The sequence below is a fragment of the Hyperolius riggenbachi genome, chromosome 10, assembly GCF_040937935.1.
Source record: "Hyperolius riggenbachi isolate aHypRig1 chromosome 10, aHypRig1.pri, whole genome shotgun sequence".
NCBI classification, from domain to species: Eukaryota; Metazoa; Chordata; class Amphibia; order Anura; family Hyperoliidae; genus Hyperolius; species Hyperolius riggenbachi.
The window spans coordinates 116,100,423-116,172,511 of NC_090655.1; the positions used below are offsets into that span (position 1 = coordinate 116,100,423).

At 47.2% G+C, this 72,089-nt stretch overlaps 1 protein-coding gene across 1 annotated transcript; it reads left to right on the forward strand.

Annotated features, from left to right (window-relative positions):
• Window positions 1-29,017: 29,017 nt before the first annotated feature.
• On the forward strand, window positions 29,018-59,722 carry LOC137533968 (beta-microseminoprotein-like). The gene is made up of 4 exons (XM_068255297.1): window positions 29,018-29,117; window positions 48,155-48,254; window positions 56,676-56,778; window positions 59,504-59,722. The coding sequence occupies exons 1-4, from the start codon at window positions 29,115-29,117 to the stop codon at window positions 59,613-59,615; spliced, it is 318 nt and encodes a 105-aa protein (XP_068111398.1). The 5' UTR covers window positions 29,018-29,114; the 3' UTR covers window positions 59,616-59,722.
• The last annotated feature ends 12,367 nt before the right edge of the window (window positions 59,723-72,089 follow it).

Below are 72,089 nucleotides of genomic sequence, written 5' to 3' on the forward strand. Positions count from 1 at the left end.
GTAAATCACCAGGTAAAACAGCAAACTTGAAGGCAAACTGGGGCCCTCCAGAGGAAACAGAAGACTGGACAGTGGACAGGATACCTTCAGGTTGGACAGTAAACTGGGTGTCCTCAAGTAGTCCAGCAGACCAGGCACCACCAGGCAGGGCCGGCCTTAGGTTTCACAGCGCCCTGAGCGAAACCTGATTTTTGTGCCCCCCCTTCATCCTTTTACCACGTGCATATACACGCACGCACGCACGCACATATACACACACACAGGCCCATATGCAATTCCCCTTTTCTCCTGAGATATCTCCTAGAACAGTGGTTCCCAACCTTTGTGATGTCGTGACATCATGCCAAATGCTCAGATCTTCGTAGCACGTCACGTATGTATAATAGAAAAATACTATTAATCACTTGATGACCCACCCTTTACCCCCCCCTTAAGGACCAGCGCTGTTTTGAGTGATCTGTGCTGGGTGGGCTGTGCAGCCCCCAGCACAGATCAGGTTGCAGGCAGAGAGATCAGATTGCCCCCCTTTTTTCCCCCCTATGGGGATGATGTGCAGGGGGGGGGTCTGATCTCTCCTGCCTGCCTGGGTGTTGCGGGGGGGGGGGGGGGGGGGCACCTCAAAGCCCCCCTCCGCGGCGAAATTCACCCCTCCCTCTCCTACCTGCTCCCCCCCCCGGCGATCGAGGCTGCACAGGACGCTATCCGTCCTGTTCAGCCAGTGACAGGACGTCCCCTGTCACATGGCGGCGATCCCCGGCCGCTGATTGGCCGGGGATAGCCGATCTGCCTAACGGCGCTGCTGCGCAGCAGCGCCGTACAATGTAAACAAAGCGGATTATTTCCGCTTGTGTTTACATTTAGCCTGCGAGCCGCCATCGGCGGCCCGCAGGCTATTCACGGAGCCCCCCGCCGTGATTTGACAGGAAGCAGCCGCTCGCGTGAGCGGCTGCTTCCTGATTAATCAGCCTGCAGCTGGCGACGCAATACTGCGTCGCTGGTCCTGCAGCTGCCACTTTGCCGACGCACGTATAAGCGTGCGGTCGGCAAGTGGTTAATAACCACGAATGGATGGAAAGAGTGCATTATCATGAATACACTTAAAAATGAAGGCTAGAACCCTTCAGGAATATTAATAAAAACAATCAGTGGGACAGTTAGCCGCCTCCTCCCCCATTTAGAATGATAGCACAGCACTGACAATTTGCACCACGCATTATAGCTGCGGTGCGCCCCCCCTCCAAAATGCCCTCAGACTGTTACGGCTGCTCTTAGCAGCAGACTTGATAGATCACAATGTGCAGCAGAACTGAGACGGAAACCAATGAATGTGAAATAAACAGTTTTATTGTCAATCAGTGCAATTATATACAAATTAGCAAATGGTAAATCCCACAGTGCAACCCACATAAACACAGCAATCCTAACTAACTAACTATACAACAATATACAGAAATATTTACAGACCAGGCGGAACAGCAGACAAGGGCAAGGCAAATCAGAGTCAGAGTAAGCAAAGAACATAAACCAGGAGATCAGATCAGAGCAGAGCTTCTCAGAGCAGGGAGCACAGAACACAGCGATCAGGACAGCCAAGCTGAACTGAGGTTCTGGCAAGGTTCTGAGGCGGGTGGAGTCCTTAAATGCAAATCCCATCAGATGATGCATAATTGTCCAGGATAGATAGCATGAGGGCCACCTGCTGGTGAATGATAGAATTACTACTGTCCAGATGCAGAGAGCCACCAGCAGGTGAACCAGGAAACTGCAGGCAAAGAAATGTCCATGACATGCTGCACAATGCCACCTACTGGTGATAGATGTTAGCACAGTCCCGAAACCAAGTGCCACCAGCAGGTGCAACCACACAGAGCCGGATTCCTAACATAACCCCCCCCTTTAGGAGCGGCCTCAGGACGCTCCACAATGTTCTTACAAATCCTCCACCAGAAACACAAAAAACAGCAGGAAATAAAATAAGCAGCAAATGCCAAGACTGGGTGGGCAGGGAGGGAAATAATTCAAAAATAAATATTACCGGATCCGGCTGGGTGACAGGAGTATTTGAAAACTGGATGACAGGAAACTGAAAAGTCTTAATAGAAGACGGATGGAAAATGTCAGGCAGGACCACAGACAAGACGCTAACAGGTGGAACATCAGGCCAGGCAGTGAACTGGATCCCCTCAGTCTGGGCAGCAGTGAACTGGATCCCCTCAGTCTGGGCAGCAGATCGGATCACCCCAGGCTGGGCGGCAGGCAGGATCGCCTCAGGCTGGGCGGCAGGCAGGATCGCCTCAGGCTGGGCGGCAGGCAGGATCGCCTCAGGCTGGGCGGCAGGCAGGATCGCCTCAGGCTGGGCGGCAGGCAGGATCGCCTCAGGCTGGGCGGCAGGCAGGATCGCCTCAGGCTGGGCGGCAGGCAGGATCGCCTCAGGCTGGGCGGCAGGCAGGATCGCCTCAGGCTGGGCGGCAGGCAGGATCGCCTCAGGCTGGGCGGCAGGCAGGATCGCCTCAGGCTGGGCGGCAGGCAGGATCACCTCAGGCTGGGCGGCAGGCAGGATCACCTCAGGCTGGGCGGCAGGCAGGATCACCTCAGGCTGGGCGGCAGGCAGGATCACCTCAGGCTGGGCGGCAGGCAGGATCACCTCAGGCTGGGCGGCAGGCAGGATCACCTCAGGCTGGGCGGCAGGCAGGATCACCTCAGGCTGGGCGGCAGGCAGGATCCCTTCAGGAGGAGGAGCAGACTGGATGCCATCAGGAATAGGAGCAGGCTGGGAACCACCCAGAGGAACAGCAGCGGAAGACTGTAATTGCTGGACAGCAGCAGCAGAAGTCCTTAGTGGCTGGGCAGCAGAAACAAAAGTCTCTTGTGGCTGGGCAGCAGAAGCAGAAGTCTCTTGTGGCTGGGCAGCAGAAGCAGAAGACTCTTGTGGCTGGGCAGCAGAAGCAGAAGTCTCTTGTGGCTGGGCAGCAGAAGTCTCTTGTGGCTGGGCAGCAGAAGTCTCTTGTGGCTGGGCAGCAGAAGTCTCTTGTGGCTGGGCAGCAGAAGTCTCTTGTGGCTGGGCAGCAGAAGTCTCTTGTGGCTGGGCAGCAGAAGTCTCTTGTGGCTGGGCAGCAGAAGTCTCTTGTGGCTGGGCAGCAGAAGTCTCTTGTGGCTGGGCAGCAGAAGTCTCTTGTGGCTGGGCAGCAGAAGTCTCTTGTGGCTGGGCAGCATAAGCAGAAGTCTCTTGAGGCTGGGCGGCAGAAGCAGAAGTCTCTTTTGGCTGGGCAGCAGAAGTCTCTTGTGGCTGGGCAGCAGAAGTCTCTTGTGGCTGGGCAGCAGAAGCAGAAGTCTCTTTAAGCTGGGCAGCATAAGCAGAAGTCTCTTGAGGCTGGGCAGCATAAGCAGAAGTCTCTTGAGGCTGGGCAGCATAAGCAGAAGTCTCTTGAGGCTGGGCGGCAGAAGCAGAAGTCTCTTGAGGCTGGGCGGCAGAAGCAGAAGTCTCTTGTGGCAGGGCAACAGACCGGTTGGCAGCAGGCATGGCAACAGACCGGTTGGCAGCAGGCAGGGCAACAGACCGGTTGGCAGCAGGCAGGGCAACAGACTGGTTGGCAACAGGCATGGCAACAGGCATGGCAACAGACTGGTTGGCAACAGGCATGGCAACAGACTGGTTGGCAGTTGGGAGGGCATTAGACTGGTTGACAGCCGGCGGAGCACCTGGCTGGGCCGTTGGCTGAGCACCTGGCTGGGCCGTTGGCTGAGCACCTGGCTGGGCCGTTGGCTGAGCACCTGGCTGGGCCGTTGGCTGAGCACCTGGCTGGGCCGTTGGCTGAGCACCTGGCTGGGCCGTTGGCTGAGCACCTTCCTGTGCGGGCTGGAGCAGGGCCTGTGCGGGCTGGAGCAGGGCCTGTGCGGGCTGGAGCAGGGCCTGTGCGGGCTGGATGCAAGCCTGTGCGGGCTGGATGCAAGCCTGTGCGGGCTGGATGCAAGCCTGTGCGGGCTGGATGCAAGCCTGTGCGGGCTGGATGCAAGCCTGTGCGGGCTGGATGCAAGCCTGTGCGGGCTGGATGCAAGCCTGTGCGGGCTGGATGCAAGCCTGTGCGGGCTGGATGCAATTTTCTGCAAGATGAGTACAATGTCCTGCAGGCTGAAACAAAGTCTCTGTAGGCTGCATGCAAGTGTCTGCAGATGGCTGGATGCAAAGTTCTGCATGCGGCTGGGTGCAAGCGTCTGCAGGCTGGATACAATTTTCTGCAAGATGAGTACAATGTTCTGCAGGCTGAAACAAAGTCTCTGTAGGCTGCATGCAAGTGTCTGCAGATGGCTGGATGCAAAGTTCTGCATGCGGCTGGGTGCAAGCGTCTGCAGGCTGGATACAATTTTCTGCAAGATGAGTACAATGTTCTGCAGGCTGAAACAAAGTCTCTGTAGGCTGCATGCAAGTGTCTGCAGATGGCTGGATGCAAAGTTCTGCATGCGGCTGGGTGCAAGAGTCTGCAGGCATCTGGAGGCAAGAGTCTGCAGGCATCTGGAGGCAAGAGTCTGCAGGCATCTGGAGGCAAGAGTCTGCAGGCATCTGGAGGCAAGAGTCTGCAGGCATCTGGAGGCAAGAGTCTGCAGGCATCTGGAGGCAAGAGTCTGCAGGCATCTGGAGGCAAGAGTCTGCAGGCATCTGGAGGCAAGAGTCTGCAGGCATCTGGAGGCAAGAGTCTGCAGGCATCTGGAGGCAAGAGTCTGCAGGCATCTGGAGGCAAGAGTCTGCAGGCATCTGGAGGCAAGAGTCTGCAGGCATCTGGAGGCAAGAGTCTGCAGGCATCTGGAGGCAAGAGTCTGCAGGCATCTGGAGGCAAGAGTCTGCAGGCATCTGGAGGCAAGAGTCTGCAGGCATCTGGAGGCAAGAGTCTGCAGGCATCTGGAGGCAAGAGTCTGCAGGCATCTGGAGGCAAGAGTCTGCAGGCATCTGGAGGCAAGAGTCTGCAGGCATCTGGAGGCAAGAGTCTGCAGGCATCTGGAGGCAAGAGTCTGCTGGCATCTGGAGGCAAGAGTCTGCTGGCATCTGGAGGCAAGAGTCTGCTGGCATCTGGAGGCAAGAGTCTGCTGGCATCTGGAGGCAAGAGTCTGCTGGCATCTGGAGGCAAGAGTCTGCAGGCATCTGGAGGCAAGAGTCTGCTGGCATCTGGAGGCAAGAGTCTGCTGGCATCTGGTGGCAAGAGTCTGCTGGCATCTGGTGGCAAGAGTCTGCAGGCTGTACTGGAAAATGAGCAACTGATTGTATAGTCAGGGATGGAGACAGATCAAATGCTGCAGGTGTTGCAGACCCAGGTTCAATAGGCAGTACATGCTGAATGGAGGCAGTGGGAACATATTTTCTTTTATGCTTTGATCTCCCCTTTCTTTTAGCAACTGTGGGGCCTGCTGTATAAGAGACCAAATTATTTTCTGGGCTTACTGAGGCTGTGTGCTGCAAGCTCTGATCAGCAGAAAAGGAAGGTAAGGAAGTAGACTGAGGAGTGGAAGAGGCAGAAAGCAGTCTTTGCCAGACAGAGATTAAAGTAAGAGCATCTTCATAGATACACAAACCCTGACAAACAAGAGAATATGCAGATTCTATACACTCCAACATTGCTTCATTACCTTCCCCCAAATATTGTTCCTCAAAATATACTGGATCCTCTTCTAATAAATACAATAATGATTGGATTTGGACTGGCTGTAGGGGTGCCGAGAAATCATCTGAAGGCAAATTGGACAGTGCTAAATCTACCCATATTTTAATTAAAGATTCTACTTCCTGACTACAAAATATTCCTTGGGCTACAAAGCCATGCACCAGATCAACTAAAGCCAGCAAGGATTCTCTGGGATGATCAGAGAAAAACTTCCTGCAGGAAAACTCATTTTCCTTTGCTAGCAATGCATAATATTGCACCTGATTGGGATACATTTCCAAAACTCAGGCTTGCTGCTGTGATCAGTGTGTGGCCAGAACCTACTGTTACAGCTGCTCTTAGCAGCAGACTTGATAGATCACAATGTGCAGCAGAACTGAGACGGAAACCAATGAATGTGAAATAAACAGTTTTATTGTCAATCAGTGCAATTATATACAAATTAGCAAATGGTAAATCCCACAGTGCAACCCACATAAACACAGCAATCCTAACTAACTAACTATACAACAATATACAGAAATATTTACAGACCAGGCGGAACAGCAGACAAGGGCAAGGCAAATCAGAGTCAGAGTAAGCAAAGAACATAAACCAGGAGATCAGATCAGAGCAGAGCTTCTCAGAGCAGGGAGCACAGAACACAGCGATCAGGACAGCCAAGCTGAACTGAGGTTCTGGCAAGGTTCTGAGGCGGGTGGAGTCCTTAAATGCAAATCCCATCAGATGATGCATAATTGTCCAGGATAGATAGCATGAGGGCCACCTGCTGGTGAATGATAGAATTACTACTGTCCAGATGCAGAGAGCCACCAGCAGGTGAACCAGGAAACTGCAGGCAAAGAAATGTCCATGACATGCTGCACAATGCCACCTGCTGGTGATAGATGTTAGCACAGTCCCGAAACCAAGTGCCACCAGCAGGTGCAACCACACAGAGCCGGATTCCTAACACAGACTCAGTATAGATAGGTAGCCAGGTATAGGTGCCCTCAATATAGGTTGCCAAGCATAGGTGCCCTCAGTATAGGAAGTCAGTTAAAGGTCTCCATCCCCCCCATAGGTAGCCAAGCGTAGGTGCCCCAAGTATAGGAAGTCAGGTGTTGGAGCCCTCAGTATAGGTAGCCAGGAGAAGGTGCCCTCCCTCAGTATAGGTAGCCAGCTATAGGTGTCCCCAGTATAGGAAGTCGGGTGTTGGAGCCCTCAGTATAGGTAGCCAGCTATAGGTGTCCCCAGTATAGGAAGTCAGGTGTTGGAGCCCTCAGTATAGGTAGCCAGCTAGGTAGCCTCAGTATAGGAGCTCCGGTCGCTCATATCAAAGGCCGGCTATGCCACCAGGAGAAGCAAGAACAGTAGCAGGCTGAGCACCATCAGGAACATCAATCTGAGCACCATTGGGAGCAGGAACATCAGCAGACTGGAGTCCATCAGGATCAGAAGGAGCAGGAACAGACTGGAACCCATCAGGATCAGGAAGAGCAGGATCAGTAGACTTGGCACCTACAGAAACAGTAGCAGCAGCAGACTGGGAACCCTCAGAAACAGCAGCATCAGCAGACTGGATACCCCCAGGAGCGGCAGCAGCAGACTGGATACCCCCAGGAGCGGCAGCAGCAGACTGGATACCCCCAGGAGCGGCAGCAGCAGACTGGATACCCCCAGGAGCGGCAGCAGCAGACTGGATACCCCCAGGAGCGGCAGCAGCAGACTGGATACCCCCAGGAGCGGCAGCAGCAGACTGGATACCCCCAGGAGCGGCAGCAGCAGACTGGATACCCCCAGGAGCGGCAGCAGCAGACTGGATACCCCCAGGAGCGGGAGCAGCAGACTGGATACCCCCAGGAGCGGCAGCAGCAGACTGGATACCCCCAGGAGCGGCAGCAGCAGACTGGATACCCTCAGGAGTGGCAGCAGCAGACTGGATACCCTCTGGAGCAGCAGCAGCAGACTGGATACCCTCTGGAGCAGCAGCAGCAGACTGTAAAGGCTGGGCAGCAGCAGAAGTATGTGAAGGCTGGGCTGGAGCAGAAGTCTGTGAAGGCTGGGCTGGAGCAGAAGTCTGTGAAGGCTGGGCAGCAACCTGGAAAACTTCAGGCAGTGCAGCAAGCAGAGTACCAACAGGCTGGACAGTTCCAGACAGGGTGGCAACAGGCTGGGCGGTTGGCTGGAACGGAGCCTGTGCAGGCTGGGAGCAAAGTTCTGCAGGCTGGGAGCAAAGTTCTGCAGGCTGGGAGCAAAGTTCTGCAGGCTGGGAGCAAAGTTCTGCAGGCTGGGAGCAAAGTTCTGCAGGCTGGGAGCAAAGTTCTGCAGGCTGGGAGCAAAGTTCTGCAGGCTGGGAGCAAAGTTCTGCAGGCTGGGAGCAAAGTTCTGCAGGCTGGGAGCAAAGTTCTGCAGGCTGGGAGCAAAGTTCTGCAGGCTGGGAGCAAAGTTCTGCAGGCTGGGAGCAAAGTTCTGCAGGCTGGGACCAAAGTTCTGCAGGCTGGGACCAAAGCTCTGCAGGCTGGGACCAAAGTTCTGCAGGCTGGGACCAAAGTTCTGCAGGCCGGGATGGAGTCTGCACCGACCTGGCTGGAGTCTGCACCGACCTAGCTGGAGTCTGCACCGACCTGGCTGGAGTCTGCACCGACCTGGCTGGAGTCTGCACCGACCTGGCTGGAGTCTGCACCGACCTGGCTGGAGTCTGCACCGACCTGGCTGGAGTCTGCACCGACCTGGCTGGAGTCTGCACCGACCTGGCTGGAGTCTGCACCGACCTGGCTGGAGTCTGCACCGACCTGGCTGGAGTCTGCACATGCTTAATGGAGCTGGTGGAAAAGAATTTTATTTTATTTTTTTGGATGCAGAAATACTCTTTAACGGTTTTTGCCAAGACCAAAGTATGGGTCTGACTGCAGTTTGCAATAGGGTTTTGACAGAAATTTGACATGCAGGTTGTGAGCTCTGGACATGGTGATCATACTGAGAGTTAACAGGTTTAACAGAGGGAAGAAGAGAAGGAAACTTAGAATATAGAAGGTCTTGCCAAATTTACATCAAAGCAGCAGCAGGTTCATACGCACATAGGTTACTGACCATCAGAGATTTCACTCCACACATACATCTCCTGACAACTTGTAACCACAGACTTTTCACAGCATGCACATATTTAACCAGACAAGAACTTTCCATTTTAGAATAGTGGTTTAAAAAAACTTTTCCTATCCTTCTTTAAATAATCAAATAGATAGTTAATATCAGCTGCACAAAAGACAGGATCTAAACGGGATTGGTTCTGCACACACTGAGAATCAGCTTGGTTTTTAATTGCACTAGGCTGGGCTGCATCAAGGACAGGATCAAAACTGAGTGGCTTAACAAAAAATGAACCAATTTGCAATTTATTGGAACTAGACTGAGTTTTGTCGTTCAGAAGCTTATTAAGAAGCTGCAACAGATAATGCACATCTGAGGGTGACAGAATTTTTTGCTGAACAAACCCATCTATAACAAGGATTAGACGTCTCAAATCATCTATACAAAAACTTGAAAATAGCTTTAAACCTGTAATCCCAAATATCTTCTGCTACAAGACTATAGTAAAACACATCCTCAGAATTCATATTCCAATTCATTGTACAGATAGACGAGTCTGCAGTATTTCTGTGATCAATATAGGAGTGGGCTAGGTCATTATGTAAGGATTGATCATGCAGATTGTGATCGTGACTAGAACCAGACTGGCAGATCCACGATCTCTGCATGGCAATCCTTTAGGTTAAACAAAACCAGAAGATCACAATTGAAATACTGACGTCTGTACAACGGTTTTGGCCAAGACCAAGGTATGGGTCTGACTGCAGTTTGCAATGGGGTTTTGACTGAAATTTGACATGCAGGTTGTGAGCTCTGGACATGGTGATCATACTGAGAGTTGACAGGTTTAACAGAGGGAAGAAGAGAAGGAAACTTAGAATCAGGGCCGGATTTCTGGCAAGGCCACATAGGCCATGGCCTAAGGCACCAGAAGTTTAGGGGCGGCTCAGTGAGTGGCAGTAATGCTGTTCTATGCAGCCATCTCTATCTACAAGGACAGCTTTAACCTTTGAACTCTCTGTCCTGTACTTGTGCTGTCCCTGCAAGATATGTAAGCTCTATCCTGCAGGTACACATCAGCCTAACTCTCATGGTGACACATTGGGTCCATCATCAACAAGATGGTAAGCATACCATAAAAGTTCAAAACATAACATATAATCTATACGCATATTACTAAAATAGCTATTGTCTGTGACACCAATGATGGAAAGTAAGTTGAATTCTCATTGGGGCACACAGAGCTAACAACCATACAGACGATATAGTTGGCCTTGGGCGGTAAAAAAGTACAAATCCGGCCCTGCTTAGAATATAGAAGGTCTTGCCAGCAGAGACGGATCTAGGGGGGGGCCGGCGGGTCTCTTGCCCCAGGCGGCGGCAGCCGGCAGGATCTTTATCCCCGCTTGTGTGGGCTCCACTTTCCCCCTGTTGTTTGCGCTGCCGGCGCTGCGCTGCCCCCCGAGTGTGTGTCAGCCAGGCTCAGCTCAGGCGCTGTGTCAGCATAGCAGAGGGACGGCGGATCATAGCGGCAGTCATACATACTAACTTCAGCTGCTCTCCGCGGAACGCAGACCTGGTCTCCTCTCTGTCGCACCTCTAGTGTTGGCTTCTGTAATGCACGTCATCAGTGAAGCCAAATAGAGAGGTGCGCGAGTGCGACTCACAGAGAGGAGAGGAGACTAGGTCTGCATTCTGGTCCGGAGAGCGGCTGAAGTGTTATGACTACTGCCGCTGCCTGAAGTGCGGGTGGTGCTGGTGCCTAATTGCTGCAGCCTGCAGGTCAGGTCAGTCAGCATAGAGAGAAATTCTCTCGCACAATTCGTTCTGTGCACACTGCACAGCCACAGTCAGTGCACCCCTCAGGCTCAGCTGAGCTACATGATATGTGCCCACCATCTCTCTCACACACTTCTCTGCCTCTCTCATCATGACATGATCTCATGTGAGAATCTCTCGCCCACTTGTGCACCCCCTTATTCAATCATGTGCCCACGTGACTTACTTGCCTCTTCTCCCTCATACATTTGTGCACCCCCTTGCCCACATATGTACCCCTTTACCACTTTTGTGCACCCCTCACCTGTGACCCAGTCAGATATGGTCCACTTCTTCACCAGCTTCTGTGCACTCCAAACTTCTGTGCACCCCTGCTTTATCCACATATGCGACCCCTTGCCACTTTTACAGAAAGGTGGCAAGGGGTCGCATATGTGGGTAAAGCAGGGGTGCACAGAAGCAAGTGAAGGGGCACATATGTGGACGAGGGGGCACAGTCTGGTGAGGGGGCACAGAAATGTGGAAGAATACAGAAAGGTGGCAAGGGGCCGCATATGTGGGTAAAGGGGTGCACAGAAGCAAGTGAAGGGGCACATATGTGGACGAGGGGGCACAGAAATGTGTGAGGGACAGAAAAGTGGCAAGGGGTCGCATATGTAATTTGCAACTTGGTCTAGATCCGTCCCTGCCCCCCCCCCCCCCCCCTCTGTTGCAATTCCCCCCTTCTTCCCCTCCAAGGGTGGCAATTTACTGGCCCCCTCGTTTGTTGCAATCCCCCCTTTCATCCACCCCTGAGGGTGGCGATTTACTAAACCCCCCCGTGTGGCAACCCCCCCCCCCTCCTGCAGCCATCCCCTGTTCGGTGTAATAATACATATCGGTCCTGCGGATGGCTGTCACACAAGCTCTGCGCTGCAGCTCCGTCTTCCCTGCCGAGGACACAGACACTCTGCTTGGTGACATCACTAAGCCGCGTGTCTGTGTCCCGACAGAGAAGAAGGAGCTGCAGAGCTTGTGTGACATCCGCAGGATCGAAGGCTCGGATTGTATAGTTACACCGGGCAGGGGATGGCTGCAGGGGGGGGGCGGGGGGCGCCACAAGGGGGAGTTCAGTAAATCGCCAGCCTCGAACAGTAGGGATAAGAGCATAGGCGCCAAAACCTGACCTTGCTCCAGGCGCAACTTGGTCTAGATCCGTCCCTGCTTGCCAAATTTACATCAAAGCAGCAGCAGGTTCATACGCACATAGGTTAGGCCCGGTTCACACTTGCGGTGGCCCTCCGGAATCGCCGTGCCGGAGCCGCACCGCTTGCAGAACGGACGGAACGGACGCACGGCATAGCAATGAAAGCCTATGCGTCCGTTCACATGCGTCCGTTCTGCCGAACCGGAGCCGGACCGGATCCGGGCCGGATCCGGACTCCGGCCTCCGTTCCAACATGCGCTATTTTTTCATCCGGCTCCTCCGGCAGCCGTATCCGGGGCGGAGCCGGACTGCACCATCCGGCCAATACAAACCAATGGGAACCGGAGAGCGCACAACACACTGGCTGAGAAATCCGGATGTTCTACCCCACTTCCTATGGGGATTGTTGCGGCGATATTGGATGGGGACACATGGGCAAGCATTTTGGAGTGGAGCAGCACAGCTGGATCCGGATCCGGAGATGTTGGCAGCATGTCGCAGGTGGAGGTGAGTGCTAAACAGCAGAGGGCCTGATTCCACAGGTCCCCCTTCTGCTGACCTCCCAGACCCCAACATTTTTTTTGTTTTTAACGTTACTTTTGCCAAACGGATCCGGATCGCATCCTGATGGACACCTGATGCAACCTGACCGGATCCGGATCGGATCCGGATCAGAACCGTACGGTTCCGATCCGGATCCGGTCCGGATCCGGTCAGGTCATCCGGTCCGTTTGGCAAACAACCGCAAGTGTGAACGGGGCCTTACTGACCATCAGAGATTTCACTCCACACATACATCTCCTGATAAACTCCTCACCTTGCTGCAAATAGTATGTCGTAAACTCTTCCCTTTCATTCTTCAAATAGCCATAATAAGCATTGACCTGTTCGGCAGTAAAATTAAAACTGACTCGATTGTTGCAATCTCTCCACTCATTTGTTTCCTCAATCACATGCATGCATGCATCTGCACTCAAATCAAATGACAAGATTTCCTTCCAAACTTGGATCAGAGCAGAGGCGGCTTCTTGCTGACATAATTTGTAACCACAGACTTTTCACAGCATGCACATATTTAAAGGGGAACTGAAGAGAGAGGTATATGGAGGGTTCCATGTTTATTTCTTTTTAAGCAATACCAGTTGCCTGGCAGCCCTGCTGATCCTCTGCCTCTAATACTATTAGCCGTAGCCCATTAACAAGCATGCAGCAGATCAGGTGTTTCAGACTTTAAAGTCAGATCTGACAAGACTAGCTGCATGCTTGTTTCTGGTGTTATTCAGATACTACTGCAGAGAAATAGACCAGCAGGGCTGCCAGGCAACTGGTATTGATTAAAAGGAAATAAATATGGCAGCCTCCGTATACCTCTTACTTCAATTCCCCTTTAACCAGACAAGAACTTTCCATTTTAGAATAGTGGTTTAAAAAAAAACTTTTCCTATCCTTCTTTAAATAATCAAATAGATAGTTAATATCAGCTGCACAAAAGACAGGATCTAAACGGGATTGGTTCTGCACACAGAGAATCAGCTTGGTTTTTAATTGCACTAGGCTGGGCTGCATCAAGGACAGGATCAGAACTGAGTGGCTTAACAAAAAATGAACCAATTTGCAATTTATTGGAACTAGACTGAGTTTTGTCATTCAGAAGCTTATTAACCTCCCTGGCGGTAAGCCCGTGCTGAGCACGGGCTATGCCGCCGGGGAGGCACCGCTCAGGCCCCGCTGGGCCAATTTGCTTAATTTTTTTTTTTGCTACGCGCAGCTAGCACTTTGCTAGCTGCGTGTAGCATCCGATCGCCGCCGCTACCCGCCGATTCGCCGCGCCGCGGCCGCCCCCCCCTTCCCAGACCCCGTGCGCTGCCTGGCCAATCAGTGCCAGGCAGCGCTGTGGGGTGGATGGGAGTCCCCTTTGACGTCACGACGTCGATGGCGACGGGGGAAGCCCTCCAGGAGATCCCGTTCTTTGAACGGGATCTCCTGATCTCCGATCGCCGGCGGCGATCGGATGGGCTGGGGGGATGCCGCTGAGCAGCGGCTATCATGTAGCTTGACTTTGTCTCGCTACATGAAAAAAAAAATAAAATAAAAATTTAAAAAACACTACTTTGCTGCCCGCTGGCGGATTTTATTAAACTGCCAGGAGGGTTAAAGGGACTCCGAGCTCATCTAAAAGATAAAAGTTGTACTCACCAGGGGCTTTCTCCAGCCCAGTGCTGGTCGGGAGGTCCCACGCCGGCGTCCTGGCTCCTCTCCTTCTCCCCGCTCCGGAATGGCTGACAGGCCGCAGCCCGGGCGACACTCTCCCGAGTGTCGGGCTGCTTCTTCCGCATATGATGCTTTAATCGCGCATGCGCAGTACTTTCACGCCGGCCGCCGTGATGACGCGAGGCGGCCGGCATGTGACATAATCCGCGTCATATGCGGAAGAAGCAGCCCGACACTCGGGAGAGTGTCGCCCGGGCTGCGGCCTGTCAGCCATTCCGGAGCATAATCCGAATCAGCATACATTAAGGGAAGTCATACAAGCAGGAGTCAAACCAGGAAATCAGCATCAGGCAATAACATCAGGCAGAGAGTGGTCAGGCTAGCAAGGATCAATACCGGGAAATCAGAGAAATAATGCAAGGCAGAAAACACAGGATCAATGGCCAGAGTCACAAAACTGCAGCGAGCAAACAAAATGACCTAGCAATGTGCTGCTAGGAAGTCCGGCCTTAAATACCAGCACATTGATCAGGTGATCTGTCAGAAAGTTCACATAGTTCCACCTGCTGGTGATCCGGAAAACTGCACAGTTCTCAGCAACAGGGGAGACATCTGCTGGTTGACAGTGGAAGTCCACAGCACAGTTCATAGTAATGCCGCCAGCAGGACAACAGAGGCACAGATCATGACATCTGTACTGTTGCTGCTCTGCACTTCCTGCTTCCTCCGTTTGGACTCTAGTAGAGGCGCATCGCTAGGGTTAAAGATCCGTGGCCCATGCCAAGTATCTCTTTTGAGGAGCCCTGAATGTAAGCCCCTGGACCTCCCAGAGCAGAGTAGCACAGCAGGCAGAACTATTTTCCTGCTCCAGCCACTTGGTCTCCAGAGTTTGAAACCATTTTCTGTTCCAGGCTTCTCCTACTAGTAGCAATAGAACTCAGTGCTAGGATCAGTCTCTGGAAATTGTGTGAGATCACTATACAACAGATTACTTTAACCTCCTTAGCGGTAACCCCGTGCTGGACACGGGGTAAGCCGCTCAGGAGGATTTCTCAGGCCCCGCTGGGCCGATCTGCATAATTTTTTTTTATACACGCAGCTAGCACTTTGCTAGCTGCGTGTTACTTACAATTGCCGCCGCCCCGCGCCGATTCGCCGCTACCCGCCGCATCAGAGGGTGCCCCCCCCCCGAGACCCGTGCACTGCCTGGCCAATCAGTGCCAGGCAGTGCCGAGGGGTGGATCAGAACTCCCTCTGACGTCACGACCCGCGTGCGTCCCCATGGCAACAGGGGAAGCACTCATGGAAATCCTGTTCAGATTTCGGGATTTCCGGATGGGCATATGCACCAGCGGCGATCGGAGCGTACTGGGGGATGCCGCAGGGAGGGGGGAAGCATGTAGCTAGCGCTAGGTTAGCTACATGCTAAAAAAAAAAAAAAAAGGTTAAAAAAACCCTCATCATACCGCCAGGGAGGTTAAGGCTGCCATCCACACAAATGATTAAACACTGAAAACACTTTCCACCATGTCCATGACTTATGCACCTCTGGCAACAGGTTGTAGCAGAATACTGAAACACATAAAAAAAAAACCCATGCACACCAACATGGCATAAAATCAGACAATTCACTCACAGTTCAATTGCACCTACCATTGAAAAGTGGAGTATGCGCAGGGCGCAGGTCTGACCGGAACTCTCACCGTGGCCAGCAGCAAAAGACGACTCCTGTCCACTGCAGGTAGCGCGCCTCCCACCGTTCAATCCCAGGTCACATGTCACTACGTTTTTGGGGCCGCCCTCCTCCTTCAGGCGACGCCCCTCATGCTACAATTTGAATTTAGACAGAGCTCTCTCTAAGTAGCTCCAGTGTCAAGGCTTGGGGCTATGCCATCTTTAAGCCACAAGACGGTCCCATGCGTACTCTACTTTTCAGCAGTAGGCAAAATTGAACTGTGTGTGAATTGTTTAATAAATGTTTTTATGCCATTTTGGCATGCATGTTCTCCCCCTAGTATCTGAGAATTAAACAGAAGAAGGGGAAGAAGAAAGGGAACATGTGTTCCAGGAGCCAATTGAAGTGGCATGGTCATTCATCACAGTGAAAGTAACTAGTGAAGTTAGTACAGCTATTGAACACTTCCTGGTAACTACCATTAGAGTGTATAGCGTCATCTAGTGGGCAAAACATTTAAGTGAAAAAAATAACCCTTATTAACACCTGGCTCCCCGCCCCCGTAGACCGAACACAAACATACATGTTAAAAAAAAAGTAAGAAAAAGTGACAGTTAAAAAAATATAATACTTATATTGTTAACTTAGGGTCTGAGCTTTTTTTTAATACATACTGTATGTATTTACTGTTATTTTAGCTAATACGAGCATATCATTTTTGTTGAGGTATAAAAAAACACAAAACAGAAAAAAACATACCTTTATTTCCAAACAGTATATTCCCACCATACATTGTACTAGGAACATAATTTAAATGATTACAAACAGGCAAATAAAAAGTGTGGGTTTTATCTATAGTAGCATTGTTCATTTTAAATCTATAGGGGATGGAATTGGAGAAAGGGTGTATTTTTCGCATTATTTTCCCTGTATTTCCCTATAAAATGCATAGAAAAAAAGTAATTACTAAAAACAAGTATCACCCCCAAAAGCCTAATTTGTGGCGAAAAAAACAAGATATAGATCATTTAGGTGGCATAAGCAGTGATAAAGTTATTGGTGGATGAAAGGGAGAAGTGCAGACATGTAAAAATTGATTCTTCCACCCTTTAGAAGTCATTCCGGTCCCGTACTGCAGCTCGAGTCGGGTCCTCCTCGGTGTCTCACTGGCCGCCCATAGCTTCTGCACATGCGTGGGCACATGTGAGCACCCGCATACATCCACGTCCTTTGCCACGTTCTGCACCTGCACAGACACAGTATGCGCCAGATAACATGGGTGAGTTTGCACTAGGGGGCGCTAACCCGCAGACGGGTCTGCCATCTTTATAGGCAGCCAGCGGGACACCGAGGAGGACTGAAGCTGCAGCGAGGGACCTAAATTACTTCTAGGGGCTGGAAGAAGTCCCTGGTTAGTAAAGCCCCAGGAGTCCTTTAAGGTGAAAACAGCCTGTGAATTGAAGTGGTTAAGGAAAACCCGGACCTTTGACCAGATATGTTGTGTTCTGTATAAGGAAAGACATATTATAGTGTAATCCAATTCCTACAATTTGCATCACTCTCTGCTATACAGTCAAAGGCCTGGAGGGCCAGCACCTGCAACTCATTTGCTTAATACCAAGATTATGATATCAGTTTGAAATCTATATCATTAATCCTAATCTCTGTCCCCTATTTAGTTTACCATCTATGACAATGGAAATGCTTTTCTTTCCATAAGAAACGCAGAATATCAGATTTGCGATTCCAATTTGTGATTCCGATTTTCCCTGGATACTATCAAAACAAAAAGAAAAAAGCATAAAAATGCAGCATGCAGTACCGATTCAAAATCAAAAATCGGAATCACATGTAAAATCACGCCAAAATGGCAAATCAGAATCGCACATAGTGTGCAAGAGGCCAAAATACACATTTAAAATACAATACATATACAGTAGCACGAAAACGTGTGTGCGCCCTTTGGAATTACCGTATTTTTTAGAAAATATAAGACACACTTTTTGTCCCCAAAAAATGGGGAGAAAAAGTCCCTGCGTCTTATATTCCAAAGACAATAAAATACCCAACTTTAAAACGGCCGCCGATACAAACTGCCGACCCACTGCAACGTCGGGGACTCCCTGCCTTGTCCCCCTGTGTGGTCCGCCAGATCCCCGTATGTCTCCACTCCCCCAGTAACAGCAACTGCTGAGCAACTCACCTCCCGATTGATTCCAGCACGGGGTGATCCACTCCGCTTCCACCATGTCAGCGCTACACCTGGAAAAGAATAGTTAGCGGGCAGAGCGGCTCACCTTCTCAGTGGCGGCGATCTGCAGACATCTTGCGTACTGCGCGGCTTCCCCTAGTGACGGCTCCTTTTAATGACTCTTGAATCATTAATAGAAGCCGATGAGACATTAACAAGAGCCGTCACTAGGGGAAGCCGCGCGGTACACGAGATGTCTGCAGATCGGCGTGGCTGGGAAGGTGAGCCGAGACATGCGGGGGTGGGGGGGGGGGGGGGGTGAGGGGGCTGGAGGGGACACAGAGTGGATAGAACGGGACAGGGAATTGGAGGACCACACAGGGGCTGTAGGGGACACAGATACAAACACAGGGGGGCAGGAGGAGACACAGACACACACAGGTGGGGACACAGGGACTGGAGGACCACACAGATGGGCTGAAGGGGACACAGAGACACAAACAGTACGACAGGAGTGGACACAGGGGGACTGGATGACCACACAGGGGGACTGGAGGACACACACACAGGACAGGATGGGACACATGAGGTCAGGAGGACCACACAGGGGGGCAGGAGGGGACACATGGGCAAACAGAGGAAGACAGCAGGGAACACATAGTGACCATAGGAGGACAATGGTGGAGAACATGTACAAGACTCTCCTAGAATATGGACGCACCGGGTTTAGTATATATATATTTTTTCCAGATTTTTCCCTCCAAACCTAGATGCGTTTTATATATTCCGGAGCGTATTATATTCCCAAAAATATAGTATATGGATTTCTGCACAAATTGATCTGATCTTCATCTAAGTCCCAATAATAGACAATCACCGTCACTAATTCCACGCAAATAAATAATTAAATGTTTTCATGTTTTTATTGAACACACCATGTAAACATTCACAGTGCAGATAGAAAAAGTGCGTGAACCCTTGGATTTAATAATTGGTTGAAACTCTTTTGGCACCACTAACTTCAACCAATGTTTCCTATAGTTGCAGATCAGACGTGCACAACGGTCAGGAGTAATTCTTGACAATTCCTCTTTACAGAACTGTTTCAGTTCAGCAATATTTTTGCATAGGACTGGAATTTCTTAACTCTTCCTGTACTGGAAACAATATTAGACTTATGTCTCTGCTCCTAATGTTTTATTTCTTATCTGTACTACACATACAAATCATTATGGGCTTGATTCAGGGTGCTAAGTGTTAACATGCCTGTGAAAAGCCCCTTAGCATGCCTAAAGACACTTTGCGCGCGCTAACAAACTTTAGCGATGCGCAGTACGCGCGAAACGTCGCACCGAGTGCGACTATAACGACGCACCAGTTGCCCCTAAAACGTTGCATCGGGTGTGCCCAAAACGGTGCACTTTGTGACGTTTCGGGCGCACCCAGTGCGACGTTTTAGGGCACCCGGTGCAACGTTTTGCACCCACCGCGCAGCGCTAAACTTTGCGCGCGATTAATAAAAGCTTTGGCTGTGCTAACTGCTTAGCACCCTAGTTAGCACGCCCAAAGCCTTTAGGCGTGCTAACTGAGTTAGTACCCTTTTGTGAATCGAGCCCCATATCATAATTTTTTTCACTTCAGTGTCTCTTTAAGTCATTCTGTTGTTGATTTGCTTCTATGCTTTGGGTCGTCCTGTTGCAACATCCATCTTCTGCTGAGCTTCAGCTGGTGGACAGATGGCCTTAAGTTCTCCTGCAAAATGTCTTGATAAACTCAGGAATTAATTTTTCCTTTGATGATAGCAATCCGTCCAGGCCCTTACGCAGCAAAGCAGCCCCAAACCATGATGCCCCTACCACCATACTTCACAGTTGGGATGATGTTTTGATGTTGGTGTGCTGTGCCTCTTTTTCTCCACACAAAGGGCTTGATTCACTAAGATAAATAGCATGCCTTATCAGAGTTAACATCTCTTATCAGAGTTAACACACCTTATCAGAGTAGCCAGACAATCACTTTAAAGGACATTATCCCCGCACTTTGATTGGCCCAATAGACTGCCTGTCACTTGACAGGAACCTTGACAGGCAGCCTTTTGGGCCAATCAAAGTGCGGGGATAATGTACTTTAATTGACTGGACCCACAGGGGCTCAGGGCAGGACTTGTGGAGCTCTCGCCATTGCCAATTAGCAGGCATACGTTCGTAGCGTGGTAAGACTGTACCTCAATATAGATTGTACAGTCTTACCACTTTTTTGTAATATAAGGGAATACCTAAAGTATCCATTTAAAATATGTGTACTCAGTTAACCCTTTTACTACATTGATCAGGATTGTATCATTGATGGGCACCTTGGGCTGTGATGTATGAAATAGATTTAGGACCCCCTCTGGTGCTCTATTGAAAGATCTCTATGCCATCCCCTTGCCCTTCAAAACCTTCTCTGGCTTGCAGGGCAGCATAAAAACAAGATTAAAGACCCCATAATTTCGCACTCCCTTGCGATCTGGAATCAAATTAAATTAAAGGGGCAGCTTATCTCACCTCACACACACACCGCTTCTCTCCTTCCTGGGACATCCTTCTTTCTTACCTGGCTTACACAACCCCTCCGCATTTAATTGGTGGAGGCAGAATAACCTCACTACGATATATAACTTAGTCACTGATAATTCAATTAAAACATTCTCATCTCTACAAGAGCATAGGCAGATTCTTGACGCAGAACGTTTTCGTTATATGCAAGTTTCACACTTCGTAAGGAAAATAATCAGCCGCCAAACATCTTTACTAACGAGATTGTGCTTTGAGCATATATGTGACTCGGACCCCTGCTCACCTGGGCTTATCTCTCTATTGTACAAATGTGTCCTCTCCCCCCCACAACTCCCTAAACCGCAATATATTCCGAAATGGGAACAAGAATTAGGTTCTACCATTGATCCCGATGATCTAAGCAACATATGGAAATGTACTCCTAGCTGCTCTATCAGTGCATCTATGGTGGAGACTCAGTATAAAGTTTTACTTAGGTGGTATTTAACACCTGACCGGCTAGCTAAATTTAGTCCTAACGTAACTGGGTTTTGCTTCCGGGGATGCGGCCAGCCAGGAACTTTTCTACACACATGGTGGTCCTGTCCTAGAGCACGGAAGTTTTGGATTAGAGTATACCAGGTGATATATACGATCTTTCATAAGCAAATCCCTAAACTGCCACAAGTAGCCTTACTGGGCATGAAGCCTCAAGACATATCCATCTCACAATACAAATTATTACAACACATCTTTCTAGCAGCTAAAAGAGTGATTGCATGCTCATGGAAAACCCCTACATTGTCCTTCGTCATATTTAAATCTAATCTAAGTCACGCCATATGCTTCGACAGGATGAAGGCCATTCTAGACGATACTCTCCCTAAGTTTGAAAAGATTTGGGCACCCTACTTCCTTAATTATGCCAACTGGCTCCCCCAATATCTTACTCAAGTGTAAAGACAAAGTCATCCCCTTTGCTCTCTTCACTATGAGCACTGCACGTGGAGTTTTACATCTGCCCGTTTCATAAGTTCGGTCTGTCTGGCTAGGAGTTCTTCTCTTTTCTTTCCTTCCTTCTTTTCCCCTTTTCTTTCGCTCCTTTTCCTTTCTTTCTTTCTTTCTTTCTTTCTTTCTTTCTTTCTTTCTTTCTTTCTTTCTTTCTTTCTTTCTTTCTTTCTTTCTTTCTTCTTTCTAGTAGAAGTTAAGATTACCTTTCCCTCTACCTCCTTCCCTCCCCTTATTTTCAGGTGCTTGAGGTCCTATTCTATGAGCCCGTCGACTCTGCATGACGGACTTTAAACCGGGTAATACTACCTAATACTTGGACCACACTGGATGTTGGTACCTGTTGCCTCGCTGCTGCCAGCATCCAATTGTCTATATCAGTGGCGTAGCTAAGAAGCTATGGGCCCCGGTGCAAGTTTTACACGGGCCCCCCAAAGCACTCTATACATAACAATTATTACAGCGCACCAAAACCTGCCAAGGATTTTCACGGTGTCAGAGGTGCAAGTAGGGGATGGAAAACTGTTTGTTAATGATTACTACTATACAAAGCATCTGTACGAGTGATTATTTCCAGCACAGGGCCAATAGAGAGCTAATATTGTGCTTGAGGGAGGGCCCCTCGGGGCCCCTCTGACCCAAGGGCCCCGATGCGGTCGCTACCTCTGCAACCCCTATTGCTACACCCCTGGTCTATATATGTGTTGCCGCCTGTGCGGTTAGTTAAGCGCCTGTTCTTTCCTATACACTAGATTGCATTTTATGAGATGTGTGATATGCCATGTTGTTTATTTGATGTTCACTTTTCGCTTTATTGAAATCTAAAACAATAAAATCTTTTGTAAAAGAAAAAGAAATAGAATTAGGAGAAAACAATAGTGGGTGACTAACTATATGTTTGCCCAAAGAAGTGGCGAGATATTAGGTTATGATTAAAGATTGTAAGTGTTGGCAAGTGTCTCATAGATTTAGGGAGAGAGTTCCAGATGTAGAAAATCACCCGTGAGAAACCATGTATAAGGCACTGAGAAGAAATGATAAGTGCAGGTTAGAAAAGAGCAGACAACAGATTGCGTTAAAGTGAACCTCCAGACTAAAAATCTACTCAGCAGCACTGAAAAGGCTTGGTGTTTCTTTAACAGTTTCAAAGCATCAGAACTTTGTTTTTCTTACCTAAGCCTTATTTTTAGCTGCACAAAAGCTAAGCTCCGCCCCATCAAAGAAAACTGCCCGGGCATTTTCCCCTGATGCTGTGCAAAGCATGATGGGATTTCCTATGTTGTTATTCATGTTGTCTAGCAACTGGGAGGTGTGATCAGCACACAGGACAGTTGGAACTGTGTCTCATGCTTCCTGTCACCTCCTTTCAACCAAAAAGATGGCTGCCCTCGTGAAATCAAACATTTGCCTGTTCTTTTAAAACGGTGGGTAAGAGATTATATTACCTATCTATTTTAATTAACATAACTAATGTAATGAAGTTCCTCTTTAAAGAGACTCTGAAGCCTTAAAAAATCTCCCTTTTTACTTACAAGTCCTCTTGAGCATTATGCTACTAGCTGAAACGCGGCTATCCCGCAGCTGAACAATGCCTCTATACCCCTCTAATCCCAGAGCAAAAATCCCAAACTTTCTTGGTCGTGGATTTTGCTTCCCGGGGAGGCAGAGCTTTCGGCTGATAATGACAACTTTGGCCAATAATCGGCCACCTGTCAAGTATGTGCATAACACATGCCTGACGACGCTTAAAGAGGAACTCCAGTGAAAATAATGTAATTAAAAAGTGCTTCATTTTTACAATAATTATGTATAAATGATTTAGTCAGTGTTTGCCCATTGTAGAATATTTTAAATCCCTGATTTATATTCTGACATTTATTACATGGTGAAATTTTTACTGCTGGCAAGTGATGTAGCTGCTGCTTGCTGTTTTGGTAGTTGGAAACAGCTGTAAACAGCTATTTCCAACAATGTAACAGGGTTCACAGACAGGAAACTGCCAAAAGTACCTCGGTACTCAGAGCTTCTTGTGGGAGGAGTTTCACCACAATATCAGTCCTACAGTGCCCTCTAAAGGTCTGTTTGTGAAAAGGAATACCGTATTTTTCGGAATATAAGACGCTCCGGCATATAAGACGCACCTAGATTTAGAGGGCAAAAATCAGGAAAAAATAAATAAACTAAACCTAGGTGCGTCTATGGTGCAGGGGCTTCTTATGGACCTCTAACTCCCCCAAAACTGTCTTTATCTAAGCTACACTGCCCATCTATACTAACACCTGCTACACTACACTTCCCTTACCCCTGCTGCCCCCACCAACTACACATTACTTCACTAACCCCTACTACAACTACACTACACTACACTACACTACAGTATACTACACTTCCCTCTCTAACCCCTCCAGCCAACCCAAACTACACTACACTTCACTAAGTAACCCCTCCAGCCAACCCAAACTACACTACACTACACCCCTGCTGCATCTCACCTGATCCTGTCGCCGCGATCCTCCCCTCCTCCATCTGCCTGCCATCAACCGAGAGTCGCAGCAGCCGTCATCTGAGGGTCCCATTAGGTGTCATCAGAGGGTCCAGCAATCCCATCCAGTATCCCCGCTCTTTAAGTGTCCAGGTTGCCGGCTCCTCTTCGCTGCAGTCATGCTTGTATGCAGCCTCGTGGTGATCACGTGGTGATTACACGCTGCCGGGCCGACTTCCTCCATAGTTACGGCGTCCTCTTCTTGGTTACGAGCGGCACACGTGCGCCTGACGTCATGCGTGACCCCGGCGCACATGCTCCGCTCGTCATACAGAAGAGGGCACTGTATCTAAGAAGAGGACGCCGTAACTATGGAGGAAGGCGGCCCCGGCAGCGCGTAATCACCGCGTGATCACCGCGAGCCTGCATACAAGCATGACTGCAGTGAAGAGGAGCCGGCGACTTGGACACTTAAAGAGCGGGGATACTGGATGGGATTGCTGGACCCTCTGATGACGGCTGCTGCGACATTGGATGACGGCGGACAGACGAAGGAGGCGAGGATCGCGGCGGCAGGATCTGGTAAGTATTTTATGGGGCGAAAATACTGTACCTTTGTAATATAAGACGCACCCACTTTTCCCCCCCAGTTTTGGGGAAGAAAAAGTGCGTCTTATATTCCGAAAAATACGGTAGATTTCTCATGTAAAAGGGGGTATCAGCTACTGATTGGGATAAAGTTCAATTCTTGGTCGGAGTTTCTCTTTAAGTATCTAACATGGTAGATCCTTAACGACCCCTGACGCTCAAGTATGCCCAATCGCATTGTTATTTTTGCTTTCCCTGCCCGCGGAGAGCCTCTCCATCATGCGCCAATTGTCATCCCTTTGGCCCTCACCATAACAAAAGAATGCATTGTTAGCCTTCACGTTAGCGATGCGTCTGTACAGCATTGGTCTCTGATTTGTCGCCTGAGAGATCGTTTTCCTATGCTCCATGGGTGACAATAACTGCATGTGTGTCCTTAGCTTTAGCCTTTACATTTTCAGCTTCAAAAGGCAAGGATTTTATATATTTTCTTCCTCTATCTGTGGGTAATATACAGTGGCTTGCAAAAATATTCAGCCCCCTTGAAGTTTTCCACATTTTGTCACATTACTGCCACAACCATGAATCAATTGTATTAGAATTCCACGTGAAAGACCAATACAAAGTGGTGTACATGTGAGAAGTGGAACGAAAATCATACATGATTACAAACATTTTTTACAAATAAATAACTGCAAAGTGGAGTGTGCGTAATTATTCGGCCCCCTGAGTCAATACTTTGTAGAACCACCTTTTGCTGCAATTACAGCTGCCAGTCTTTTAGGGTATGTCTCTACCAGCTTTGCACATCTAGAGACTGAAATCCTTGCCCATTCTTCTTTGCAAAACAGCTTCAGCTCAGTCAGATTAGATGGACAGCGTTTGTGAACAGCAGTTTTCAGATCTTGCCACAGATTCTCGATTAGATTTAGATCTGGACTTTGACTGGGCCATTCTAACACATGGATATGTTTTGTTGTAAACCATTCCATTGTTGCCCTGGCTTTATGTTTAGGGTCGTTGTCCTGCTGGAAGTAGTGTTGGGCGAACACCTGGATGTTCGGGTCCGAACAGGCCGAACATGGGTCAGTCAATGGAAGTCAATGGGGACCCGAACATGCCGCAATACGGCCCCCCTATGGGGTCGCAGGCATAAGGGGGGAGCATGCCCTGATCGCGGGGGGGGGGTCGGAAATTCCCCCCACCCCTCCGCTAGCGCTCCCCCCTCTGCCCGCTTCCCCATAAAAAGTTTGTTGAAAGTTAATAGTACCGGTGGCTGGCTCAGTGGCTGGCTGGCAGTGGTGTGAGTGAGGAGGAGGAGTCCAACTAGGACGCGTTGAGGTCGGGCAGCGGGCGGTTCAGCGGTAGTACCCTTGTGGTACTTCCGCCCTTTCTCTGACCTCACGTCCTCTACGTGATGACGCATACGAGGGTACGCGTGACGAGGGTGCCCGGCCTCAACGCGTCCTAGTCGGACTCCTCCTCCTCACTCACACCACTGCCAGCCAGCCACCGCAGCCAGCCACCGGTACTGTCTATTAACTTTCAACAAACTTTTTTTATGGGGAAGCGAGCAGAGGGGGGAGCGCTAGCGGAGGGGGTGGGGGGAATTTCCGACCCCCCCGCGATCGGGGCATGCTCCCCCCTTATGCCTGCGACCCCATAGGGGGGCCGTATTCGGGCGAACAGGGCCCTGTTCGGCCCTGTTCGGCGGGCATTGAGTAGTTCGGGCGAACCCGAACTAAAAAGGCCGAACACCATCAGGTGTTCGGCCGAACTCGAACATCACCCGAACAGGGTGATGTTCTGCAGAACCCGAACAGTGGCGAACACTGTTCGCCCAACACTAGCTGGAAGGTGAACCTTCGCCCCAGTCTCAAGTCTTTTGCAGACTCCAAGATGTTTGTCCTGTATTTGTCTCCATCCATCTTCCCATCAACTCTGAACAGCTTCCTTGTCCCTGCTGAAGAGATGCACCCCCCGAGCATGATGCTGCCACCACCATATTTGACAGTGAGGATGGTGTGTTCAGAGTGGTGTGCGGTGTTAGTTTTCTGCCACACATAGCCTTTTGCATTTTGGCCAAAAAGTTCAATTTTGGACTCATCTGAGCAGAGCACCTTCTTCCACATGTTTACTGTGTCCCCCACATGGCTTGTGGCAAATTGCTAACGGGACTTCTTATGCTTTTCTGTTAACAATGGCTTTCTTCTTGCCACTCTTCCATAAAGGCCAACTTTTTGCAGTGCACAACTAATAGTTGTCCTATGGACAGATTCCCCCACCTGAGCTGTAGATCTCTGCATCTCATCCAGAGTCACCATGGGCCTTTGATTGCATTTCTGATCAGCGCTCTCCTTGTTCGGCCTGTGAGTTTAGGTGGACGGCCTTGTCTTGGTAGGTTTACAGTTGTTCCATACTCCTTCCATTTCTGAATGATCGCTTGAACAGTGCTCCGTGGGATGTCTAAGGCTTTGGAAATCTTTTTGTAGCCTAAGCCTGCTTTAAATTTCTCAATAACTTTATCCCTGACCTGTCTGGTGTGTTCTTTGGACTTCATGGTGTTGTTGCTTCCAATATTCTCTTAGACGACCTCTGAGGCCATCACAGAGCAGCTGTATTTGTACTGACATTAGATTACACACAGGTGCACTCTATTTAGTCATTAGCACTCATCAGGCAATGTCTATGGGCAACTGACTGCACTCAGACCAAAGGGGGCTGAATAATTATGCACACCCCACTTTGCAGTTATTTATTTGTAAAAAAATGTTTGGAATCATGTATGATTTTCGTTCCACTTCTCACGTGTACACCACTTTGTATTGGTCTTTCATGTGGAATTCCAATAAAATTGATTCTTGTTTGTAGCAGTAATATGACAAAATGTGGAAAACTTCAAGGGGGCTGAATACTTTAGCAAGCCACTGTATTAGCCACAGTCCCACGAGCAGTGTGTATGTGTGTGTAATATGTCCTGAACAACTTTAATATGAACCTTGGTGGTTTTGTGGATAGGATGTAAGGAACTGTAATATAAACTTCTTAGGGTCTGTAGGCTTCTATTAACAGTGAGATTAATATTGACATAGAATGAAAAGTTCCTTTTTAATCAATCCATAGCATTAAAGGACCACAATCGCTAAAAATTGAATAATTTAAAATACACATGTATAAGTAGTACATTTCTCTCAGAGTAAAATGCACTATAAATTACTTACAGTAAGCAGTAAAAATATGGCAGAGCTGACAGAGATTTTGGACTAGTCCAGCTCCTAATGAGGGATTCTCAGTATTTTTTATTCTTTGCAAAATCACCTTATGGAAAGGGTCTATACAAAGATGCTGGCCAACCTCCCTTCTCGTTTGCACTCTATTTGGCATTTGAACTGAACGACTGCTGTTCAGGAAGTGTTCTTGAAGAAAACTCTGAGAAACCACAATGAGGGGATGGTCTACTCTAGTCCAAAACCAGTCAGATCAGTCAGCTTTTTACCATCTGTTGTAAGTGACAGGGGGGGGAAATACATTTATAGTGCATTTTACTCTGGGAAAATTGTACATTTTATACATATGCAAAAACAAGCATTTTAAATTTTAAACTTTTTCATTATAGCTGTAAAGAAACGAACTTGCAATTGTATCTTAACCAGTTATACTGTACTTATGAAAAGAATCTGCCACACTGATTGACTTTTTTTTTTACAAAATGATTGATATTGCGATTGATCTGTTTTCATACAATTAGAGATAAGGGTAATGACTTAATTACGATTTCGCAAAATTTCACGTAATTAGTGTAATTACGATTATGGCCGTAAGTACATAATCGTAATGCAGAAGGATTTCGCGAAATTCCGCGTAAGCGTAATTTTCGCGTAATTTTCGCATTACAGTGGGTATCGCGAAATTACGTTTGCCTTGCATGCAACCGTTTGTAAGCGTAGTTACATAACGTAATTTCGCGATAGTTCATATTACTGTAAGCGTTAATTTTCGCGTTACGGAATGCTATTTCGCAAATAAAATTCGCCATGCAGTGATATTTCGCATCAAAATTCGCCATGCAGACGAAATTGCCTTTGGCGAAAATTCGCGAGCAACCCTGCTAACAAGTAATTACGAAATTCGCGAAATTACGAAGAAATGCGAAATTACGTTATGGTTTAACGCGAAATTACGTTATGAACGAAACACGAAATTACGCGTTGAAAATTACGCTTACGGTATTTTCAATTACGATTTTAATGGCAATTACGCTACCATAATTTCGCATCGTAATAGCAAATTTCGCATGCGTAATTATAGTAACGCGAAATTTCGAAAATTTCGGCTCAACACTACATACAATACAATCTTAATTATCAAAAACATGGTTGTTTACTAAAAATGATACCATTAGAAACTCTTCCCTGCTATACGGAAAAGGTGTATTTATTGCTGACTGTGTCCCTCTGGGAGAGATGTATCTGCTGGGAACTGATGGGGTCCCATATGGCAATAAAACCCCCAAACATCTTCCCACATTATTTCACATACGGGAATGGTTTGGCCAGAATTTTGCTTTGCAATAAACACATTCCAAGCATTTCATCCTTATCAGTAACATTCAGCAAATCTGCTGAGCTCACCTTCCTAGGAACTTGTGTCTATTGCACAATCTTCCAGTATAAATACATTAGGGAAACATCTGGACCAGCCAGTTGAAGATACTGATTTCTACAGCAGCTTAAAATGGTAAGTGCATTTTCACGCTCATTTTATCTTAGTGTAAAGTATTTTTGTATTGTCAGCAATGATGTACATGCTAAGTTATTTGTGGTGGAACAAAACAGCTGTTTGGGCTGGTGCACACCAAAAACCGCTAGCAGATCCGCAAAACGCTAGCAGATTTTGAAACGCTTTTTCTTATTTTTCTATGGCGTTTTGCTAGCGTTTTGCGGATTGCTGCAGCGGATTTCAGTATAGTACATTTCATATATTGTTACAGTAAAGCTGTTACTGAACAGCTTCTGTAACAAAAACGCCAGCAAAACCGCTCTGAACAGGCGTTTTTCAGAGCGGTTTGCATTTTTCCTATACTTAACATTGAGGCAGAAACGCATCCGAAATCCAAAAAATGCCTCACCTCAGCATTTTTCGTTTCTGCAAAACGCCTCCCGCTCTGGTGTGCACCACCCCATTGAGATACATTGACCAAGCGGATCCGCAGCCGCAAGCGGCTGCAGAAACGCTGAAAAAGCCGCTCGGTGTGCACCAGCCCTGACTGTATATCATATGGTACCCTCCACTCAAAGCACAGATTTTCATTATCATATATGTTATCATATCATATCATTATCATATATGTTAATTGTCTTATACCTAAGTGTTTAAAAATCTATCTCTGAGTACTGGTATTACTACCTATACAAATAGCAAAGTAACTGCACTGTGTGCGGATATCAGAAAATGTGCAACACAAATGTCCTCACTGTTTTATAGATATCTCCTTCCAATTCATAAGTGTAAAATGTTTGTCTGCAATGTGTGTGCGTGTGTGTGTTGTCTGCACAGCACGTGTGTGTTTGTCTGCACTGTGTGTGTGTGTGTGTGTGTGTGTGTGTGTGTGCGTGCGCGTTTTTTGCCTGCACTGTGTGTGTGTGTGTGTGTGCGCGCGCGTGTTTGTCTGCACTGTGTGTGTGTATGTGTTTGTCTGCACTGTGTGTGTGTGTGTGTGTGTGTGTGTGTGTGTGTGTGTGTGTGTGTGTGTGTGTGTGTGTGTGTGTGTGTGTGTGCGTGCGCGCGTGTGTGTTTGTCTGCACTGTGTGCGCGTGCGTGTGTGTGTTTGTCTGCACTGTGTGTGTGTGCGCGCGTGCTTGCGTGTGTGTTTGTCTGCACTGTTTGTGTGTATGTGTTTGTCTGCAGTGTGTGTGTGTGTGTGTGTGGTGTGTGTGTGTGTGTGTGTGGTGTGTGTGTGTAAGTGTAAGTATGTGTGTGTGTGTGTGGTGTGTGTGTGCGGTGTGTGTGTGTGTGGTGTATGTGTAAGTGTGTGCGTGTGTGTGTGTGTGTGTGGTGTGTGGTGTGGTGTGTGTGTGGTGTGTGTGTGGTGTGTGTGTGTGGTGTGTGTGTAAGTGTGTGTGTGTGTGTGTGTGTGTGTGTGGTGTATGTGTAAGTGTGTGTGTGTGTGTGTGTGTGTGTGTGTGTGGTGTGTGTGTGTGTGTGGTGTGTGTGTGTGTGTGGTGTATGTGTAAGTGTGTGTGTGTGTGTGTGTGTGTGTGTGTGTGTGTGTGTGTGTGTGGTGTGTGGTGTGGTGTGTGTGTGTGTGTGTGGTGTGTGTGTGGTGTGTGTGTGTGGTGTGTGTGTAAGTGTGTGTGTGTGTGTGTGTGTGTGGTGTGTGTGTGTAGTGTGTATGTGTGGTTAGTGTGTAAGTGTGTGTGTGGTGTGTGTGCGTGCGTGTGCGTGCGTGCGTGCGTGCGTGTGTGTGTTTGTCTGCACTGTGTGTGTGTGTGTGTGTGTGCGTGTGCTTGCGTGTGTGTTTGTCTGCACTGTGTATATGACAGAGTATGGGAGAAAAATAGCTAGTGATAAGTAATTTGTACAATGTAAAGGGGTGTAGTGTTTTTACTTTAAAAAAAAAAAAAAAAGAGCTGATGTCAAGCGCGCAAATATATTGTATTATTGATCAGCTTTATTTTAAGTTATTGGAAACACAAGTGATGAACAAAAGTACACATCCATCATCTAGAAAAAATAAGTTTTGTTTTTTTGTGTTGGTCCCTGATTTAAAATGGTCTGGAAAATGTTCTCCCTCTTTCTACAGCCTTCCTTCTCTTCTCTCCTGCTGCAAGTTGTTTATCTGCATCTCTGAGCAGATGTTATTGTTATTATTCATCTGGATAAATGTAGCACCAGCATGTTCCGTGGTGCGTTTTTTCAGCTTTTTTAGGCAAACCCTGAATATGGAGTACTGATTAGCGATCAGTCATTGTTTAGTGTATACAATGTGAATCGCATGGCAATATTTTTTAAACAGAGCCAAAATCAGTAATGCAACTATTGCATCATTACGCATTATTAATCAGAGACTCACGTTAAAGCCTTTGTATGCTAATCATGATACCATACCTGCCCTAGATAAAACTCATTATACCGTTTTTACACAAATACCTGAAGTAGTAGCATTGCCGTCATGCTGGGGCTTTGGTCCAGGTGCCTGGTGGCTACTGAAATTGGGGTTGTAGCCTATCATTGGTGCAAAACGCAAAATAATGAAGTAAAGCGGAAGGGAGGAGGGGGTTGTTGGGGGCATAGCTGCTACACCCACTTTTTCTATAACCGCATTCAGAAGACAGTTTAAACTGAACCTGAGACGGCGCAGGTAAGGACAGATGGGACACAGACGCATGTTTCCTGGTCCATGAGATGCCTCTGTGTCCCTTAAGCACCCCTCTCTGAATCCCCCCCCCCCCCGCGTGAAGTGCTGTGACCCACCTGAAATTGTCGACATTGGATCGTCGACCTGAAGGTACATCCTCCACTTCTCTTTTCACTGTTTCATCCAGTCATTTCTGGTTGTGTCCCAACTTCTGCTCATTCTTTACACTATCTTCAGCAGTATCCTTCTTCTTTTTTTCTACTGGTGGTTCAGGCGCATTAATCTTTACACAGCACTGCATCCTTTGAACTTAACATGTTTTCGATGTTCTGTCAGATTAGAAGAGAAAATCAGTATATCGTCTAGATACACTAGTACGAATTTTCCCAGAACCTCTCTAAAGACTTCGTTGATCAATTCCTGGAAGACGGCAGGGGCATTACACAACCCGAAGGGCATGACCAGATACTCGTAATGCCCATCGGGCGCGTTGAACGCCGTCTTCCATTCGTCACCGTCTCTAATGCGTACCAGGTTGTATGCTCCTCGCAGGTCTAGCTTAGAGAAGATACTGGCATTAGTCACTTGAGCAAACAAATCGTCAATCAGAGGCAATGGGTAACGATTTTTTACTGTGATCTTATTTAACCCCCGATAGTCAATACAAGGTCTAAGTGTGAGAAAACGCGGAAAAGCCGCCGCGAGTATTCAGAGTAAGGCGGCTGATTCCGCGTTGAACATGGCAGCTTGCGCGTATGGGCCTGCATCCACTAGCCTGATGGAGCGCGGAGAAACCACCGCATGCCCAGTGAACAAGGCGGCGGATTCCGCGTCCGACGCGGCGGTTTACACGCATGGGCTTACCACTAGCAGTATGGCTGAACGCGGGGAAACCGCCGCATGCTCTGACAGCGGTGCGGCTGGCCCCGCGTTCAAACCAACAGATGCATTACAACACATGTCTGGTGTGGCTGGGACTGATAGTCCACACAGGTTCAGAAGGACGCGCGTGCACGCGCGCTGAGAGGCAGAGCCGTTATGGCAGTCAGAAGGTCTAAGTGTGAGAAAACGCGGAAAAGCCGCCGCGAGTATTCAGAGTAAGGCGGCTGATTCCGCGTTCAACATGGCAGCTTGCGCGTATGGGCCTGCATCCACTAGCCTGATGGAGCGCGGAGAAACCACCGCATGCCCAGTGAACAAGGCGGCGGATTCCGCGTCCGACGCGGCGGTTTACACGCATGGGCTTACCACTAGCAGTATGGCTGAACGCGGGGAAACCGCCGCATGCTCTGACAGCGGTGCGGCTGGCCCCGCGTTCAAACCAACAGATGCATTACAACACATGTCTGGTGTGGCTGGGACTGATAGTCCACACAGGTTCAGAAGGACGCGCGTGCGCGCGCGCTGAGAGGCAGAGCCGTTATGGCAGTCAGAAGGGTGTCAGCTGATCTAGCCGATCAGCTGACAATTCTATCAGGTTTCATTGGTCCAGCACTTAGGGGAGGCGCTGGAGAGCGCTGGTGTATATATACTGGGTGCTGGTCATTTCTCTGGTGTCTGGCGTTGCGATCACTACGTGGTAGCACTTAGACCTTGTCAGTATCTGTGATATTATCTGTGTTATTATCTAGACCAGTTCCTAGGTGTTGATTACCAAGGACCTCACACTTTAGTCTAGGGAAAACTGTATATTATCTGTGTTATTATCTAGACCAGTTCCTAGGTGTTGATTACCAGGGACCTCACACCTCAGACTAGGAATTAGCCTTACCATCTAGTTATACTCAGACCAGTTCCAGGGTGTTGATGATCAAGGAGCTCACACAAAAGACTAGGCATTGTTGATTATTTGTTATGACCTTCTGCTTTCCTGACTACTCTTCTGATCTCTGATTAGGTACTTCGCTATATCTGATACTCTGCTGCCGATCTCTGCTTGTCTTAGGATTCCGCATCTGTCTCCTGTCTCTGTCCCTGATCTGTCTGTCTGTTGCCGACCCGGCTTGCCCGACCTCGAGAGCTATCTCCTCAGTCAAGAGATAGCTCGCAGACCTGGGGGTGACACCCTTCCTTGGTGTCACTCACACTCTGTCCTTCCTATTCCTAGCCTGACCCCTCCCTCGGGAGAGTCTCAGGCTTGCAGAAGGAACATGTTACTGTGCAGTACTCCTTACTGCTGGGCACCTGCTCCTCAGGTGCAGTCCTCAAAGTATTTCTGTTGTACCAAACACTCTTATTACCCAGGTTTTCAGAGGTTAGAGATATATCTCTATCTCTCTCATCAATAATCGGGTATATATCTGTATTCTCGGTGATACTGTAGATCACCGGTAATCAGACCCTCTCTGTGGTACACCGATCGTTACAGCACGCCAGACCAAAAATGCAAATGGACGCACACACCGACCGTCTGGGCGCACTTACCACTTCGGTGTATACCATCAACCAAGTGCTGGGTAATCACCGGGCATTAATTGTCGCTTTGTCTGGGTCTTTACAAACCCTCCAGACGGCTGTGGATGAAGTGCAATCTCCTCCTAGCACAGACATACGCATGCCTGTACCTGAAAAATGTTCTGGTCACAGATCTGATTTCCAAAATTTTAGGAGTAGAGTGTTATCATACTTTGAGTTGAGACCTAGATCTTCAGGAACTATGGCCCAAAGGGTCACATTTATTAAGACTTTGTTAGCAGGCGATTCTCAGACCTGGGCGTACAGTCTACCCACTGGAGACTTAGCCCTAACCTCTGTAGATGAATTTTTTAAAGCCATGGCAATAATTTACGACGATCCAGACATTGCCTCGACTTCTGAGCGGAAGCTCAAGTTGTTACGTCAAGGCAAGAGTCCGGTCGAGGAGTATGCTGCTGAATTCAGAAGGTGGTCAGTATCAGCCAGGTGGGGCACCTTTGACCTGTTAGATTGTTTCTTATCAGGATTGTCAGATGAGGTCTCTGATCTTATGTTAAGTCAGCCTGAACCTAAGACCATTGATGAGGCCATTTCATCGGCCATCAGGATCGATCGTAGGCTACTCTATCAGAGACCGACCCGGGATAGAAACCATGTAAGGATGGTGTCCTACGCTGCACTCCACCTCCTCCCGTTTCACCTCCACCCGAACCAATGCAGATTGGTCGGTCAAAGTTGTCTCAAGTGGAGCGGAGACGCAGGATTTCAAAGCAGTTATATCTTTATTGTGCAGAGGGGGGTCATAGAGTACAGAATTGCCCTAAGAAATCGGGAAACGCTACTGCCTAGGAGTAATTGGGGGTAATACCCTAGGTGTACAACTTTTACCCCTAGATGATAAAAGGTTGCTTCTTCCTTGTACGATTACATGGGAAGATAAATCTGAAGTCACTGAGGCCTTCGTTGATTCGGGCTCAGCGGCTAATTTTATGGATTACGAATTTGCTAAGAAATTGGGTATTCCACTCACCCCGGTAACACCACCTATCCAGGTTACGGCAGTGGATGATTCCCCCCTGCAACGTAACCGCCCTCTGTCTCAGACACCAGAGGTGGGAGTCACTATAGGGGTGCTGCATAGGGAGAAGTTGTGTTTTTTTGTGTTACACATGACAACCTCCACTATCATCCTTGGCATGCCTTGGTTACATCTTCACTCCCCTCAGATTAATTGGGCCACCGGTCAGCTAACAAGCTGGTCAGCCCATTGCTTTCATCATTGTTTAGTGAGGGTAACCTTGGGTCAGACCAGGATTCATGTGGAGGGAGTACCGGAACAATATTCTGAATTTTCAGATGTGTTTTGTCCCAAAGCTGCAGAGAAACTGCCTCCACATCGCCCTTTCGATTGCCCCATCGATCTCCGATCTGGTTGTATGCCCCCTAGAGGTCATCTCTACAATAATGGGCCAGAAAAAGTGGCCATGCGAGAGTACATCCGTGAAAACTTACCTAAGGGTTTCATTCGCCCTTCCCGGTCGCCTGCCGGAGCAGGTTTCTTTTTTGGAAAGAAAAAAGACGGAGGCCTTCGGGCCATGCATTGATTACCGGGGCCTGAATAAAATCACAGTAAAAAATCACTATCCATTGCCTTTGATAGACGATTTATTCACTCAGGTCACCAATGCTAAGATTTTCTCGAAATTGGATTTGTAGCGTGCATACAACCTGGTGCGGATCAGAGAGGGCGATGAGTGGAAGACGGCCTTTAACACACCCGATGGGCATTACGAGTACCTGGTGATGCCCTTCGGGTTGTGTAATGCCCCGGTAGTCTTTCTGGAACTCATTAATGAAGTATTCAGGGAGGTGTTGGGTAAATTTGTTCTGGTATATCTGGATGATATACTAATCTTCTCAGATAACCTCTCTGAGCAGAGGACTCATGTGAAATTGGTGCTGCACAAGTTAAGACAGAACATGCTTTATGCTAAATTGGAGAAATGCATTTTTGAGGTAACATCTGTCACTTTTCTGGGATACATAATTTCCACCTCGGGCCTTTCTATGGATCCTGCCAAAGTCTCTGCTGTCCTGGAATGGCCTCAGCCAGTGGGACTAAAATCTCTCCAGAGATTTTTAGGATTCGCTAATTACTATAGAAGGTTCATAAAGGGGTACTCCACAGTCATAGCACCCCTCACCAGTCTTACAAAGAAAGGGGCAGATACCAACCACTGGTCACCCGAAGCTCTGGCTGCTTTCTCCACTTTGAAAGAATTGTTTTGCTCTGCACCCATTTTGAGACACGTCGACACCTCCTATCCCTTTATTGTGGAGGTGGACGCCTCAGAGGTCGGGGTAGGGGCTGTGCTGTCTCAGCGTTCTGGGTTGCAGGGAAGATTACACCCATGTGCCTATTTCTCTCGTAGGTTTTCACCAGCAGAGAAAAACTACGATATAGGCAACAGGGAGCTCCTAGCCATTAAATTGGCCTTTGAAGAATGGCGTCATTGGCTAGAAGGAGCAGAACATACGATTACCGTTTACACTGATCACAAAAATTTGGAATACATTCAGGGGGCTAAGAGATTGAGTCCCCGTCAGGCTCGGTGGTCACTGTTTTTCTCGAGATTCAGATTTGTAATTACGTACACTCCGGGTGGTAAAAACATTAAAGCGGATGCTTTGTCCAGATGCTTTGAGCTAGAGACAGCACAGCCCTCAGACCCAGAGACTATTATCCCACAGAGAGTAGTGTTGGCAGCCACAGAGACCTGGAAAAACTGGATGGAGACTTTAAGTCCCTTCCAGCAGGATGTCCCTGAAGGAAAGCCTGAAGGGGTGATGTTTGTACCACTGCCATTTCGTCTCAAGATATTGCAGATGTTCCACTCCCACAAAAATGCTGGACATCCTGGGGCCACCAGAACACAGGACCTTGTTGCTAGGTGTGCTTGGTGGCCTTCATTGGCAACTGACTGCAAGGAGTATGTTAGAGAGTGTGCAGTATGTGCAAAAAGCAAACCCTCCCGTCTGGCACCTGTGGGAACGTTGCAGCCTTTGCCCACCCCGAGTGAACCATGGACCCATTTGTCCATGGATTTTGTGGGTGAGCTTCCGAGGTCTGTGGGCATGTCGGTCATTTGGGTGGTAGTCGACCGTTTCAGTAAAATGGCCCATTTTGTGCCCCTGAAAAGACTCCCCTCGGCCCAGGAGTTGGCCGATCTTTTCATCATCCACATATTCCGGCTACATGGCATTCCGGAAAACGTTGTGTCAGATCGGGGAGTCCAATTTGTTTCTAAATTTTGGAGGGCATTTTGTCATCAAATGGGCATGGAACTGTCATTTTCGTCGGGCTACCACCCACAGACCAATGGTCAGACTGAGAGAATTAATCAGTCATTGGAACAGTTTCTAAGGTGTTATGTTGCGGATGCGCAAAATGATTGGGTCAAGTTCTTGCCGTTTGCAGAATTTGCGCACAATAATTTGAAAAGCTCTTCCTCTGGATTTTCTCCGTTTCAGGTGGTAACTGGAAAGTTGCCTAAGTTCTCCCCACTGCCAGTAGCTTCTACTCCGTTTCCAGCTTTGGAGGCTTGGCAAAAGTCATTTAAGAACATTTGGGGGATCGTGAAAAATAATTTGGAGAAGGCTTTTCAAAGTCAGAAAGGTCAAACTGACAAGAAACGCTCCTTAGAGTGGAAGTTCCGGCCAGGAGACTTGGTCTGGGTGTCCACACGTCATTTGACCCTGAAACAGCCCTCGCCGAAGTTAGGACCCAGATTTGTGGGCCCTTTTCCAGTGACCAGGAAGATCAACAATGTTACTTATGCCATTGATCTCCCTGCCAGCATGCGTGGTGTAAGATCCTTTCATGTGTCCCTGCTTAAGCCAGCAGTTCATGTAGGTTCCACTCCTCCTCCTCCTGTGATGGTAGATGACCAACCTGAGTACGAAGTAGAAAAGATTTTAGACTCACGTGTTGTACAGAACTCAGTGCAGTATCTAGTTCACTGGAAAGGGTATGGTATTGAGAAGAGAACATGGGTACCTGAGTGTCGCATGCATGCGGATAAATTAAGGAGAGAGTTCCACGCTTTATATCCTGAGAAACCGGGTAGGAGCTGTCCGGAGTCCACTCCTCAGGGGGGGGGAGGTACTGTGAGAAAACGCGGAAAAGCCGCCGCGAGTATTCAGAGTAAGGCGGCTGATTCTGCGTTCAACATGGCAGCCTGCGCGCATGGGCCTGCATCCACTAGCCTGACGGAGCGCGGAGAAACCGCCGCATGCCCAGTGAACAAGGCGGCGGATTCCGCGTCCGAGACGGCGGTTTACACGCATGGGCTTACCACTAGCAGTATGGCTGAACGCGGGAAACCACCGCATGCTCTGACAGCGGTGCGGCTGGCCTCACGTTCAAACCAACAGATGCATTACAACACATGTCTGGTGTGGCTGGGACTGATAGTCCACACAGGTTCAGAAGGACGCGCGCGCGCGCTGAGAGGCAGAGCCGTTATGGCAGTCAGAATGGTGTCAGCTGATCTAGCCGATCAGCTGACAATTCTATCAGGTTTCATTGGTCCAGCACTTAGGGGAGGCGCTGGAGAGCGCTGGTGTATATATACTGGGTGCTGGTCATTTCTCTGGTGTCTGGCATTGCAATCACTACGTGGTAGCACTCAGACCTTGTCAGTATCTGTGATATTATCTGTGTTATTATCTAGACCAGTTCCTAGGTGTTGATTACCAAGGACCTCACACCTCAGTCTAGGGAAAACTGTATATTATCTGTGTTATTATCTAGACCAGTTCCTAGGTGTTTATTACCAGGGACCTCACACCTCAGACTAGGAATTAGCCTTACCATCTAGTTATACTCAGACCAGTTCCAGGGTGTTGATGATCAAGGAGCTCACACCTAAGACTAGGCATTGTTGATTATTTGTTATGACCTTCTGCTTTCCTGACTACTCTTCTGATCTCTGATTAGGTACTTCGCAATATCTGATACTCTGTTGCCGATCTCTGCTTGTCTTAGGATTCCGCATCTGTCTCCTGTCTCTGTCCCTGATCTGTCTGTCTGTTTCCGACCCGGCTTGCCCGACCTCGAGAGCTATCTCCTCAGTCAAGAGATAGCTCGCAGACCTGGGGGTGACACCCTTCCTTGGTGTCACTCACACTCTGTCCTTCCTATTCCTAGCCTGACCCCTCCCTCGGGAGAGTCTCAGGCTTGCGGAAGGAACGTGTTACTGTGCAGTACTCCTTACTGCTGGGCACCTGTTCCTCAGGTGCAGTCCTCAAAGTATTTCTGTTGTACCAAACACTCTTATTACCCAGGTGTCCAGAGGTTAGAGATATATCTGATTATCGATGATACTGCAGATCATCAATAATCGGGTATATATCTGTATTCTCGGTGATACTGCAGATCACCGGTAATCAGACCCTCTCTGTGTTACACTGATCGTTACACTAAGGCTCCCATCCTTTTTCTGTACAAAAAAGAACCCAGCCCCAGCTGGTGACCGGGAAGGACGGATGAATCCTTTAGCCAAATTTTCCTTAATGTATTCCTGCATGGCCAGCTTCTCTGGCCCTGACAAATTATAAAGATGGCCTCTAGGGGGCATACAACCTGATCTCAGGTCTATGGGGCAATCAAAACTCCGGTGAGGCGGGAGTTTATCTGCTGATTTGGGACAGAACACATCCGCAAATTCTGCGTACTGCACTGGCACCCCTTTGACCTGTACCTTGGTGGCACAAACAGCAACTCTCTCTAGACAATGATGATGACAATGGGTTGACCAGCTCTGTAGCTGACCTGAAGCCCAGTCTATCTGAGGGGAGTGAATGTGCAACCAGGGCATACCAAGGATAATAGTAGAGGTTGACATTCGCAGAACAAAGAACTGTAATTTCTCTTTATGTAACACCCCTATTTAACACAACAACAAGAGGTTGTCTACACTGTAATGGAGAGTCATCCACTGCTGTGATCAGAATCTGACGATCTAAAGGGAGTAAAAGGATCCCCAATCTTTTTACAAAATCATAGTCTATAAAATTGGCTGCAGAGCCGGAGTCCACAAATGCCTCTGTAGGTGTGGTCTGACCCTCCCAGGTAATGGAACAAGGAAGGAGCAACCGATTATTGTTTAGAGGTAGAAACGGCTCGCCTAGGTTATTACCTTCAACTACACCTAGGCGGCAGCGTTTCCCGACTTCTTAGGACAATTCTGGACAATGTGGCCCTCCTCAGCACAGTATAGACAGAGTCTTTCTGACCTTCTGAGATTCCTTTCCACTTGCATCAGCCTCGAGTGACCGATCTGCATCGGTTCGTCTGGAGGTGACGAGGGTGGAGAAGAAGCGTAGGAAACGGCTCTGACAGCGTTTTTCCCCACGTGTTTGTCTCTGATAGTGAAGGTGGCGATCAACCCGTACCGCCAAAGAAATTGCTTCGTCTTGGGATTTAGGCTCAGGATGCCCTAACATCAAATCAGAAACTGCATCCGATAATCCTGACAGAAAACAATCTAACAATGCATACATTCCCCATCTAGCTGATACAGCCCACCTCCAAAATCAGCGGCGTAAACCTCAACCGGATTACGACCCTGCCTGAGGGTTTTCAGTTTCCTCTCAGCAGTGGTAGCAATATCCGGATCATCGTATATAATGGCCATGGCCTTAAAAAACTCCTGGACTGAGGACAAGTCTTTATGTTCAGCCTGCAGGCTATATGCCCATGTTTGTGAATCTCCTGACAGAAGGGTCTTTATGAATGTTACCCTCTGGATTTCAGATCCTGACAGATTGGGCCTCAACTCAAAATAAGATAACACGCGATTCCTGAAATTTTGAAAGTCAGATCTATGACCAGAAAACTTTTCAGGTACGGACATGCGAAAGTCCGTGACTGGAGGGGATCGCACTGTATCAACAGCTGTTTGGAGTACCTGTACAGTCCCAGACAATTGAGTAATCTGAATCTGTTGGGTATTAATCTGAATCTGTTGGGTATTAATCACCCCGGTAAGATTGTTTACCGCGGTGGTCAGGACTCCAACTTGGTCACGCAGTGCATCCATAATGTTTGGCCTGCTGTTCTGTAACGATTGGTGTCAGCAAGAACAGATTTCTCTGATTATTGGTGATCTGCAGTATCACCAATAATACAGATGCTATACCTGATTATGTGTGATCTGCAGAATCACCAATAATACTAGTATAGCCAGAACCAGGATAACCAATGTAAGAACAGATGTTTGGTGCAACAGTAATGATAGAGATACCCCAAAGGAGCTGGTGGTGATAGTTATCTCAATAGAACACAAGAGTATTCACCCAGCAAGCTGGATCTGAGATTCAGTACAGCTAAGGTCACCCGAGGAGCGAGAGACTCAGACTGTACTGCAGCCGGGAATCACCTGAGGAGCAAGTGATTAAGACTGTACTGCAGTCAGGACTTACACCTGAGGAGTAGGTGTTAAGACTGTACTGCAGCCAGTGGACACCTGAGGAGCAGGTGTTTAAGACTGTACTGTAGTCAGGGCTTGCACCTGAGGAGCAGGTGCTAAGACTGTACTGCAGCCAGTGGACACCTGAGGAGCAGGTGTTTAAGACTGTACTGTAGTCAAGGCTTGTACCTGAGGAGCAGGTGATACAATACTAGAATCCCTCACCAGTGGCTGACCCACTGGTGAGTACAGGATAGTCAGACAGGCAGGATCGGCAACGTACGGACAGATACAGTACAAAGACAGAAGGCTAACTCAGAGTTTAAGTTCAGGCAGAGTCGGCAACTGGATCAGATAGGCGAAAGTACAGAATCAGAAAAGCAGGAGAATAGTCAAGGCAAGCAGAAGGTCATAACAGATAATACAATGCAATTAGTACTTTAAGCTATCAACAGAATCTGGCTAAGTGTGGATCCCCAGCTCCAGCTGGTTCTAGCACATTTTGAGATCTGACTAAGGTCTGAGCGCTAACACGTTAGCATTCGCAACAGCAGACACGGACCAACTGACAGGCTGGTACTATATATACAGAAGTGCTCCACAGCGCCGCCCCAGTCATTCAGCCAACCCAGCGTACTGTTGGAGTCAGCTGACCTGGTAGATCAGCTGACTCCCCTTCTATTCGCATAAAGGTCCTGTCGCCTAGCGAGCGCGTGCGTAGCCCTCAATCTATGTGCAATAGAAGGACCAGGCAGAGCACCAGCATGTAACTGCGCGGCTGAGGCCGCCGGCTGATACGCGGAGATAACCGCCATGCCGCTTGCCTCTGCGACTGTATCTCCGCTAACCATTACACCCGCCTTATAAGCTCTTTGTTTTTTAATTGCTTTCAATTACGTTTTATAGTTGCTTAAAGAGACACTGAAGCGAGACTAAATCTCGCTTCAGGTCTTATATATAGCAGGGGCACGTGTGCCCCTGCTAAAACGCCGCTATCCCGCGGCTTAACGGGGGTCCCTTCACCCCCAACCCACCCCCCGCAAACCTGGGTCGGAAAAAGGTCGCTGGAGCTGATCTTCCTGGAGGCAGGGCTAACGGCTGCAGCCCTGCCTCCAGTCGCGTCTATCAGACGCGCATCGCCGCCTCTCCCCCGCCCCTCTCAGTGAAGGAAGACTGAGAGGGGCGGGGGAGAGGCGGAGGTACGCGTCTGACAGACGCGCATGGGGCAGGGCTGCGGCGGTTAGCCCTGCCCCAACCAGGAAGCGCTCCCCCGCTGCTCGGAGGGGATTTGGGGGGACAGGGACCCCCGTTAAGCCGCGCTTTAGCGGCGTTTTAGCAGGGGCACGCATGCCCCTGCTAGCTATGAGGTCTGAAGCGAGATCTATTCTCGCTTCAGACTCTCTTTAATAAAGATGATTTTGCCTTCTTGCACTGACAAACAGTGACTTAATAATTTATAAAGTAATACTGTAAAAAAATAAGCAATTGTATTCATTATGTTATTTTCAGAACCGTTCCTCTTTAACCACTTGCCGACCAGGGGTGATTTGCCTGATCTGTGCTGCGTGGGCTCTCCAGCCCGCAGCACAGATCAGTATTATGCCAGGGCGATCAGACTTCCCCCCTTTTTTGCGTTTTGTGGGGGGGGCTCCTCAAAGCCCCCCTCCGCAGCCATTTCCGCCCTCTGCCTCCTTACCTCCCTCCCTCCCTCTCTCCGTAATGCGCAGGACGGAGTTCCGTCCTGCGCATTGAAGGATAGGCTTCCGCCTATCAGATGCCGGCGATCCCCGGCCAATCAGAGGCCGGGGATCGCCGATCTGCCCTACGGCGCTGCTGCGCAGCAACGCCGTATGATGTAAACAGATGATGTTTACATTTTGCCGGCGAGACGCGATCGGCGGCTCTCCGGCTGTTCACAGAGACACCCTCCGTGAACTGACATGGAAAGGCCGCTCGATCCATGGTAACCCGCAGACGACCAGTTTACGCCAATCGGCGTTAGCTGGTCGTCAAGAGGTTAAGTCAAACGTTCAGGTTAAGTTCACAGTACAATATGTGGGTTGTGTAATACATGCATAATGCAGCACACACTGTGCACATTCTAAGGGGAAATGTCAAATTTGGTGAAGAAAGGTAGACATTTGAATATAAGTTCATGCAAATGTTACACAATTTAACTACTTAACGTCCACCTCACGCCAAAGGGTGTGAGTGGAGCGGCATCCCCGGACCGCCGAACGCCGATTGGCGTGCAGTCCTGTGGGCGTTTTGCTGGGGATCGCACGTGCTGATGTGCGCGCATCCCCGCTTGAATGACGGAGCTCCGCTCCATCATCAGTCTCCCAGCGGAGATCACCACTAGGGATTGTTAGACGGCGAAGCGCCATCTATTTGCCGTATTTTTCAAACTATAAGATGCTCAGGACTATAAAGGTGGCCATACACTGGCCCGATTCCCGGCCGTTTCGACAGCAGATTCGATCCTGGGATCGAATCTGCTGCCAATCGTTCGCGGTAAACGCCGCCGACGATCCGATTTCCTCCCGAAATCGGATCGGTCCGTCGATCGCGCCGTGCGGAGAATTACCCTCGATCGCCCGCGGGTAAAGTGCGCGTCGCTAGCGGCGGCCGATCCGATGAAAAATACATTACCTGATGCGGGCTCCCGGGCGTCTTCTCCGCATCTTCTCAGCGCTGCACCCGCTCCATCCCGGCGCTTCCTGGGTCACAGTGACCCAGGAAGTTCAAATAGAGGGCGCTCTATTTGAACTTCCTGGTCACGGAGTGACACAGGAAGCGCCGAGATGGAGCAAGAACAGAGCGGTGCAGCGTGGAGAAGATGCCCGGGAGCCAGCGTCAGGTAATGTATGCGCGGGGGGAGGACAGGCGGCAGGAGCAGCTGAACAGATTGTGATCGGTTTCAGGCTGAAATCGATTCACAATCTGTTTGCAGTAAAGGCAGCCATACGATCCCTATCTGATCAGATTCGATCAGATAGGGATCTGTCAGCTGGTCGATCTGATGGCACATCGACCAGTGTATGGCTGCCTTAAGACGCACCTAGGTTTAGAGGACAAAAACCGGGGGAAAAGATAAAATGCTAAGCCTGCTGCGTCCATGGTGCAGGGGCGTGTTATGGACCTTTCCCTCCACAATGATTATGTCCTCTTGTGCCTTACTTGTACCTCTAGTGTCCCCTGTGTTCTCCTCTCACCCCCTTGTGTCTCTGGTGTCTTTCTGTGTCTTCTGACCCCCTTCCTCTGTTATCCCAGTGTCTGCGATCCCTGTGTCTTCGGGGTCCCAGTGTCTGGTGTCTCCCTGTGTCCTGTCTGTCCTAGTATCTGCGTGTACCGGTGAATTAAATACATACATGCAGCTGCAGCTTTCCTCAGGCTGTCTACTGCTTTTATCACCGAGCTGTCCTGGTGTCTTAAATACATACAGTTGTCCGCACTGTCCCCATGTCTTAAATACATACAGTTGTCCGCACTGTCCCCATGTCTTAAATACATACAGTTGGAGAGGTGGTCCCGCTCTCGGGACCAGCGCTTCCTATTAGGAGAGGAACCAGGAGCAGTGGGCAGCGTGATTGGCGGTTGGGGCCAGCGCCCCACCTGATTGGTACATTTCTCTTCCAAGTTGAGCGGAACTTCCTGGCGACAGTACCTGGGGAGAGCGCAATGACGAAAGCGGGGATAGGGTGAGAAACGATGCGTGTATGTAATCGGCAAAGTTGTGTGGACTTTCTTACAAGACAGCTGCGGCAGTACCGGGGGACAGCGAGGACAACTGTATGTATTTAAGAATCGGGGACAGCGCGGACAACTGTATGTATTTAAGAATCGGGGACAGCGCGGACAACTGTATGTATTTAAGACTCAAGGACAGCGCGGACAACTGTATGTATTACAGACAGGGGGACAGCTCGGTTATAAAAGCAGCAGACAGCCTGAGGAAAGCTACAGCTTCATGTAGTACACGCAGATACTAGGACAGGCAGGACACAGGGGGAAAGGATCCGCAGATCATAATAGTAGTATTCGGACTATAAAACGCACTGACTTTTCCTCCCCACTTTTGGGGGAGAAAAAGTTAGTCTTACAGTCCGAAAAATACGGTACACCTTACAGCGCTGCGATCTACGGCAGCGCTGTACTGAGGACAGCTGTGTGACACGGCTGTCCCCCTGGGACGCTGGAGAGCAATCAGCTCTCATTGGCTGAAGCCTATGACAGTCGATCGCTGTCATAGGCTGGCAGAGGGAGGGAGGGAGGGCTGGGGAATTATATAATAAAAAAGGACTTATTTAATAAAAAAAAAACCATAAAAATAATTGTTAAAAAATAAACAAACATCCTGGGAGCAATCACAACCCACTAACAGAAATCTCTGTTGGTGGGCAGAAAAGGGGGGGGGGATCACTTGTGTGCTCAGTTGTACGGCCCCGCAGCGAGGTCTTAAAGATGCAGTGGCCTACTTTGTAAAAAAAAAGCCTGGTCACTAGGGGGGTTTAAGCCCGTGGTCTTTAAGTGGCTAAAGGATAACCGAGGTGACACGTGACATGATGAGATAGACATATGTATGTACAGTGCCTAGCACACAACTAACTATGCTGTGTTCCTTTTTTCTTTCTCTGCCTGAAAGAGTTGCTCCTTTTTTCTTTCTCTGCCTGAAAGAGTTGTTCCTTTTTTCTTTCTCTGCCTGAAAGAGTTGTTCCTTTTTTCTTTCTCTGCCTGAAAGAGTTGAACATCAGGTATTTAAGTGGCAGTTCTTACCTGAGTCAGGACTGGATCAGGCTACAGTGTAACCCTTACTGATAAGAAATTACAACTATAAAACACTTTCCTAACAGAAAGTGGCTTCCGAGAGCAGGAAAGTGATAAAAAGGGTCAATAGTTCATAGATTTTAACTCTGGCATACGTTAATGAATGTGTTCTTGAGCAAAAATAATAAAACAGTAAAAACTTAAAAAGTAGATTTAAATATAAAAAAAAACAAAACAGTGGGATATCTTGAAAAGTCATTTTTAGGAGGAGGATAGATACAATTGTTAATTTAATTAGTTTATTTTCACCTCGGTTGTCCTTAAAACAGAGGCTTGAATAGAAAACCTGGATTTATGATTATGGGCTTGATTCACAGAAGAGTGTTAACTGATAGCACGGCCGTGCTATGCAGTTAACACGCGAGGTGATGCGCATGCAGCTTTGCGCGCGCAAAGGCTTACACCCACGTGCTAAACAAAGGTTTGCACTCGAACACATGACCGGTTGTGCGCAAATGTTAGTTAGCACGCGGGCGTAAGCCTTTGCGCGTGCAAAATTGCGCGCGCGTCACCTTGCGTGTTAACTGCATATTCACTATTGTTTGGTTCCAATCCAGTTCTTTATTATATCTGAAGTAGAAACAATGTTTCGAAAGCTTTCAGTAAATGGTGCAGTTTTTCATTACAAATATTACCTAAATCAATTTCTGTTGGATTGATGTCTGCATTAAAACATTGGAAGTAACCTTTATAGCATGAATAATAGCTATGTAACATGCGCGTTTTCCCACGTTATATGGATATGCACTGTAGAACGTGCGTTATGATAACGTCATCCATTACAAGACAGAGATGTGAACATGCCCATACAATTATATGGCCAGTGTGTTCACATTCAGCAACGCAACAGGCACTGTGTGAGCTCCATGTTAATCTTAAATGCATATATTTATTGGTAGCCATACATCTAGCGATGATGGGCTGATTCAACCAAAAGACAAATCTCTCTAATCAAATCTGATTAGAGACAGATCGGTCGGCTGTCCATACACCAAATGCCAATTCCCTATCAATGTCATGCTGAAAAGGATCCAGAATCAGCCTCGTGACGCCGCAACCGCAGCCTCGTGGCCTAACGCTGTCCCTCTAATGTTCATTGTGCCCCCTCGGTGCTAATTGCACTATACCTATCCGTGTGCACCGCTGGCTCCGGGCACAGTCCTCCGTCCACACATGCATCCCACACGGTTACCGGAGTAACATGGGCACATGTGACGTCACACACGTGCTTACGTTTATGCCTGTAACCAAGTGGAGCGCGTTTATGGACAGAGGACGGAACCCGAAGCTAGCGGCAGACATGGACCGGTAGTGTATATTACACTGGGCACCGGGGGGGGGGACACACATTGAACATTAGGGGGGCATCGTCAGGGGTTTCGTTGCATTCGTCGCTCATCCCGATATCGCTTGTTGTCACTGCCACGCACTCGACCGACCACTACTGGCCCACATCTTGCAGCATGTCCAATCGACATACTGAGCCTGAAATTGGTTGCATTGTCGATCGGGCATGAACTTGGCTGCACCGATTTTCATCCGATTTGATAAATATTATCAAATTGGATGGTTGATCGGCTGCCAAGTTGCTAAATGTATGGCCACTTTAACACCTTCATACTTACCTCACTACTATGTAAGAAGTCACAACTATTTATAAGCTGAAAACCCTTTAACTTTTTAGCTGTGTGCTCTCATTGCAGAAGCTTATCTTTGCCGCCTTGTTTTGCGCTGGGGTCCTGGTGGCTGCGAGCAGTGCAGCCTGTGAACTATTACAGGCTCGAATAATAGAATTACCTCCAGGTAAGTAAGACATATTTTTTCCATTTATAAGAAAAAAAATACAAAAAAACTTTAATTATTTGTTATTGCTGAACTCAGATGAAGGAAAGCATTTAAACCTGAAAGAAAATTGGATTGTAAGGTCACAAGGGCAGGTCTCTCTCCCCCTTTTGTGCCTTGGAATTCATTATACATTTTATTCCTCATGTTACTTTTGTCACTGTCATTACCAATTCTGTATTCTGTATCAATTTTGTATTTTGTCACCAATTATGTATTTTGTATATTGGGGTATTCCATTTATCTGTATTATTATGTACCCCATGTTTGTTTCTTAGTTTGTACAGCGCCATAAAAAATGTTGGCACTTTATAAATCAATCATAATAATAATAATAATAATAATAATAATAATAATAAAGAAAATTAAAAGGAAAATAACTTCAACATGGCTCATTTTCCACCATACTGAACAAGCAGTCAGTAGTATGTGCCGTTCTTTATCCTCTATGCAGGGGTGTTCCGCCCATGACACCACCTGAACGACTTGCGTCAGGTGGCACGTCTTCCAAGGGGTGGCATCCCGCCCAACCCCACCCTCCCTGGACCATTATCTTCTCGAGTTGGCGGCCCCCTCCTCCATCACAGACAGTCCCTGTCCTCCTCCCTGGTGCTAGACCTCAGATTAGTGGTGACCCGGTGCAGGAAGTGAAGAGACACCCGAGCGGTGCCCTTATCGGCATGTAGACAAGAAGTACTTACTTCCTGTATAAGTGCCGTTACTAAAGGAACCACTCTTGTGTCTCTTCACTTCTTGCGGCCGTGTCACTTCCTGTGACCACTGATTTAAGAAGGTAATCGAGCGACGGCCAGGGAGGAAGGGGGGACAGGACAAGTTGGCTAAAAATACTGAGGGAACCTACCTGACTAACCTATATTGGGGGCACCTATACCTGGCTAACCTATACTGGGGCAACAATACCTGGCTACCTATACTGGGAGAAACTATAACTGGCTACCTATAATGGAGGCAACTATACCTGACCACCTATACCTAGCTACCTATACTGGGGGCATCTAAACCTGGCTTCTTATACAGGGGGCACCTATACCTCGCTACCTACCTACAGTGGGTTGCAAAAGTATTCGGCCCCCTTGAAGTTTTCCACATTTTGTCATATTACTGCCACAAACATGAATCAATTTTATTGGAATTCCACATGAAAGACCAACACACAGTGGTGTACACATGAAAACTGGAATGAAAATCATACATGATTCCAAACATTTTTTTTTACAAATAAATAACTGCAAAGTGGTGTGTGCATAATTATTCAGCCCCCTTTGATCTGAGTGCAGTGAGTTGCATATAGACATTGCCTGATGAGTGCTAATGACTAAATAGAGTGCACCTGTGTGTAATCTAATGTCAGTACAAATACAGCTGCTCTGTGAGGGCCTCAGAGGTTGTCTAAGAGAATATTGGGAGCAACAACACCGTGAAGTCCAAAGAATACACAAGACAGGTCAGGGATGAAGTTATTGAGAAATTTAAAGCAGGCTTAGGCTACAAAAGATTTCCAAAGCCTTGAACATCCCACGGAGCACTGTTCAAGCGATCATTCAGAAATGGAAGGAGTATGGCACCACTGTAAACCTACCAAGACAAGGCCATCTACCTAAACTCACAGGCTGAACAAGGAGAGCGCTGATCATAAATGCAGTCAAGAGGCCCATAGTGCCTCTGGACGAGCAGCAGAGATCTACAGCTCAGGTGGGAGACTCTGTCCATAGGACAACTAATATCATGCACTGTACAAAGTTGGCCTTTATGGAAGATTGGCAAGAAGAAAGGCATTGTTAACAGAAAGCATAAGAAGTCCCGTTTGCAGTTTGCCACAAGCCATGTGGGGGACACAGCAACCATGTGGAAGAAGGTGCTCTGGTCAGATGAGACCAAAATTGAACTTTTTGGCCAAAATGCAAAACGCTATGTGAGGCGAAAAACTAACACTGCACATCACTCTGAACACACCATCCCCACTGTCAAATATGGTGGTGGCAGCATCATGCTCGGGGGGTGCATCTCTTCAGCAGGGACAGGGAAGCTGGTCAGAGTTGATGGGAAGATGGATGGAGCCAAATACAGGGCAAACTTGGAAGAAAACCTCTTGGAGACTGCAAAAGATTTGAGACTGGGGCGGAGGTTCACCTTCCAGCAGGACAATGACCCTAAACATAAAGCCAGGGCAACAATGGAATGGTTTAAAACAAAACATATCTACGTGTTAGAATGGCCCAGTAAAAGTCCAGATCTAAATCCAATTGAGAATCTGTGGCAAGATCTGAAAACTGCTGTTCACAAACGCTGTCCATCTAATCTGACTGAGCTGGAGCTGTTTTGCAAAGAAGAATGGGCAAGGATTTCAGTCTCTAGGTGTGCAAAGCTGGTAGAGACATACCCTAAAAGACTGGCAGCTGTAATTGCAGCACACCCCACTTTGCAGTCATTTATTTGTAAAAAATGTTGGGAATGATGTATGATTTTCGATCCACTTCTCACATGTACACCACTTTGTATTGGTCTTTCACGTGGAATTTCAATAAAATTGAGTCATGTTTGTGGCAGTAATGTGACAAAATGTGGAAAACTTCAAGGGGGCCGAATACTTTTGCAACCCACTGTACCTATGCACCACAGCTACAACTTGCAGTTCAAATTGTTGGGTGCATTGTGATCATTACAAATCGAGGGTGGGGGGCAACCTCACAAGTTTGCCTCAGGCAGCAAAAAGTCTACAACTGGCCCTGCAGGGGAAATCCTCCTCTCTTCCCCGTCACTTAATAGTTGAGTTACTGATGCAGATCAGCTGTTTAGAAGATAAAAAATGGTAATTGGAGGTTGTTTTTTTTACACAAGCTCAGTGGAGAAATGTATGCTGTCCTTATAATGCAACTGATAATAAGGATATTGGAATTGCATGATTTTCGCCTTACTGCCCCTTTAACCAACCAAGCCAGACCTCAGGGGACAGCTGTACTAATGCTAAATTCTAAGCTGAGATTGCTTGACCAGTCGTAGTGGCCAAGAACTCTCTAGTGTGTGTACAAGGCCCTTTGCTTGCAAGTCCTTATATTACAGTCACGGTCTGTGCTAATCAACGTGGGATGTTTATTCAATTACACAACTTACTGGATCTCATAATCATTGCGTCACAATTGAGCAATAGCTGCTTCCAGTGAAAGAAAGGCTCACTAAATTTAGTTCTGTTTTTCTTTTTTCTTACTATTTCTGTACTGGAAATATTTAGTTTCAAACGGTATTTATTAGCAGAAACACAAATCCACATAAAATGCCAATGAAGACCCAAGCAGGGGATCAAAGTTGAAAACAAATAGTATATGTTAGTAAACTAAATTAATTAACAGAGACAATATAACTGTTAAGAGAAAAAATTAAAGTTGTATAATGGTGTATTGTAGCATAAAATTACAGAAAAATATTAATATATGTGTGAAGAGAGGGACAACAGATCTCTCCCAAAACAACTCCCAACATGCCCCCATCAGAGAACCGCAGCTCCCTGCATGCCCCATAAAGGCACCACATCACGCAGCATGGCACCAGCACCCAGCAGGCTCCCATAGAGGCACCAAAGCTCCAAGCATGCCTCCCATTGAGGCACCACAGCTCCCAGAATGCCCCATAGAGGCTCCACACCTCTATGGGGGTATGCTGGGAGCTGTGGTGCCTCAATGGTGATATGCCGGGAGCTGTGGTGCATTAATGGGGGACCTGCTGGATGCTGGGGTGCCATGCTGAGTACCGTAGCGGGAAGAACTACTCATCTCCTCCATCCGCACTCCAAGTCTGGAGACATCCTCTGTAGCTGGCGATTCTCCCCCTAGCATCTGAGAATCAGAAGCTCTAGTACAGGCATGGGCAAACTTGGCCCTCCAGCTGTTAAGGAACTACAAGTCCCACAATGCATTTGCCTTTATGAGTCATGACTGTGGCTGTAAGACTCCTGCAATGCATTGTGGGACTTGTAGTTCCTTAACAGCTGGAGGGCCAAGTTTGCCCATGCCTGCCCTAGTATCTGATTCATTCTCAGACACTAGGGGGAGAAGCTGGTAAGGGAAGATGTCTGCAGAATCTGGAGACCAAGCGGCCAGAGGTAAGTACTGCCTGACTCTGCCTGGAGGACATCCGGGGCACCCCAGAATAGTTCCGTAGCATGTGCTACAGATCTTTGGGGCTAGAAACGTACCTGTTAGCATACAGTTTTCTCTTTTATGTGCTGTGATTTGTGTATAGCTATATTAACTTAATGGTGTTGAATTTTCACATGTGAGGAGTGTATAAAAATGTAACTTTTCCTTGTGAATTCTGTATTATGTATGTAAGTGAAGGAGTTGCAAAGGCATATTGTTGTGCCAAAAGTGTTCCTTATTGTACTCTGAGAGTGGTAGGAAGTACAAGTCGTATGCAAATGGTTCTGCAAGAATTATTATAGCTTAAGCTTAAAGGGAAACTTAAGTCAACTTTAAAAAATTAGATTTACTCACCTGGGGCTTCCCTCAGCCCCCAGCGGCCGATCGGTGCCCTCGCAGCCCCACTCTGACGCTCCAGGACCCGCCGGCGAACACTTCCGGCTTGGCCGTCACCGGCCGACAGGCATGGGAACGCGAGTGATTCTTCGCGTTCCCAGCCTGTATATCGCCCCCTATGCTGCTATTGCGACCCGGCGGGTCCTGGAGCTTCAGAGCGGGGCTGCGAGCGCACCGATCGGCCGCTGGGGGCTGAAGGAAGCCCCAGGTGAGTAAATCTAATTTTTTAAAGTTGACTTAAGTTTCCCTTTAAAGAGGAACTCCAGTGAAAATAATGTAATAAAAAAAAGTGCTTCATTTTTACAATAATTATGTATAAACGATTTAGTCAGTGTTTGCCCATTGTAAAATCATTTCAATCCCTGATTTACATTCTGACATTTATTACATGGTGACATTTTTACTGCTTACTGCTGGCAGGTAATGTAGCTGCTGCATGTTTTTTTGGCAGTTGGAAACAGCTGTAAACAGCTATTTCCCACAATGCAGCAAGGTTCACAGACAGGAATCTGCCAAGAGTGTGTACTCAGAATTTCTTTGTGAGAGGGGTTTCACCACAATATCATCCATACAGCGCCCCCATCATGGTCTGTTTGTGAAAAGGAATAGATTTCTCATGTAAAAGGGGGTATCAGCTACTGATTGGGATAAAGTTCAATTCTTGGTCGGAGTTTCTCTTTGATATACAGTGTAAGTGTTGCCCAAAATTATTTTTTGTGAATGGACTAGTATCAATATGCATGCTTGGCTCATCCAAGGCATAACTACTGTTCAATGGAGAATGGTGAGAGGGGGAGAAGTTAAAGAGAAACCGTGACCAAGACCATCAGTAGCTGATACCCCATTTTACCCCATTTTACATGAGAAATCTATTTCTTTTCACAAATGGATCATCAGGGGGCTCTGTATGGCTGATATTGTGGTGAAACCCCTCCCACAAGAAAAGTACGTACTCCTGGCAGTTTCCTGTCTGTGAACCTTCCTACATTCTGGGAAATAGCTGTTTACAGCTGTTTCCAACTGCCAAAAAAGCAAGCAGCAGCTACATCACCTGCCAGAAGTAGAAATGTCACCATGTGATAAATGTAAATCAGGCATTTCAAAGATTTTACAGTGGGAAAACACTGACTAAATCATTTATACATAATTATTGTAAAAATGAAGCACTTTATTATTACATTATTTTCACTGGAGTTCCTCATTAAGCCCTGTGAAGAGTGGGCTACCTACTGTTGGGGAATACAATAACTGATATGCCCTGTTCAGCTATTAACTTTCACTTGATCCAAGCATACTTGATTGGTTTGAGCAACAGACACCTAACATCTGAAGAAGGCTTTAGGTTAAAGAATTAAATTACAAATTATTTAGTAGACAGAATACAAAGTGCCACCTCCTCAGATGATACAAAATTATGCAGAATTATGAACACTAATCAGGATAGTGACATATTTCAGCAGTCACTCGATAACATGGCCATATGGGCAGGAATATGGCAGATTACATTTAATGTAGATAAATGTAACATCATGCACCTTGATTGTGCCAATGATAGAGCACCTTATAAAATAAATGGCATACAGATGGGAACATCAGACTCAGAGAAGGACTTGATAATACTGGTTGATTACAAGATAAGTAATTGTATACAATGCCAAGCATCAGCAGCTAAAGCAAGTAAAATTCTGGGTTGCATAAAGCAAGAAATAAAATCATGGGATGCTAGTATACTCACTGCTCCCTTTGTATAAATCACTTTTGAGGCCACATCTGGAGTATGGATAACAGTTTTGAGCATCATACTATAGGAAGGAAATTGATGCTATCAGGTATGATAAGAAAAAAAATGAGTCTGGAGTGTGACAGGGAATAAATATACAATCAAACTTGTCCTCACCTGGGATCATAAAACGCTGAAACAGGGCGCATGGTAATAACAAAGTATACTTGTATAGCTACCCCTCAATAGTGCAAGAGAGAAAGCAGGCAGGTGGACCTAGGGGCAGAGTAGTGTTGTTACAATTGTTACACTGTATGAGACGTGCGAGATGCTATTCTAAAGTAACACAGGTGGACCACAAGTACATCTGCCCTGCATTATTGAGGGGTAGCTATACACATATACTTTTGTTCTTGCCCTGTTTTAGCCTTTTACAATCTTTATTAAAAGTTATATTTTTATTACTGTCTATAGGGCTTAGTCCCCAGGTGGGGACAATTTTGATTGTTTTAGAACAGGTACAAAGATAAGCTATTTAATTCATCAGAGGGGGGAAGGAAGGTCTCCGTTATCAAGAAAGATTGGACAAACTGGGCTTGTTTAGCTTGAAAAAAGGACAATACAAAAGCTTGGCAGATGAACTTTTCATCCCTAGGCTTGTAGAAAGGACAAGGGGACTTTTTCTTCATTGGCCTCAATTCATTAAGCATTACCGCATGAGGTAAGGCAGAAAATAGCTGACTTTACCGAGCACAGGAAAATGCCAATTCATAAAGGCTATTACTGCATGAAAAGCTGAAATTACAGAGCAGTGAGGAAAATTACCGACTTGTGCAGTGAATACCTCAACACGTCAGTAAATGTCAGTAAATGTCAATTCATAAAGACTACAACATGCGGTAAAGCCCATAAATATTACTGGCACTTCTGGTGTGACGCAAACAGTGCGAGGATTGAGCGAGACTGTGCTAAGCCAGCCATGACTCACAGAAGCAGAAGCAGATAGAGCTATGACTGACAGGAGCAGAGCTAATAGAAACATCCCCTGTCTTCTGCAAGTCCCGCTGATCGGATTTTGATAGGTTGTGAAGACATCTCGGGTGGAACAAGCTTTTCCACCTCCCAGTCAGCGAGCTGAGAAATGAACAAAAGTGGTTTCCCTTGGAGCCCTTTGGCCATTTAACCATCTAGGTTCCTGTTTGAAGATGCTGAGAGACTAGTGGGGAAATCACCTAAGCATGGCATGTTTAAAGTTTCTTAGCATTCATCTAGCTGTGACAATTAAATAAAATGTTAAGAAAGACTAAAAGACAGATTCAGAGCAAGCATAGACAGTAAAACAAACATGTACATTTTAAAGGGATGTCGGGATGCCTCTTACTATTGTATTGCCCTCTCTGCACGGGACAGCTTGTAACAACACAGAGACAGCTCCACACTGCTTTGCTGTTACTGAACAAGTTTTGTCTATTGACTTCTACTGCACCTGGGCACATTTTTATGAGTTAGCACACAAAAGTTTAAAATACCGAATGCGTTGTTTTAACGTCCAAGCCTTTTATGAATCGAGGCCTTTGTATGGAAGAAAAAGCTTTTGTCATCTATTTAGGAAGGGGTTCTTTGCAGGAAGAGTGGCTAAAATGTGGAATATCTTGCCACAGGACAAAGTTATGGCACATTCAATATCTCCATTTGAAGAGGGTTTGGATGCTTTCCTTGCATTGAAGAACATTCACGGCATTAAAATAGTAGGTAATCCCCAACGGTTGACTTTGGGATTCTGGAGTCGAGAAGGATATTTTTCCCATTTTAGGGCTAATGGGTCCAAGCCTTGTAAGGGTTTCTCGCCTTCCTCTGGATCAACTGGATATGGTTGAACTTGTTGGGTGGATGAGGTCTTTTTTCAACCTAACTATGTCACATAGATTGCTGCATCCAACTGATATGTGCAATTTTTATTAACTCAATATATTTATGAGTCTAGGGCAACACTAATACACATGTCTCCTTATATTATCATGTATTTGTGGAGTGCCCATCAATTGCCCAGTGCCGTTTGTAGTCAGAATATCAGCATTTGTATATTATAAATATTTGTCTATTTATTCTTAGGATGTCGCCATGGCAGAGAATTTCATCCACCTGAAAGTAAATGGAGGACAAGAAATTGTTATACCTGTACCTGTTCCAAAAATGGAGACATAGAATGCTGCAGGTATGTCAGACTGTAATGAACCTCTTGTGCTTCCACTTACCCTGATTGTCCACCTCCTAGTTCAGTGCATGCTCGCACAGCACCTACCATCACCATAAAGATGGGTGATTTCATTTTTTGAAATCTTTTTATGTAAGTATTGCTGCTAGTATCAGGTATTATAGAGATCAGAAAAGTTTAGGGTCAGCAGAGGCTAGATAAGTCTGAAAACAAAATGAGCAGAAGGAATCATTATTTTTTAAAATAACCACTTGCCGACCACGTTATGCCGATGGGCATGGCCGGGGTGGCTGCCCCAGGACCACCTAACGCCAAACGGAGTAAAGTCCTTGGGGCGTGGTTTTCAGGAGATCTCACGTGCCGATGCGAAACCACCGTCTGTTTACTCCATACAGTGCTGCGATCTATGGCGTCGATGTACTGGGGACAGCCGTGTGACACGGCTGTCCCCCTGGCAGGCTCAGGGATGATTGGCTGTCATAGGCTGAAGCCTATGACAGCCGATAATGGTGATTGGTTGGCGGGACATATTTATTGAAAAAATAATCAAATAAATATTTGTAAAAAACAAACAAACAAAAACTGCATCACCAATCAGAGCCCACCAAGAGAGAGCTCTGCTGGTGGGCAGAAAAGGGTGGGGGGAGGGGTCACTTGTGTGCTGAGTTGTGTGGCCCTGCAGCGAGGCCTTAAAGCTGCATTGGCCCTTTTTGTGAAAAATGGCCTGGTCTTTAGGGGGGTTTAAGCCCGTGGTCCTTAAGTGGTTAAACTCCCAGTAAAGTGGATGTTGGGGTGACCCTCACTACTTACTTACAGAGATGCAATCAGATTGTTACGGAACAATAAACAGGTATTGCAGGGAATGACCAAAGTTTGCAGAAACACTGATACTGAAACAAGAATGTGCAAAAAGGTGTTTTATTAAGAACCAAAGCATGCAAATAACATACAACCATATGCAAACAATATATACAGTGAATCTCTTGCAAACCAAACAAAACAGTGTGCACACATATAACCAAAACCCTGACTAACTATCTATCTATTTACAAACGGCGTGCAGGAGATATATATACAAATATGTACAAGCAAAAATATATACAATAACGCGGAATCAAAGAGAGCAGGCAAAGAGAGGTCAAAATGGAATATCAGAGTCAGCAACGGGTAATCAGATACATACGCGGTACAGAGGAATAAACAGAAGCAGAGTCAGGACAAGCAAAGGTTCAGCAACAGGTAATCAGATCATAGAACACAAGGAATCAGAAATCAGGTAACAGAGGTGACCAGAGACTCAGACCTGTAACAAAGGAAGTTCTGGCAATTACTAGGAGGAAGGGGCAGACTTATATAGGCCCAGAAGCAGGAAGCAGCTGGAGATAATTGACATAAGTCTCATTAGAGGCATCTGCAGGCCAGACATTGAACTGCAAGTCTTTTGAACTGCAGGGCTGCTACATGTCCAAAAAGCCCTCTGCTGGTGGCACAGTGAAAGTTCAGGATAGACCAAGTAAATACTGCCACCAGCAGGCAGGAGAAGGAAATACATGAGTCGTAACACAGATCCACGGACCACATCTTCCTGAGCAGGCCCCGGTAAATAAGTAATTTCTGGTGCTCAGTTCGTTTTAAGTTGCCCATTAATGATGCAATCTTTTTTTGTCCAATCTTACCATTTCTATGTAATATGAGGGTCTACCTAAAATATCCATTCAAAGAATATTCACTCAGTTTATCCTTCTACTACATAGATTTAGTAAGATTTGACAAAAATATTGTATCATTAGTGAGCACCATTAGGGTTTTAGTGTTAGAATCTTGTTGGAGATCCTCATTTCTAAAAGAATGAATACTCACCATTGTATTCAGAATTCAAGACTTTTAAAACCGGGGAAGACAAAAATCCCTCGAGGAGATGACCACCATGGTGGCAGCAGACAGATTCCCATATTGGGTTTACTTCCAGGTGAGAAGCTTCATAAAAACCATCCAATCTAAAACAGCTCTGAATCAACCTGTTACAGAATTTGGACAAAAAGTTGCATGATTATACAGGCTATAGGTTTCCTGTGGCACTGAGGCAAAGCTTCCTTATCATCAGAAGTGGGCAACAGCATTCAGTAGCACCTATTCTACTGTACAACGCGACTAAATTTTATATAAATATGTCCAAAAAGGTGAAAAAGTGTTGTCAAACTATTCTTAGTATTGTCTTGCTTGCTGGTGGCTTGACAAACATTTTATATATAAGATGTGAAACTCCACATAGGAGAAAAGTTCTGACAGGAGCGTTACGGGGGTAGCAGCCCGTGCGACTGCAAGGGGGAATAAGAGGTGTGGGGGCCCAAACTACTAACTTTCCCTTTCTCTGATACTCCAGGTGTTTTGTGGATACACATGTTATGGATGTGCAGATCCTGATGACCACACTTGTTTTATGAGCCTTAGATGGGCCCCAGGCTGTGAGGGTAACCAAGAAAAGGCACAGGAAGGGCTGTGAACACAAAATTTTGATTGGGGGCCCCATGATTTGTAGTTTCGCCCCTGATTGCTAACCTCTCGTCTTGATAGTTCTATGACTGGCTAGGAGGTAGTTCCTGGTGACTGGAGCTGAAGATACCAAATCAGCATAGCAGCCAAACAGTTTCCCAATACGTCATCAGGAATGTCTGCAGCAGTTTCCGTTAGAGACTAACTATTGTATATCTGTCTTATTTTTCAGTCTCCCAAGACCTGTTGAGTCAGAAGATTGCAAATACACATTTCACCGAAAGTCCTGCACCTATGAGCTGATTCCCAATGACAAATGCATCCATGAAGCCTGGGTGGGTTAAGAAGGAAAGAGACCACCCCACAATCATCACTAGCAAAAGTTGCAAACCACATTATTTACACAAAGTGGTATAAAACAATAATAAATAAATACATTTACAACATTGTACATTGTATTATAATCTTTTTTTTTTCTTTACAAAACTTGACTTTTCACTATTAAGTGCATTTTAAACCAGTTTCTTTACTTTATATTTTCAAGGGTATTTATGAATTGGTAATTTTTTTCACTACCTATTCCGTCCAACTGATAAAATTAGAGACCACTATAGATGGTCAATAAAATGTTGCTAATTATGGTTTGAATGCAAATTAAATGCAATTGTATCCATCTTGGAACTAGGCCAATCAAATGCACATTGTGACAGTTTTGATTGGCTCTATTTCAAGATGCATACAGTTTTCATTAAATGTGCGGGCAAACAAGACTTATTAGCAATACATTGACCATCTCTGTTGCCCACATACTATGGCCCTTAATATTTTTCAACTGTTTATATCCTCATTATCATCACTGATTTGTTCTGTGGCTGTGAGGCTTACGCTACTATATTTCTAATTATAGCATAGATCAGGCACAGAGCAGTATTGCTGTTAGTCTGCTCGTTACAGCCCTAAACTACTTTTACAGTGCTGTGTTGCAGACATAATAGCCACAATGTAATGCTGGATGTCACACTGCAATGTACAATCAATAGTGACGTTTACAGTGTGGGCAGTGCAGTCTAATGATGTGCGGCATCCCAACGTACTGCACACAGTGCACTACTGCAAAATGTGCACATTAACAGTCACAGTAAAGCATACTTGTCTTTAACTGTATGCTTCCCTGCACGGTGGTGTAGTGGTCTAGCTTTACAGTGCTGGTCCGCTGGTTCAAATCCCAGCCACGGCAATATCTGCATGCAGGGGCGTAGCAATAGAGGTTGCAGAGGTAGCGACCGCATCGGGGCCCTTGGGCCAGAGGGGCCCCGAAAGGCCCTCCCTCATCTACAGTATTAGCTCTCTATTGGTCCTGTGCTCATAATAATCACTTCTATAGATACTTTGAATAGTGGTAATCATAAACAAACTGTTCCCCATCCCCTTCTTGCATCTCTGACACTGTAGTTGCCATTGACAGGTTTTGGTGCACCGTATCGATTGTTATGTAAAGAGTGCTTGGGGGGCCCCATTGTAAAACTTGCATCAGGGTCCACGGCTCCTTAGCTACGCCACTGTCTGCATGGAATTTGTATGTTCTCCCTGTCTCTGCATGGGTTTCCTCTGGGCACTCTGGTATCCTCCCACATCCTCAAAACATACCGTAAATTGGATTCCCCCTAAATTGGCTCTAGACTACAATGGAAATATGACTATGGTAGGGATTAGATTGTGAGCTCCTCTGAGGGACAGCTAGTGACAAGACTATAAATACCCTGTAAGGCACATATACACATATATACTCTGTACAGATGTCAGCGATTTACAAAAACTAAATAATAATAATAGTATGTGACGGAAAACGTGTAGTGTGACTTTTATGTTCCATTGTGTCGCATTCTGTTTTTTACAGGAAAAGCAACACCCACTGTGAACGTAGCTTCACTGTTCAACCATAGAATCATTGGACTTGACTCACTAAGACAAATAGCATGCCTTATCCTGAGTTAACATGCTTTATCAGAGATAACACGCAGTATCAAAGTTAATACGCCTTATCAGAGTAGCATAGAGAGCTCTTCAAACCCGCAGGGGCTCAGGGCAGGACGAGTGGAGCTCTCGTCATTGCCAATTAGCAGGCATAAGTTTGTAGAGCTCGCTATGCTACTCTGAAAAGGCATGTTATCTTTGATAAGGCATGTTAACTCGGATAAGGCATGCTATTTGTCTTAGTGAATCAAGCCCTTTGTGTTGTGCATATTACGATATTTACAATTGCAGCATATTAGATCAGGCTTTTAACTGCACAGCTGTTAATCAGTATTTAGTCGTGAAACATGTTTTTACACTACCTTTCTTTTGATAAAGACACTTTTTTATACAGTGAAGAAAGGGTTTTTCACATTTTGATAGTAGAGGAAAGCTTTAGTACGAGTCAACAGGGCTTTTTTGGCACTTTTATGTTCAAATGCCACTACTGCCATACTTCAGAACTCTTTTTGTACATATGGCACCTCTTTGCCACTTTTATTATAAATACGTCTTTGTCAGACTAAGTTGTCAGACATTTTCCTGTACAGTGTGACCACATTTTAATTGCACGTGGAAAAAAAATGATAACATTTCTATTACCATGAGAAGCTTAGCACACTGCTCACAGAAGCCTGTATGACCCCGCCTTAAAATTCCATTAAAATGAGAGCTTGAACATCTGTGTGAGTTAGAGTGGAAAACCCTGCCAGACAGTGCCTTCTGCTCACTTTCCTCCACTATAGTTACTACATCTAATACAACTTTATTGCCAGCCTGCCCACAGCCTTCTGACTGGTCAGTGGAGTGGTACTGCATGCTGATGAGACTACCCTCAGCCATAACTAACAAGTGTGTGGGTACAATGCCACCTGCTCTGGAGAATATGGGGTGGGGTGCTGTATTGTTTGTATTGTTTGGACCCCCAGTAGTTACGCTTCTTTTCACAAGTCTGTTCCTTCTTACAGGATACAACAAACATGTGAGTACATTACCTCACCATATCTAACTAGAGTACTGTAAAAGCCCTCTATGTGGTCTAGCAATGAACAGGCTTTAACTTCTCCAGTCCATCCTAAACTCTGATGCTCAACTTATCTATTTTTCTACTTGCTCCTCAGATGCTGCTCCTTTCCCAGCACTGGCTGCCTACTACATGCAATATTCAGTTCAAGCCAGTGCTGTACCTAGGGTATTTGACACCCGGTGCTGACTATTTATAGACAGCCCCCCCCCCCATATTCTACTATGACCCTAATTCTCACACTAACGCTGCCCTATCTACACCTAACACCCTCCCCCCAACTACTCCTAACACTTATGAGAAAAAATGTGCAGCTGAACAAGATCACTTGAATCAGGTTCTAGCTCCCCACTGCTCAGCATCTGCTCCTATGTGTGTCCCAATCTGTACCCAGTTCCTGCAGCATTGTCTGGTGCCCAAACAGCAGAAGTAGCTGAGGCATTGCATAGAGCTAGCAATATTGGAGACACCGGTCTTCAGGGGCAAAGGGAGCAGCAAGCTGGCATTTGGAGCAGAGAGCCCTGGTGACATCTAAAGGAGGAGCTGGCAGCTGCTGCTGATTTCAGAGCTGGCCTGCAGAAGAGAGCCGCACTACGGCAGTGGCGTATCTACAACAAGGCTGCAGGTGCTCACAGCACCAGGTGTAGTCGTGGCTAGGGGTGCCGCTGTGGTGCTCAGCCACTGTGTTCTTTCACCTGGGATCATTTTTTCATAGTTCGAGCAACATTCAGTAAAATAGCAGCATGCAGTGCATGGGACTGTACTACTTCCTGCACTAGATGTAGCACCCCCCCCCCCTCCTCCCTGTCCCGTGGGCAATATGTCTCCTCCCTCTCTACACACAGTCTGTAGTGAGTGAATGTGCAGAGCAGCAGGGTGAGTAGAGAGAATGATTGCTGTGCTAGAGCTGGGATATTAGCAGGGAGAGGTGGCAGGATGTGTTTAGTGCTTCAGAAGTTGCCTAACATTAGTAGCCATGTGCACTGGCTCCTGTAATACCAGAGTGCCCTAGACTATTGATTATTTATCCTGATCAGAGTAAATAATCAATAATACAGGGCAGTCTGCTGTAGCAAAAACCCATGATACAGGTGCGGACAGCCAGCTTCTGTAGTGAGCACAGAAGCAAGCTCCAGGCAATTTAGATTAGCTTGATTGCAAGCAATCGTATGTCTTTTCCCAGCTTCCCCCTCCCACCCTGTTGTCTTCCCGATTACCCTGTCCTCTTTTCAGATTTTATTGGCTTCCTTTAACAGCATGTCCCTGCCAAAAAGCACTGGTGATGTCTGCAGTCCTGGTGAGAGGTCTTCCTGCCATGTCTTCTCTCCCACCAGGCTCTCTGTCTTGTGCCTCTACCTCTTTATCCCCCCTCCTCCCATGCATCCCCTTCTTTTGTATATCCCCCTTTTCTGACTGTCCTCAGAGGAGCTCACAATCTAACCGTACCATAGTCATAGTCTAATGTCCTACCATATTATTATTATGTATTTATATAGCACTGACATCTTTTGCGGCACAGAGTACAGAGTTTCATAATGGTTAGCTGCTGACTCCTCTTTCCCCAAAATCCCCCCAAATTTGCAGTGACACACTCGGTGCACCAACCCGTCAACCAACCCTTCTATATTTTTTTCTTGTGGGGGGGGGGGGGGGGGAGTTGTCTATAAATATTCAGCACCAGGTGTCAAATTCCCTAGGTACACCACTGCACTACAGGCAAAGCCACACTACCGGCAAGGAGCTGACAGCCACTTCTAAGAGGAAAAGGGATAAGAGAACAAAAATAAAGAAAAGAAAAACACATGAAATGACCAGGAACTCCACATTTCAGGGATGTTAAGTAATAGGCCTATAATCCTCCATGTTTTTCCATAGCACCCATGGATACCTAACAGCGTTACATTTATCAACAGTATTATTTAATATAGCCGTCATCTCTTTGTTTCACATCAAGAATTTTATTAACCAGCATTTCCCTTGTTGGTGGTAATTGGGAGCGCCACAAGGCTGCAATAGAGCATTTAGCAGCATTAAGAATAATAGCTGAGTCTACTAGCTTTACGTGATTGTCTCGGAAGTGGGTACTATAACAGTAGGGTGAGTGGTTTGTGTTCCGAGTTTCCCAAATCTCACTCAGTAACTTGACAATCGGTTTCCAGAAAGGTATGATATGTACACACTCCCAAAATATATGTAACAACGTTCCTCGAGAGCTCTGACATCTCCAACAGGCCGATGTACAAGGATTCCATGTGGCATAGCTAGAGATTATGGGGCCCCATAGCAAAGTTTTCATGGGGCCCTCAGATGTGAGCACTCTTTAGCTTTGCAACCTGCCCCAAACCTATGGATATGAGGTAATTGGCAATTTACATTCTTGTGCAATCTGCACTGCATATAGTTCATAGGCACTGAGCGGGTGGAAGAACACAAGAAAGTTAATAGTGAATACATCAACTATCACCTGGACCCCCTCTGTTCCTGGGCCTCATAGGAGCTGCTATGGCTGCTATGGCTATTGCTACACTCCTGAGATCAGGGATTAGAGATGGCCTGAATATCAGATTTTGGATTTGTGACCCGCGAATGCGAAGTTACGCAAACATTTTTAGCTCGCATGAACTGGGCGAACCGCAATAGATTTTAATGAGCAGGCAAATTTTAAAACATACAGGGACTATGTTTGATCACAAAAGTGATGGAAAAGTTGTTTCAAGGGGTCTTACACCTGGAGGGGGCATGCCGGAGTGGGATACACGCCAAAAGTCCCTCGGAAAATTACATATTTGACACAGAGTAGGGTTATAATCCATAAAGGACAGAAATCACATTACATTCCTAACTTGCAGGCATAAAGTGCTTTAAAACATCTTGCGTGTGTATACATCGATCAGGTAGTGTAAGTAGTGTACTGCTTCACACTGACAGACCACACTCACTGTTTAACGTACCACCGCAAACAGCCGCAAAGGGTTGTCATTAGTTGACCCTCTCAGGACATAAAATGTCTGTCGTCTGTCCTCTCGGCTGCAATATTTGTGTGGTGATGACTGTGCTCGGTACAGTTTGGGTATCGCCTCTTTGGAAAAATAATTGCGACCTGGTATCTTCCACTGTGGTGTCCCAATCGCCACACATTTTAGGAAGGCCTCAGAGTCCACCAGCTTGTATGGTAACAGTTGGCGGGCTAACAGTTCCGACAAACCAGCTGTCAGACGTTGGGAAAGGGGAGGACTGGCAGATATTAGCTTCTTCCACTCAAATATTTCCTTAACGGACATCTGGCTGTGGGCAGAGGAGCAGGAACTGCTCAAGATGAGAGGCGGAGTGGAGAAGGGTGGCTGTGAAGGTGCAAGGGCAGCAGAGGATAAAGTGGCTGAAGATGCTGGACCAGAAGGAGGAAAAGGAGGCAGCGGGTGGCTTTGGGTTTGTGTGCTGTTTTTCCTCATGTGCACATCCCATTGGTGTTTGTGCTGGGACATCATGTGCCTTCATAAGGCAGTTATCCCTAGGTGGGTGTTGCACTTTCCACGACTCAGTTTTCATTGACAGATATTATAGATGGCATTGCTGTAATCTGAGGCAGAGACACAAAACAAATGCAAAACTGCTGAGCTCTGGAATAATGGCACTCTGGTGGTGGCAGAAGCAGGTGTTGAAGGCCGTGTTGGCTGGCTGACCCAAGGTGGCGATACGTGCCATCGGACACTGCCATGAGCTCCCCCTCCTGCTTACAGCAACTCATCTCCTCCTCTCTGTCTCCCCCTGTGAACTGTCCCATGTTCATCTCGTCTTCCGGGGTCCCACGTGGCATCCATGCCCACATCATCATCGTCATCATCATCCATAGCTTCGCTTGTATCAGACACTTCCAAAACTGCACCAACAACAGATAGTTCATCATCATCCTCACACCTTACATCCATTTGTGTAGTGACGCCTAACTGAGACATATGAGGTGGTGTTGGTGTAACATCCTTAGCGCCTTCATCTTGTAACACTAATGGTTGTGGATCAGTAAATTCACCACAAACATGTGTGAATAACTCCTGTGACATCTGAAGTGGAGCGGCTGTGGTGGGGGTGGCTGCTGCCGGCTGAGTAGTAAGTAGTTGTGGGATGCCCGAATCAGAGCAGGCGGAGGAAGATATGTCACGGTTCCATGCGGAAGCTGAGGAAGATGAGGTGTTCTGTGTTAACTAGTCACTTTGGATGGCTGAGATTTAAACTGGATTAAAATTGGACTTGGACTGAAAATGCCTAGCCTGCTAGGAGCTGACCTCAAACTTTGAAATTCTTCAACTTTCTTCAACCCTCAGTTCCTGATCCTTCTGTAAGTAACGGAAATGGCAAAAAACACCTTGTGAGCTTTCTATGTTATATGACTATCCCTATTTCTACATTTATTCCAAACTTTTTAAATTGAAACAAGGAAGTGTTTTAATTTGTTTTAATCTGGAGCATCTCCTTTTTTCTGAGAAGTACAGCTTGCAAAAGACCCCTTCCCTTTGATCTCAGCAGGGTGTCAGACATGGTTGGATCAGAACTCAGGACCCACTCTCGCGGCTGCGGTACCAGACAATTACTCAGTTTTACACTGTGAAAGGCAAAACCGCAAGGGAGGAGGATTAGCTTTGTGCGGCCTAGATAGATAATTCTGGGAGACTTTAACGCATGGGTCGATACACACTCTTCCCAATTTGGAACTAAGCTACTTCTCTCCATGAATGAACTGGGCTTCTCTCAAGCCATCAACCGCCCTACCCACAAAAAAGGACACACTTTGGACCTCATTTTCCATTCAGAACTCCTAATATCCAATGTGGAAATTGATCCAGTAGTTTGGTCAGACCACCACACTGTCCACTTCTCCTTCACAGCACCGACTAGAAAACACCAAGTGAAAGAACTAATAAAATATCGTTCCTTGAAAGGTTTGACATCCCAACACCTTCAGAACAGCTTCAATCTAGGCGGACTGACAGATCACAACTTAGGCCTTGAATCCATGGTCCTTAAATATAGCCACGATGTCTCAGCCGCTTTTGACGCCATAGCTCCCTTAAAGATTAAACGTTGCGCACCATTACATCACGCTCACTGGTTTGACAACTCTATAAAGGAACTAAAGAAACAGGGACGCAGACTGGAACGAAGGTGGCACAAACATCAGTCTCCTGATGACAAACTTTCCCTAATTGCTCACCTGAATAAATATCAAACGATGATTAACAAAAAGAAGTCCTTATTCCTGTCTCACGAAATTGCAAATGCAGCCAACAGACCTGCCCAACTCTTCCGCACGGTTGACAGTCTCTGCAATCCATCTTGCAGGAAATCCAGCATCAGACCTTCACAGGAACTGTGCGAGAAATTTGCCCACTTCTTCTCAGACAAAGTCTCCTCCATATGATCTGCCATTCAATTCACAGCCCCATGCAGAGCCATATAACAGGTGCAAAAATAGCCTACCACCATGGTCTGATTTTAAGGTAATCACTGAAAAAGACATCTTGGATATCCTCTCAAACCTTCGCTAGACTACCTGCGATCTGGACCCTGGCCCCACTAAGTTCATGTTGAAATGCCCTGAACTATTTACACCGGCATTCCACAAAATAGTCAACGGCTCCTTACAAGAAGGGTGGTTTCCCTCTACTCTGAAAGAAGCAATCGTCAGGCCTCTACTCAAGAAACCATCCTTAGACCCAGATGCTTTAAACAGCTACAGACCTGTCTCAAACCTCCCCTTTCTGGGAAAAGTTATTGAAAAGGCTGTCTACCTCCAACTTGAAGCCAGGCTCTCCAGAAACAACATCCTTGACCATCTTCAATCTGGCTTCAGGAAATATCACAGCTGTGAAACAGCCCTCACCCAGATTTGCAATGATCTGCTCATTGCAAAAGACAAGGATCAATGTTCCATCCTGATTTTGCTCGACCTCTCAGCGGCTTTTGACACAGTCGATCATGAAATCTTGCTCAACAGGCTACAAAAGTACTGTGGCATAGATGGCATTGTTCTCCGGTGGTTCAACTCCTTCCTGGCTGGCAGAACACAAAGGGTAGCCTTAGGGCCCTTCCTCTCCAACCCTGTACCACTAAAATACGGTGTACCTCAGGGCGCAATATTATCCCCTTTACTTTTCACCATATACATGCTGCCACTTGGAGAAATCATACAAAAACATGGCCTGACATATCATTGCTATGCTGATGACACCCAGCTATATTTGTCATTCAAACCTGACGTCACAGACCCTACTCCACAAATAAACGCATGGTTAGCTGAGCTTCAGGAGTGGATGAATAATAATTGGCTAAAACTTAATGCTGACAAAACCGAGGTTCTTGTTATCGAGGGCCAGGGCTCAACAGCAAAGCAGCCCCAGTCTCAACCAACACCGCTAAGGATAGGGAGCTCAGACCTGAACAACTCAGACTGTGTGCGCAGCCTGGGAGTACTGATTGATGGGAAACTAAGCTTCAGGAATCAAATCTCAGCTGTTGTGAAACATTACTTCTTTCACCTAAGGAATATTGCAAGGATTAAACACCTAATTCCTTCAGAGGATCTTCCAACCCTAGTTCATGCCTTAGTCACATCAAGGTTAGACTACTGCAACGTCCTCTACACAGGCCTGCATAAGAAAGACTTACTCCGCCTGCAATTAGCACAGAATGCCGCCGCAAGGCTGTTATCGAGCCAACCCCGCCATTGCCACATAACACCAACCCTGTGCTCACTCCACTGGCTACCGATAAAATGGAGAATTCTGTTTAAGATTGGCTTACTGACATACAAATCCTTGCACAATCTGGGCCCTGGATACCTGAAGGACTTGTTGCAACTGCATCACACCCACCACAATCTTAGATCAAAAAGACGTAACACCTTGGTCACCCCCAGAGTCCACCTCAAAACCTTTGGAGACAGAGCCTTTTGTCATGCTGCCCCTACATTTTGGAACTCCCTGCCACACCCAATCAGGACAGCTCCATCCCTGGAAGCATTTAAGTCTAAACTGAAAACCTACCTCTTCAGTCTGGCATTCATGAACATCTGACTATCTCCTCTGTAACACAACCCAGCCTGCAACTCTGTATTAATCTGAGACACAGCTATGCGCTTTGAGTCCTATGGGAGAAAAGCGCTTTACAAATGTTATTGTTATTGTTATTGTTAGTTGTAACGCTCGGTGAAGCACAGAGAGGTCTGATTACCGGTGAACTGCAGTATCACAGGGAATACAGACGTATATCAGATTATATGTGATCTGCAGTATCACCGATAATCCAATATACTAGCTAACCTCTGGTCACCTGAGTAGAGTGTAGTGATTAGTGCAACAGTAATACAGAGGACTAGCCTCAGTGCAGCAAGGAGAACTGCACAGATTCCTTCCACAGGTCTGAGCTCTCCAAGATGGGAGGAGTCAGACTAACAGTGGGGAGGAAAGTCCGAAAGTGACACTCAGGCGTAAGTGTCACTGACGGGACAGGGAACCGCCTCTAATCGTGAGGTCGGTTCTCGGGGTCGGGCAAGCCGAGTCGTAACCACACAGACAGATAAGGTACAAGATCAGCAGACAAAAGGCGGAGTCAGAGTACAGGCAGGGTTCGGCAACGGGGTATCAGATATATCGGGGTACAAAATCAGGAGGCAGAAACAGAGTCTAGGAGCGAGCTGGGGTTCGGTAACGGAGAATCAGAAATAACGAGGTACAAGATCAGAGTACAGAAGAGTAGTCAAGGCAGGCAAGAAGTCATAACAAATATCACAATCAAACTAGTACTTTAAGCTATCAACGGAATCTAGCTTAGTGTAGGATTACAGCTCCAGCTGGTCCCGGCACACTAACGGATCTGACTAACGGATCTGGGTGCTCCCACGTATGTGAACGCAACGCCAGACAAGGAACAAATGAACAGCTGGCCATATATATACATGGAGGCCTCTTCAGCCCCTCCCTAAGTGCTGGACCAATCAGGAGGGAAGCCAGGGTCAGCTGACCAACCTGGTCAGCTGACTATCTCTGGCTGGCATTTATGTTCTGCCTGAGTGCGCGCGCGCGCCTCACTCTAACTCCAGAGGGACTACATGTCCCAGCCACAGCCGCCCTGCTCTGTGCCTCCACAGCGGAGGCATGCGGGCCAACCGCCGCGTCTAACGCGGCGGTTTCTCCGCGCTCCGCATGCCTCTGCACGGGAACAGCCGCCCCATGCCGGGAGGAGGCGGCTGCCTCCCCGTGTGTGAGGCTGCTGTATGCGGGAGGAGCCGCCCGCCGCTGGCTCATGGCGGCGGCTCCTCCGTGCTTTCTCACAGTACCCCCCCCCCCGAGGAGTGGACTCCGGACAGCTCCTTCCAGGTTTTTCTGGGTGTACTGCATGAAATTCTCTCACTAATTCGTCCGCATGCATGCGGTTCCGAGGTACCCATTGCCTCTCCTTAATGCCGTACCCCTTCCAATGTACGAGATACTGCACCGAGTTCTGTACCGTACGTGAATCTATGATTTTCTCCACCTCATACTCGGGTTGGGCATCGACTAAGACAGGAGGAGGAGGAGCGGGACCCACCTGGACTGCGGGTTTGAGAAGTGATACGTGGAAAGACCTCACCCCACGCATGCTGGTGGGAAGATCAACGATATATGTGACATTGTTGATCTTCCTAGTAACTGGGAATGGACCCACGAACCTGGGGCCAAGTTTGTCAGAGGGCTGTCTCAGGGTCAAGTGACGTGTGGACACCCAAACCAAGTCTCCTGGCTGGAAGCTCCACTCTACTGAACGTCTTTTATCAGCTTGACTCTTTTGACTAAAAAACGCCTTTTGTAAATTATTTCTCACCGTGCGCCAAATGTCTTTAAAAGACCTCTGCCAGGCCTCCAGAGCTGGAAATGGGGTGGAGACCACTGGCAATGGTGAGAATTTGGGCAATCTTCCAGACACAACCTGGAACGGAGAGAATCCGGTAGAAGAGCTCTTTAGATTGTTTTGTGCGAACTCCGCGAAAGGCAGAAATTTGACCCAGTCATTCTGTGTCTCCGCAACATAGCACCTCAGAAATTGCTCCAATGACTGGTTGATTCTCTCCGTTTGCCCATTGGTCTGTGGGTGGTAGCCCGATGAAAATGACAGTTTCATACCCATTTGTTGGCAGAATGCCCTCCAAAATTTAGAAACGAACTGGACTCCCCGATCCGAGACTATGTTTTCCGGAATGCCGTGCAGCCGGAACACATGTGTGATAAACAGGTCAGCCAGTTCCTGGGCTGAGGGGAGTCCTTTCAAGGGCACGAAATGGGCCATTTTACTGAAACGGTCGACTACCACCCAAATGACCGACATGCCTTCTGACCTGGGAAGTTCGCCCACAAAATCCATGGACAAATGAGTCCATGGCTCACTCGGGGTGGGTAAAGGCTGCAAGGTACCCACAGGTGCCAGCCGGGAGGGTTTGCTCTTGGCACAAACCGCACATTCCCTCACGTATTCCTTGCAATCAGCTGCCAAGGAGGGCCACCAGGCGCATCTGGCTACCAGATCCTGAGTTCTAGATGCTCCAGGATGCCCAGCATTTTTATGCGTATGGAACATCTCCAGAACCTGGAGACGGAACGGTAACGGAATGAACAGCACCCCTGCGGGTTTTCCTTCCGGGATGTCTTGTTGAAAGGGAGTTAAAGTCCCCCTTCCAATCCTCCCAAGTCTCTGTTGCGGCCAGTACCAACCTCTGGGGAACAATAGTCTCTGGAATGGAGGGCTGTGCTGTTTC

Excerpts from the sequence above, each read along its gene's own strand:
- LOC137533968 (XM_068255297.1), top strand. Across the intron at positions 48,255-56,675 it reads AATAATAGAATTACCTCCAG|GATGTCGCCATGGCAGAGAA; the intron begins GTAAGTAAGACA and ends ATTTATTCTTAG. Across the intron at positions 56,779-59,503 it reads GGAGACATAGAATGCTGCAG|TCTCCCAAGACCTGTTGAGT; the intron begins GTATGTCAGACT and ends CTTATTTTTCAG.